General features: G+C 35.3%; 3 protein-coding genes across 7 annotated transcripts; all 3 read right to left on the bottom strand.

Annotated features, from left to right (window-relative positions):
• Positions 1-9225: 9225 nt before the first annotated feature.
• On the bottom strand, positions 9226-19270 carry LOC145044152 (methyl-CpG-binding domain-containing protein 9-like). Of its 3 annotated transcripts, XM_078992987.1 has the most exons (12): positions 18212-19270; positions 16844-17268; positions 16421-16499; positions 15922-15963; positions 14494-14538; positions 13553-14398; positions 12995-13480; positions 12003-12662; positions 11830-11907; positions 11175-11582; positions 9991-10830; positions 9226-9589 (listed from the first exon to the last, which is right to left on the bottom strand). In XM_078992987.1, the coding sequence occupies exons 5-12, from the start codon at positions 14509-14511 to the stop codon at positions 9281-9283; spliced, it is 3645 nt and encodes a 1214-aa protein (XP_078849113.1). In that variant the 5' UTR covers positions 14512-14538; positions 15922-15963; positions 16421-16499; positions 16844-17268; positions 18212-19270; the 3' UTR covers positions 9226-9280. The 3 variants fall into 3 exon arrangements, with proteins under 3 accessions (XP_078849113.1, XP_078849114.1, XP_078849115.1); XM_078992988.1 differs by lacking the exon at positions 15922-15963; XM_078992989.1 differs by lacking the exons at positions 15922-15963; positions 16421-16499; positions 16844-17268; positions 18212-19270 and adding an exon at positions 14964-15083.
• A 10312-nt stretch (positions 19271-29582) lies between these two features.
• On the bottom strand, positions 29583-39720 carry LOC145044151 (methyl-CpG-binding domain-containing protein 9-like). 3 transcript variants are annotated; one of them, XM_078992984.1, is made up of 12 exons: positions 38656-39720; positions 37288-37712; positions 36865-36943; positions 36366-36407; positions 34938-34982; positions 33997-34842; positions 33439-33924; positions 32447-33106; positions 32274-32351; positions 31619-32026; positions 30435-31274; positions 29583-30033 (listed from the first exon to the last, which is right to left on the bottom strand). In XM_078992984.1, exons 5-12 carry the CDS (start codon positions 34953-34955, stop codon positions 29725-29727), a joined length of 3645 nt encoding a protein of 1214 aa, XP_078849110.1. In that variant the 5' UTR covers positions 34956-34982; positions 36366-36407; positions 36865-36943; positions 37288-37712; positions 38656-39720; the 3' UTR covers positions 29583-29724. The 3 variants fall into 3 exon arrangements, with proteins under 3 accessions (XP_078849110.1, XP_078849111.1, XP_078849112.1); XM_078992985.1 differs by lacking the exon at positions 36366-36407; XM_078992986.1 differs by lacking the exons at positions 36366-36407; positions 36865-36943; positions 37288-37712; positions 38656-39720 and adding an exon at positions 35408-35527.
• A 10354-nt stretch (positions 39721-50074) lies between these two features.
• Positions 50075-61872, bottom strand: LOC145044150 (methyl-CpG-binding domain-containing protein 9-like). The gene is made up of 12 exons (XM_078992983.1): positions 61505-61872; positions 60122-60546; positions 59699-59777; positions 58582-58627; positions 55343-55775; positions 54402-55247; positions 53844-54329; positions 52852-53511; positions 52679-52756; positions 52024-52431; positions 50840-51679; positions 50075-50438 (listed from the first exon to the last, which is right to left on the bottom strand). The coding sequence occupies exons 5-12, from the start codon at positions 55358-55360 to the stop codon at positions 50130-50132; spliced, it is 3645 nt and encodes a 1214-aa protein (XP_078849109.1). The 5' UTR covers positions 55361-55775; positions 58582-58627; positions 59699-59777; positions 60122-60546; positions 61505-61872; the 3' UTR covers positions 50075-50129.
• Between the last annotated feature and the right edge of the window lie 5619 nt (positions 61873-67491).

The following is a 67491-nucleotide window of genomic DNA, read 5'->3' as shown; positions in this document are numbered from 1 at the left end:
CACCAATTCTCTTTTAATCGAACATTTAGAAGTATAACATAATAAAATAGTTATCATAGTACAATCCCAAAATCACTAATGCCAAGGCCTGCCCCCTAGTCTTCTGATAAAATAAGCCAATGGGCCCGTATTGGTGCCTTCGACCCAAAGTACAATAAGGAGACTCACCTCAAACCAAGATAACCGAACACTTGAATCGTTACTACTGAAAATGTCACACTAACATCATCGAAATAATATTCCATAAATAAGTGACTCCCAATCCAAACGAGAATTCTAGTCCAATAAACAAACTTTCAGGGTAAAAGTCCATTTTACCCTTTTCCTTACTTTGCCAAAATTCAAAGACCAATCCACTAGCATCATAAGCATAAACCCCTTAAATGGCACCACACGGCCCAATGAGTCCCAAATATCCAAATTGTGCTCAAACCCATCACGGGGCTAACCCGAGAAGGGCCAATATCCTAAAAGGCCTAAAATATCCAATGGTCAACTCTGGTCAAACTTTTGGTCAAAGGTCCAATGTCAAAAAACTCAATGAATCTAGAAAACGCAACAGTTCACGTACTCAATTGGTACGCTCAGCATACACCCACTAGACTCATTAACGGTCGTCTACTAGGAGGTATGCCTTGCGTACTCCCCTTGCCCACAATCTACTTAGAAAAAGATCTTAATCCTTTAAGCCAAAACATCTAATGCTCAGATCTAGTTCGAAACATGCTTTAATCCATAAAGTTGTTAACTTTGAGCTTTTACATGGCCTAATGGGTCCCAAATCGATTGGAGAAGAAGGCCTGAATCAAGTCCAAGAATGGAGAAAAGAACAAAAGTTTAATCGTTGAATGTTGACGTCGGCACAACCTTGCAGGCGTGATTGTAGTCTTTAAAATCGCAAGCATGATTTTTTAGGGGAATAGGGAGATGGACCGTGAATAGATGGATAGCAGAGTTGCACTTGGATTTAAATGGAGCATCTTACAATTTGGGGCCCTAAGCCTTACCTTTACAGATTGAAGCATAAGCTCGGCCATGGTAGCAAGGATGACATTCAAGTTCAACACCATGATGAGGATGAAGACTTCATTGATCTTGATGAGGAACAAAACAACATAGGGATGGATAAAACATAGTGGCAAAGTGAAATTCAGATTGAATTTGAATCTGCAACCAAAAGACATTGTTTGATGACGTCCGCATTACTGGATTGGCTGATAGCAAAAACCCAGGTTGTGCAAAAAATGGTGTGTAAACATTGCAATATAAAGTCTACAAGCTCTTACGCTGGAATTCACACCCATTTTTTTGGTATTGTGCCTGGAAAAAGGGATGATATTAGAAGATGGCCCGCTATATTGAATGATCGAGAGAAGTATCTAAGATTGTAACAGAAGGTGAAGGAGGTTGAAAAGGTCAGAATGTCAAAATCATTAAAAAGTTTTGTGATTAGTAAAAAACTGAATTCTTCATCTTCATCCTCCAAGAAACCAACCGAAATATCTTTTAGCATAATGGAGAGAAATCTTGTTGATTTTGAAAATCATGAGGGGCTTATGTGCTAATGGATTTTTTTTAATGTTTTAAGGAATCCAAATCTTTGTTAGATGAAAATAGTTATTAGAGTACAATCCCAAAATCATAAAGTTATGAAAACATGAGTGGATGCGCTGTGATCAAGTCGGGCTCTTCCCTTTTGAACTAGAAGTACCTGAAACCATAACTATAAAACTATAAGCACAAAGCTTACTGAGTTCCCCAAAATACCACATAACACACTTATAATGGGCCTTTCCCCTGCAACCATCGGGCCCAGCCCGGTATACATACAAAAAAATACAAGACATGCAAGAGTACCTAAGACCATTACCATAACACTTCCTAGTGGGTCGGCATTAGTGCCTTCGGCCCACGAGTTGTAATGTCCCGAAAACCTCATGGTAAAAAATTCATTTTTAATATACTCAAAACACCAATTTTCTTTTACTCGAACACTTAGAAGTATAACATAATAAAATCATTATCAGAGTACAATCCCAAATTCATTAATGCTAAAGTCTGCCCCCTAGTCTTCTGATAACATAAGCCAATGGGCCCGCATTAGTGCCTTCGACCCATAGTATAGTAAGGAGACTCTCCTCAAACCAAGATAACCGAATACTTGAACCGCTACTACTGAAAATGTCACACTGACATTATCGAAATAATATTCCATAAATAATTGACTCCCGATCCAAACGAAAATTCTAGTCCAATAAACAAACTTTTAGGGTAAAAGTCCATTTTACCCTTTTCCTTACTTTGCCAAAATCCAAAGACCAATCCACTAGCATCATAAGCATAAATCCCTTAATTAAATGGCACCACAAGGCCCAATGAGTCCCAAATATCCAAATTGGGCCCAAACCAATCATGGGTCTAATCCCAAGAAGGCCCAATATTCAAAAAGGCCTAAAATATCCAATGGTCAACCCTGGGCAAACTTTTGTTCAAAGGTCCAATGTAAAAATAAAAAAAAACAAAAAAAAAAACTCTATGAATCTAGAAAACCCAACAGATTGAGTAGTTTACGCGTACTCAATTGGTACGCTCAGCATACACCCACTAGACTCATTACCGGTCGTCTACTAGGAGGTATGCCTTGCGTACTCCCCTTCCCCACAATCTACTTAGAAAAAGGTCTTAATCCTTCAAGCCAAAACATCTAATGCTCAGATCTAGTTCGAAAACATGCTTTAATCCATAAAGTTGTTAACTTTGAGCTTTTACATGGCCTATTGGGTCCCAAATCGATTGGAGAAGAAGGCCTGAATCAAGTCCGAGAATGGAGAAAAGAACAAAAGTTTAATCGTTGAATGTTGACGTCGGCACAACCTTGCAGGCGTGATTGTAGTCTTTAAAATCGCAAGCATGATTTTTTCAGGGGAATAGGGAGATGGACCGTGAATAGATGGACTGCAAAGCTGCACTTGAAGATAAATGGACCATCTTACAATTTGGGGCCCTAAGCCTTACCTTTACAGATTGAAGCATAAGCTCGGCCATGGTAGCAAGGATGACATTCAAGTTCAACACCATGATGAGGATGAAGACTTCACTGATCTTGATGAGGAACAAAACAACATATGGATGGATAAAACAGAGTGGAAAAGTGAAATTCATATTGAATCTCAATCTGCAACCAAAAGCCATTGTTTGATGAAGTCCGCATTACTGGATTGGCTGATAGCAAAAACCCAGGTTGTGCAAAAAAATGGTGTGTAAACATTGCAATATAAAGTCTACAAGCTCTTACACTCGAATTCACACCTAGTTTTTTGGTCTTGTGCTTGGAAAGAGGGATGATATCAGAAGATGCCCCGCTATATTGAATGATCGAGAGAAGTATCTAAGAATGTAACAGAAGGTGCAGGAGGCTGAAAAGGTCGGAATGTCAAAATCATTAAAAAGTTTTATGATTAGTAAAAAATGAATTCTTCATCTTCATCCTCCAAGAAACCAATCGAAATATCTTTTGGCGTATTGGAGAGAAATCTTGTTGATTTTGAAAATCATGAGGGGATTATGTTTTAAGGAATCCACATCTTTGTGAGATGGTGAATGCAATTAATACGGAACCAAATGGTTACAAACCTCCTTCAAGTGAGTAAGCTAAAACAACTTTACTTGATGAATGTGTACGATACGTTGAAAATGAAATCACACCGTTCAAGGACACATGGTATTCGCAAGGGGTGTCTATTGTCTCTGATGGCTAGTCTAATGTCAAGCATGAACCGCTCATCAATGTGCTTGTTGTAAACAATAGGGGGTGATGTTTATGTATTCTAATGACTTTTATGAGGTCGAAAAAACAGGAGTTACGATTGCAAATTTTTGCAAGGGGCTATTGATGTAGTTGGATCAAGAAATGTTTTTCAACTTGTCACCGACGACGCCTCAAATTGTAAAGCCACCAGAAGAGAAATTAAAAAGGTAAATAAACATATCTTCTGCTCTCCATGTTCTGTTCACACCCTGAGCTTAATTTTTAAAGACCTTGAACAAAAATTTTACTGGTTGATGGATACATACAAGAAAGGAAAAAGAATTGTCTAATATTTTCGCAAGCACTCTCAAGTCTTGACTATGTTTAGGGAAAACTCTAATTTTGAGTTGTTAAAAGTGGGGAAGACTAGATTTTCTTCACACTTTGTTTTGTTAAAAAGATTAGTGGAGTGTCGGGAGGCTCAGCTACTACAATCTTACTTAACTCGTGGAGGGATTGGGTTAAACAAGGTGACGAGAACACCAGAAGAGTCGGACTTAGTGTTGTTGAAACCATAAGAAATGATGAATTCTGGGAAGTTACTGATAATATTGTTGCAATAAAAAAACCAAATTTTTTAATGATAAAGTTTTGTCATGGTGATGGTCCTAAAATAGGAGAAATATAAGAGAAAATGTACAATATGCTAGGAGATATTAAAGATGTGATGTAAGTTAACCTATATGCTTCTTATTACTCTAAGGTTAAGAGTATTGTTTTAACAAGATGGAAAAAATGACCATTCCTTTACATTGTGTAGGATTTGCATTGAATCCACGATTTTATGATAAACATTATCTGCAACAGTTAGCCCCAAGTGGAATACCACAAAAAGCTCCAAATCTTAACTAAGAAGTTATACTAGGTGTGATGAAAGCCTTTGAAAGAATCACTAAAAATGAAGACGAAGAACGTGTTTTGCGAGAACAGTTTGCAAGTTTTCATATAAAGAAAGGACTTTATTCCATGGTAGCAACACAAATAGAGGCAGTGACAATGGAACCAATCGACTGGTGGACAAGTTGTGGTTCAAAAACCCCAGAACTGGCAGATGTTGCTAAAAAGGTACTGTCACAACCTATAAGTAGCTCTTCAGCAGAGCTAATTTGGAGTACTTATTCATATATTCACAATGTGAAGAGAAACTGTCTCAACTGTAAGACGACGAATAAATTGGTATATATTCATTCAAATATTCGGCTGCAATCTCGTTTCTCTAAAGAGGACAATCAGGCCCTCATAAAAAGTGGGACATTGATCCTGATAACACAAACTTGGAAGGTTCAAGTACAAGATTGGAACATATGCAGTGGGAAAATTTAGTTGAACATGTTGTTGACAACGGGAATGGAAAAAGACAGAGGAAAGAGTAATTTTAAATGGTTATGTGACTCAATTAATTTGAACTTTTTGAAGTTTTTTGTCTAATAGGTTACGTACTAAAGAATTTTTATTGATATTAAATATTTTATTATTAATATCAAAATATTTTGTTTGAATTTAGAGTGTTGGACTTAATGATTTTTTTTATGTGGTACATCAATGGTACATCGTACCCAGTCGAACCTTTGGTCCTTCTCTTTGGCTTAAACCCCTCCCTTAGCTTGGTTTTGGCATTTAAGAGCTTGCATGCACGTAAAGTTTGCAATATTACGTGGAAACAATGCCCTAGGAGGCTAGATCTGTAATTTGGAGCTTTGGGGTAGCTTAAAAATGTCTAAACACAAAAAGGACCGAAGGGACTCGAGTCCCTTAGCCAACTCGACGAGTCGGGTAAGGTTTACCCGTTTTCAAGATTTTGAGTGATTTCGGTGAAAGATTAGAGTTTTCGGCCTATATGAGTTTTCGTTCTTCTTGACAATAAGGAAGTCGATGAGTTACTCAGGTAACTCGCCGAGTTGACGAATTACTTAGGCAACTCGGCGAGTTGTTGGATGCACTCGACGAGCTGGGGTCAACATGGACTGTTGACTTGGACTTAAGGTTGACCAAGTTTGACTTTAAGGCTGTTTATGGTATTTTGGGATTTTGACAAGTTGATCACATAATGGTTATAGGCAGTTGAGTTGGAACTGCGCATTGGGACTCATCTGATCCTATTTTATCAGTTCAGCATTCTTGAGAGGTGAGTCTCCTCACCATACCAATAGGTCGAAGGCACCAAGGCCGACCCATTTGTGATAAGTGGTACACTAGCTGAAGTTGTATTATGTGATATGATAATTGGTTATGTGCTAGGGAGTATGCTAGTTTTATATGTGGTATGCTCGTATGGAAATTCATGGCGGTTCCCATGGTAATATGCTAAGACCATGAGGAGGTTCCTATGGCATTTAGTATAAGTCCTTGGAGGGTTTCCATGACTTCCTAGTTTGTTTACATGTTTAGTCTATATGATATTTATATGCTTAAGGAAGACCATGCGGAGGTTCCCATGATAATGAGCCAAGACCACTTAGGGGTTCCAGTGGCAGCTAGTAAAAGACCACGCGGGGGTTTCCTGTGGCACTTGGTGTAAAAACTTGGATGGCGTCAACGGCATCCCTATATGTTTATATGTGTGGCTTACGTGGTTCATATAGCTTTTGTAGCGAATATAATTATGTGATTATGTGGATTATGTGGGGTATGCTCTAGGGAACTCACTAAGCATTAACTTACAGTTTGTTAATCTATTTCTGGTACTTCTAAACCTAAGTGCAAGGGCAAGGTATGATAGTGCGGCATGCACTCTTCCGAGCGTTTTTATGAGACACTCTGATATTGGAAATAAAATTGTAGCTGTTATGAATTTGAAAACAATTGTTCTTGAGATTTTGTGATTTAATGGAAATGTTTTGACTATTTGAAAATGAAATTTTCTTTGAAAATTTGAGTCGTTACACAAATATTCGGCTTCAATCTCGTTTCTCTGAAGAGTACAAATCATGCCCTCAAAAAAAGTGGGACATTGATCCTGATAACACAAACTTGGAAGGTTCGAGTACAAGATTGGAGCATATGCAGTGGGAAAAGTTAGTTGAAGAGGTTGTTGACAACGGGAATGGTAAAAGATAGAGGAGAGAGGGATTTTAAAGGGTTATGTGACTCAATTATTTTGAACTTTTTGAAGTTTTTTTCTAATGGGTTACGTACTAAAGAATTTTTATTGAATATTAAATATTTTATTATTAATATCAAAATATTTTGAGAGCGTCTCGCTATTAAAAAAAAAAAAGGTTTATGTAATCGGAAAAATGGTTACAAAACGACTTCTGGCATCACCGAAAGGATCGAAACCACATTCGTAGGCCGAAGAGATTTATGCTCGCATACGGAGTCTCCAGAGCCATGATTACTACAACCTTCCTCCCCAGAATAATCCCGGGGAGTATGAGGGGCTTGTTCACAATAACTTCGAGCAAGCTATTGGTTTGAATTTAGAGTCTTGGATTTAATGATTTTTTATATGGTACATCGTACCCAATCGAACCGAAATGAACCTACCCCCCCCCCCTCCGTACCGGATTTTGGGGACCTAGCGAATTGCAAACCGCGAACCCGTTCCCGGAGCGAACCATGTTCCATGTGACTATGCTTTCGCCATTACCATAGTGATTTTCAGAGGACAAAAATTAAACTCATATCAAACACCTAGAAAGTTCTTGGTTGAAAATGATATGAAAAAAAACTTTGAAACATTTCTCTTCCTTCCATCAACGATCGATTAGGAGTAAATAGGAAGAACATTGAATTCATCTCAATATTCGATTAAAGTACTTCAGAAAATATTACCATATTACCTGGAGCTATATGGCAAAATTTGTAGTTAGAGTTTACAAGAACTCCACATCAATTGAAAAACCCGAAATCCTGCAACTAAAGAATAAGATATCCTCCCATTTCCTTTGTTTGAAAAACTTTTCAAACAAACAAAAATCCCGGTTCAATGAGAGCTTTTAGATGCTCAATTTCGTCTATTCAACCTCATATGCAAGGAAGGAAACCATAATAAGACCCTAGCTTTGTTAAAAATGACGATTTAAGCGAAGTAGATGGGATTTTATCTTACATTAAGAATCAAATATTACATAATTGAAATGACCAAATTTTAGGGATTCATATTAATATCAAAAACCCTAAGGAAATTGGCGATATTTAAGGGCGGAAATTACGGATTTCAAAAACAAATGCGAATTATACTTATTAGGACGGGGATATATATATATATATATATATATATATATATATATATATATATATATATATATATATATATATATATATATATATATATTGGTTACGTTAATGTGAGGCGACCTAATTTTGTGAGACTATGACATACAATCTTACCCACTCATTTTGTAGATATAAAAAATATTTTTTAAATGCAAAATAATTAAAAATTTTCAAAAAAAAAAAATTTAATATTATTTTCATCATTTACATTTTACAAAAACATAATAAAATAAAAATTATCGTTTTTCTACATATTATAGTTGAATATTAGAATATTTTAATAGAATATTAGATTATTTTTACATATTTGACAAATCTAAAATATTATAATATTTTACATATTCGAAAATTTACAGTGTAGTATTTTGATAGAATATTTCACATATTAAAAAAAACGATAAATTTTATTTATTTGGTATTTATTTATTTTAATTTTTTTTAGATAAAGAAAATGATGAAAATAATAATTAAAAAAAGAATTTTCAGATTTTTACTTTTAATTTGCATTTTAAAATTATTTTTAGTTTGCATCTCATGGTCTCACAAAATTAACATGGTCTCAAATGATATATATATATATATATATATATATATATATATATATATATATATATATATATATATATATATATATATATATATATATATATATATATATATATATATATATATATATATACACACACACGGAGGTAAAATGTCAAACTTCAAAAATTATGTGTCAAGTAACATCCAATGAAACTATATACTATTCCCCAAACCTCATGTGAATTAATATAAGTATATAATAATCATTATCTTTGTAAAATGGATTTTGAATGATTGTTTTAACTTAAAAAATTAATTTTCTGATCATTAATGAAAAATGGCTTCTGCATTGTTGTTTTAATTTGCAAATTTACTTTTATGATAATTAAGTTGGAACCAGGTACAAAGACATGAATACCCTGTGAATTAATATAAGTATATAATAATCATTATCTTTGTAAAATGGATTTTGAATGATTGTTTTAACTTAAAAAATTAATTTTCTGATCATTAATGAAAAATGGCTTCTGCATTGTTGTTTTAATTTGCAAATTTACTTTTATGATAATTAAGTTGGAACCAGGTACAAAGACATGAATACCCTGTCCTCAAAATAACCTTGAAAACTTGTAACTCCGATAAGCTAAAACTTTTGCAAACACGATCTTTCATAAAACACACATATAAACTCCAAACAAAAACTAAAACACGGGATAAACATTCGGATTATGGAGTGATATTTTGGATTTGCTCCTTGATTTCTTGTTTATCTAGTGGTTTCTTTGGTTTCTTTCTTTGTTCATTGGGTTTGTCATCGGGGTGTTTCCGTTTCTTTGATAGTTTTTGGCTGGAAGAGGTGGCGGTGTTGGTTTTCTGGTAGTCAATGGCGGCATCGAGTGTGTAGATACGAAGAGCAAGGGCGGAGATGGTGGATGTCTTGGCAGCAGCCGCCATTGATGACCAGTACCACCACCATGTGTTGTTGATATAATCTGTCTTGATCATGGTTTCCAATACCATAGTTGCTTCAACCATCTGCAATCCAAAAACATAAAAATTAAAAATTAAGAAAATAATAATAATAATAAATAACTAGTATTTTTACTTTGGAATTCATTCAATAAAATACAACTCATGCTTAACTTATTTTCACAAAAATGATGAGAATTCTCACTTTTACTTTATTCAAAGAGAACTAAAACTAACTAGCGGACATGAGGATTATACAAAATTAGAATGTAAATGAAGTGAACATCTGGATAATGTGGAAAATATGAAAAACATCATAAGATAGGATTTTAAAAGGAACATCTGGTGGATGTTCAAGTTATATAGCAATTATGCTTTTTATCAACACCACACAACTTCACACATAATACATGTGTTGTGTATGTGTATGTGTATATATATAAACATGTATGTGTGAGTCATTTTACCTCATATACGCTATTAGCTGATTTAACAAATGCACACCATTCAGACCTCAATTCAGAACTTGCCCTAGACCCTCTTTTTGCTCCATCGGGAAGTGCAGCTTCCATGTCCAACAGATTCATCTTCAACAATCTTAATGTATCACAACCAAGGCTGAGTCGACCGGGTCCCGGTCGATTCACCAAACCCAAATCCAAACCACAATCACACTTGTTCTTCTTATGTTGTTCAAATTCAACATTTGTGAAAAAGGTTTCATGGCATTTAACACAGTGGTATCTACATGGCAAAACGGGTTCCAAACAATCACACCTATGCCATTTTGCCATGTTCTTTCTTCTTGGTTTCTTCACTGAATCTGGATCTGTATTGTATTTCGCCTCCAGCAACTCACTTGCCTTTGTAGCAAGTCCGTTGTTATACGAAAAGACCGTTTCGTCCTTGATAGAATTTGCTCCCGTTTGTTGACCATGTTTTGTGATTGACTTTTGCCACTTTGAGACCGACTTTCTCAATTCTCTTCTGTTCAGATCGTTTCGTTTAAGGTAGTTGATGAGACTCTTGATTTGTTCGTCGGATTGGAATAAACGCCATGTACCGGAATCGGAATCACACATTCCGGTCTCGTTGACGACGATTCCGTGATGTGTGCTTGTGTTTGTGTTTTGGAATCCCCAATAGAATCTGTTCTCAGAATCAATGCCTAAAATTTCCTTGCGTAAAGAGAGCTCTTCATGATTAACATCTGGCTCTTCAATATTCACAACCGGCTCTTTCACATTCGTGCGGATAAGACTGGTTTTCAATAGCTCATCGCATAGAAACTTGAGCAACAAGGTTTTCTGCATAAAGAAAAACGTATGAGTGAATGACCATCTTACCCTTTTGTCAAAAAAGTGATGATGATCAACAAATTATTGTTTATCTGAAAACTGCACAAACTTCTAAATGACAAAACTTTAAAAGTAATATGGCTGGCAAGAAATTACAGATTGGTAGGATTTAGGTAAAGGGTAATAAGGTAAATAGAAAGGTCTAAATGAATGGAAAAGGCAACCCACCTTTCACTTAACATATTAAGAATTTCTATTTGTATTAAGTCAAAAAGAAACACACCTACAATCTTTTTTATAAATCATTTATCCTGACAGGATTAATCTAAAGAAAGAGAAAGAAAAAAACTCACCTTATCTGCATCTAATTCCCAATACTCATTTTCCTTCAAGGCAGTGGCTATATCCAAAAGCTTAATTGTTTCTTCACAATTTTTATCAACAAATTGTAAAATATTTTCAAGATCTTCTGCTTCGTTTTCCTGCTGAGGTGGCACACAAATGGGACAAAACCAGTTGCCTTTTGGGATTTCAGAAAGAGGGGGAGTCAAACAGTATGTGTGATAGTATGCTTCACACCTATCACAAATAAGTACTTTTCCATCATCTTTATTAATCCCACATACATTGCAGATTCTTGTTTCCCAGGGTGCTTCGGGTATTTCAGTTGAAGTTAGAATCTCTTCAAGCTCCTTCTCTATTTCCTCAATAGGTTTTCTGTTCATGCTATCTTCATAAAATCTCCTAAACAGAGTCCCTACCTGCATTAATAAAATCACCTTAAGAAATCTTATGTTATGTTTTTTTAGCCTTATTACAACGTTGTATACATAAGTTAACAGGTTTCTATGCCACGCCCTCGTCCATAAATGTGTAATATAGTGCTGACATGGCAAAAAAAAGTTTGGTGATATCATTTGGACTGTGAGGAAGGATCTGAAAGCACAACATTGTACTATAATAATAATAACAATAACAGATACATGAAAAGTACATTAAGAAACAAACCTCCTTTTCATATCGCGATTTAAAAGTACGTGACATTTTATCCACCAATTTAAATTTCCGGCGTAAGTTAATCCACACCTGAAAATCAAAAAACATTAAAAAATGAATCCACAAAACAATAAAACCTTAAAAACGAAACAAACAAAAAAAAAAGGTTAAAGAAAATATCTAACCTCCTTAACATCCTCAAGATATGCTTCATGTGAAGCACCATATGCCCCATGAAACAATCTCAAATCAATGGTTCTTAAATCAATAGGACGCATCGACACAGATCCAAAAGCAACTTTTAAATAATTATCATTACAATTTAAGTCCCTTCCAACAAGATCAAAAAGATGTTTTTCCTTTTTATCAACAAGAATCTTTTTCTTCTTATCATAAGCTGCTGCCACCTGGCGTAATACCACACGACACTTTTTCATCACTGTATTTGACAACATCTTGGAGGTTTTGATGTCTTCAATTCCCATGCCAGGTGGCGATGCTGTTTGCGGGCCATCGGATACTCTTTTTAAAACATCGATTACGGCTCTCTTAGTGGGCCCAGATGCATTGCCCTTGTACACGTCTTTTGAAATGGAAGCTTCTAGAAGCTTCTTTGCCCATTCGGGTGGGTTTTTCTTTAAAGATTCACGCACACAGTTCCGAATTCGGGACCCCACATTTGTAGGCAGCTTTCTTACTGGATCAAGCACTTTCGCCCACTCTGGAATACTAAAATCTGTTTCCAACCTGTAGTTTTCCAAATTGTCAACTTTAGTCCCTGAAGGTAAAATACTCCTTTCTCTTTTCCGTTTGCCAAACACTTTCTCTACAGCTCTTCCAAGCAACTGCAAAAAAAAAAAAAAAGGCAAAAACAATAATCAGACATTAGACTTGGTGTGAAATTTACATTTTTGGTCCCAGAGTAAAGCCGATTTATTTTTGATTCTTATTTGAGGTTTTTGTAACATTTTTGGTACCTATTATAAGTAAAACGGAATATATTTTTGGAACCAAAACTGCAGAAATTACCTTATACTTGGAGATCAAAAACAGTTATTTTACTTGAAACAGGAACAAAAAATGTTACAAAAACCTTAAATGAGAACCAATATTGCCGAAAATAATAATAATAATCGGAATCAAAACAGTTATTGATTTATATAAGTAATAAATTCACCTGTGCGTCCACATCAGAGCCAGCAACGCCAGCTGGCGATCCAGAGAAAATAGCATCATCACCTTGCAGACAGCGAATGAGCTTCGTCTTATTACCAACAGCAGTGTTCTTAGATCCCATAAACAAGCAAGCCAAGATATATCTTCTAGCCACTTCTGGCCACGTCAGCGGATTAATCGGAAACATTTCTAAATTTACTTTTTTATCCTTGTCCTTCTCTGTATCGTTAGCATCACCGGTTACTTTAAAGGCCTTAGTCAGGAGCTTACTCACTAGCATAGGTAGCATTGCCATGTGGACAGTAGTCAACTTGTCAACCTTATTTTTAACACAATTCATTTCTACTGTTTCCAGAAATGCCCCTGCCCCGTATCCATATGTAACAGGCCATGGGGTAAGATAAAGCTCATTTTCAAGATCTTCATAGGATAAACAATCTTCTTCCACTTCGAGAACTTCTTTAAAACGGCATAAGAACTCATATACCTGTTTAGAAAAGAAGAAAGATCAGAGCATGTTATGAAAAGACAAGAATACCCTTGTACGAATAATACATACCTGAAGAAGGTCACCTGTTGCATTAGAAGACAGCCTTGAGGAAATGAGACTCCCAACAGGAAAAGGCTCCACGTCCTTTATTTTAATTTTTTTATTTGAAATTGTTGAAGATGAATCACGTAAACGATCTTTGCATAATATATATCCTGAACAGGCTTCTACTCCAGGGAGTTGTTCTATAAATTCTTGAACAAACTCAATGTCTAATCCAAATCGATACCCTCTCAGCCAATTTATCAATAATTTTGAAAACTCACGAGTCTCCTTGTCACCATGAATGACAGTCGGCACACTGACACATTGTTGCGAATGTAAAAAGTTCTCCAGATCTATGCTAACCTCCTGCGTGAAATGAACAGATGACAAGAAGCTTAAATCTTCCGCATGCCTACAGTAACACTGTAGGCCACCGTTCCGGTTGATAATTTCTTCGTGAACATCAACAATCATTTTCAGTATCAACTCCCATGTTGAAGATAATGATGACCCTTCAAAATATTGGTCACCGATTACATCTTCATACACCTTCTCATCACCAATGTCGTGATCTATCTCGGTCAGCTCGGTCACAACATTGTCATGCTCCTCAAGGTCTGCTCGACATAGGATAGTTTGACCATATTGAAGAGGTAATTCTGAGCAACTCGACCTTGTGATTTTGAAAAGGGGTCCACCTTGACCGTTATTCGACACCTCACATGTAAAAAGTGAGCCTGTAAGCTTTTCATGCCAACAGGATTTATACCCAATTGGCCAAATATAATTGGCACCGTAGTATAATGGGCTTGCAATGATTTTTCCAAATGAGAGTATATAAAAGTCTTCATATTGGACCGGAAGTTGAACCTAAATGTAAACCATAAACATTATCCAAAATGTAAATAATCGACAAAAAAGAGATGAACTAAAAACGATGGTCAATAGTAAACAATCTGACTTACATTGATCTCGTGTGCCATCAATCTGATATCTAAATGAAGCGGAACCTACGACAAGTGAAACAAGTCAATCAATTGAATTACATTCAAATTCAAATTTAGGGAAATGATATATTTCTGCAAATTGGCAACTATTGATTCGATTTGTCGATCTAAAAGAGAAGATTATTTGGGATCTCACATTACTAATTAAATCATTTGGAAATTGTAACAACTTGAAGTAAAAAATGTCATGCCAACAAACCCACTTAATCCCTAGATTTAATAAAGGTGAATCGCTTCTTGATTTCACCATCAATTCAAAAATAGAGAGTATCTTGAATTGACTAGATTTATGATTGTAAAGGAATGCAAATGACTTAAAACTAGAATACCTAGTTTTTAAGGCTTCATGAAAAAACATTCATCAATAAGTAGAAAATAAGCGATCGATAGATAAATCAATAGAAAAGATATAAAATGAGGACATTCACCTTCTAACCTTCGACCTCCTCTATTAGGATTTGTTGCCTATCTCTCAGATTTAGGGCTTTTAGGGCTCTTAGGGTTTCAGACTTTAAATTGAAATCCTCCTATTAAATAGATGCATTTTATAGACCTACACAGATCAGGTTAAATCAATGAAATCTTACAAAGAGGGTAATATGGTAAATTCACAATACTCGGTCTTTTTACCAATTTAATTGATATGGCAAGCGGCAAAAGACATAATCTATTCAACTCTTTGCTATATAGATTATCGACTTAGTAACAATTACCAAAGTACCCTTAACTTGGAATGCTATATAGATATTCGACTTAGTAACACTTAGGCGCTGTTTGGCAAACTAGTTGAAAAACTATGTTTTATCAATAAGCTATTTGAAGCTAATTTATCAATAAGCTAGCTTATAAGCTACTTTATAAACTATGATAACTACTTTTATGGTTTTACCAAACGCTAAATTACTATAAGCCAGATTATTTTTGCCAAACATGGCCTTAGAAAGATCATTGTAATCTAACCCTGATTTCTCTCACTGTGTGTCTATTGATCTTGATAGAGAAGCCCGAATTTATGTTTCTTTCTTCCTTTTTGTAGGATTTGAACTATGAAATCTTGTTTTGTGTGTTGGAATCAATCTCATGGCATGAGAAAGGCGTTGTTTGGTCACATATTATTTTAGTGTTACAAACAAAAATATTGTTAATAATTATAAAGAAAATGGATATAGATATGAAAAAATGGGAATCATTCCAACATTTCATCCCTTCATGCCAAAACGCACCAACCAACAATATAATGCTGACTTTTTAAGAAGAAATAACACCAAACATATGATGGAGAAAATGAATTTAAATGGTAAAATAATTATTTAAAAGATTTAGTATATTTCATTCCAAATTGGATAAATAAAGCAAACCCACGAATGGAATGGTAATGGATCATACCGTTACTTCATTACATTTTTCCCCATTCCTATCAAGAGAAGCCTATAGCAATAAAAATATGTTATTTTCTTCATTATATTCCACCTCATTATGCAAAGGAATGTTATAGAAAACAAACATAAAACCAAGAACAAGAAAAAAAAAAAACAAACCTTTAATTATTAAAGCAATAAGATAGAAAGAAATTCAACCAATATATTGAAATGACCGGAAGGATAATCAAACAAACATGACAAGAAATAAGTTATAAGAATATAAAACTACGAAGAAGAAATATATACATTGTTCCTAGTTACGCAAATTAAATAGATTGACCATAACTATAACTAATAACAAAGTTCAATTATTACGGAGGCTTATGTTTCACAATGTACACTTTATATAAAAACAGAATTTAGATTTCAACTTCGATACAAAAATCTTCTACAATTTAGATTTTCTTACCAAAACAAAGAGAACCAGAGAAATAATAATAATATTGATAATAATAACTTGATACCTTCAATTGCCATTGCAAGTAGCCAAATCTTTGATATGATTGTGCCTTCTATGCATATCCATTTACCAAAAACAACTACCTGTTATGATTTCAAAATTGCTTCATTAGTAATGTGAAATCCCAAATAATCTTCTTTTGTTAGATTGAAAATTTGAATTAGTAGTTGCATATTTAAAGAAATAAATCAATTCCCCAATTATCGTTTTGATTGCACTTCAAATGAATGGTTTTGTTACAATTGTTTTAGGGCCAGATTCATTTAGATATCAGATTGATTACACATAAGATTGAGGTATGTTCATTTTTCTGCTGTCACATTAGGTTTTTGTCAATTATGTTCATTTTGGAAGATGTTTGTTTACCATCAATTATAAGTCTTGTTGGCACGGAAAAATATAAGTCTTGTTGGCATGAAAAGCTTACCGGCTCACTTTTTACATGTGAGGTGTCGAATAACGGTCAAGGTGGACCCCTTTTCAAAATCACAATGTCCAGTTGCTCAGAATTACATCTTCAATATGGTCAAACTATTCTATGTCGAGCAGACCTTGAGGACCATGACAATGTTGTGACCGAGCTGACCGAGATAGATCACGACATTGGTGATGAGATAGTGTATGAAAATGTAATCGGTGACCAATATATTAAAGGGTCATCCCTATCTTCAACATGAGAGTTATTATTGAAAATGATTGTTGATGTTCACGAAGAATTTTATCAACTGGAACGGCAATGTCCACGAGTGTGTTACTGTAGACATGCGGAAGATTTGAACTTCTTATCATCTGTTTATTCTATGCGCCACGCCAGCATAGATCTGGAGAACTTTTTGAGTGTCAATGTGCAATCTGTCGTTAAAGGTGACAGAGACTAGTGAGTTTTTAGAGTTGTTAAAAATTTGGTTGAGAGGGATGTATATTATGCAAAGATCATTACTTGATTCATATTTAACAACTTCAAATAAAAATAACTTACTTTCTCTTTTACATTCCACTCATCAGTGAAACCAAAATATGCAGAGTACGTTATTTTTTAAAAAAAAGCATAACAATCAAGAACAATAAAAAATAAACTTTATGAAAGAAAAACACAACTTCAATTATTAAAGCAATAAGAAAAACATAAAAGCAGCCAAGAAACTGAAATGACATTTTTTTCAGTGCAAAAAGGAATGTGAGGTTAATAATAAGGATGAACAAGAAGATAAAATTCAAATAAAACGAGAAGAAATAAGTACTAAGAATATTAAATACAAAACCAGAAATATATTTAGATTTTAGACGGTCAAATGTTGCGCAAAATAAATAGATTGAGCATAACCAGTTAAGTAGTCCGGGAGCTTATGTTTCCTATATTTATTTTATATAAGTATTTCGCGCCAAATTATCTCAATTCAATATATTTATTTCGGTAGCTTATTTTCTTATCAATCCTGTTAAGAAAACCAAAAGCAATTATGAAGCCACATATCTACAATACATGAGACTTACATTATCATTTACTATTATTACTCAATACTATCACAGCTAGGTTTCATATAGCAATGGACATTATTGTATAATAATCACTATGACAAGAATCATGTTAAAGATGAATGTTTTATCAACTGCAAGGTGACTAATTTATTCTTTCATAAAAGAAATTATGCACTAATTGATCTAATTTAACAAATCAGAAATTTTCAATCCTTATCGATTTTCTTGTTAGTTGGACTAACCCATTTGGCATCACAATTCAGATTTCCTTTTTAAAACACAGAGAACCAGAAAATTAATAGTAATAACTTGATACCTTCAATTTTCGTTTCCGAGAGAAGTAGGCTAGGATTTGATACCTAACGTACAACGATCATAAAGCAGCCTATCAATCAACCACTATCCGCATATCCCCAGACCAAGAACACCTACAGTGGCGCCGCCTCCATTCCCGCCCACTCAAAAGGGAAACCGCATGGCGAAGCGTCAGATTCTCCAAGAAGAATCCCCAGTGTATGGTCTCCGGTGGCAATTGGAGACACATCGTTATGAAATGATCTGAATAAGAAGAAAGCCGCGTCTTCTATGCCATTGAGTTCCAAAGAGGCGTGACGAAAATAGTTCCGTCATCCAACCAGGTTTCCAGGCGACATGGCCGCCATTGTTTTGTTTACCAATAGGTATATTCGGCACTTCAGATAGCAGCTTTGGGTTCCCTTTTATTCATTTTCTAAAGAGAAAGTTATATGAATAGTCCCTATGGTTTGAAATAGTTTGTCATTTGGTCTTTAACTTCTTTTTAAACATGGAAGGTATTATGATCTGTTTTTTTTCTATGTTTCTGAGTTTTTATGTTTCTGATCACTCGCATCCGACAACTACCGTTAGCCAATTCCGCCAACCACGGTCAACCCACTTCAGTAGCCTCCGGCAATCGAGACAAAACAAAATCAAAACATACAACCAAAATAATATCTGAAATTAAACCTAAAATGCCACTTGGAACACGTAACTTTCTCGCCATCATCTTCATTTATTCAACAAGATCTTCAACCCGTTAAATGAACCGGAAGATCCAAACCACACAAATTATTAAAACCTTATTGATTCTTATCACTAAGAAATGATATCATCAAATTAGAGTACTAAAAATAAACAAAATCGAGCTACTAACTTAGGACCTACCAAACGTCATGTCAATTGACACTTTAATTTTGTAAATTACATGTGGATAAAGTGTTTAATAACTTACATATTCTCGCCAAGGAAAGTATATGACACAACCGGTTCAAAAAAAGAAGAGAGGCCATGCTGTTGTGAACCTTGGAATTTGTTTAGATGTTATTTGCTACGAAAGAATAACAATACACGACGGCAAAACTTGTTAACTACACCCTTGCGGTCAAGAGGAGGCCAACGGTAGCCATGGCTTCTTGACCAAATCTGCAGCCCTCATTTTCTATCCGGTGGTTTGTGGATTTTTCGAAAAAGACTTGCAATGGTGGGTGATTTTAGAAGGGCGAAAAAAAAACAACATTTTTACAAAGAAAGAGGGTAGAGATGGAAATGAGAGAGAGAATAACATTAGGTGTCGGAGTTAAATAACATATTAATATTTTTCTGTACTTAATAATAACATAAAATATAGAATTAAATAATAATAATAATAATAATAATAATAATAATAATAATAAGATAGAATAGGTTTTTTTGGGTATGATATGACCAAAAACGCACCAAAACTAAACCATATGGACCTTCCAAGTTAAAAACAAAAATAAGAACTAAACACATAAACTATCCAAATCACATGTAATTTGACACAAGGTAGGATATATGTATCAAAAATAAAAATAAAAAAAAAATATTTTTGAGGAAATTATACAATTTTTCATTGGTTCAAGTGTCAAATTATACCTTTAGAACATATTTTCAAAAATTAACTTTGATCCTTCATCATACATATAAAAGTTGCACGCTTCGTCCAGATAGACGGTTTTGATGCAGTTTTAATTTGTACCACATCTGAAATAACCATAATGCCTTTTAAATAAGTTTCCTAATTTTTGTTAATGTTTTTTGTAACATCCCACAAATTGTAAGGTAAAATTTTCATTTTTAATTCAACCATAAACACCATTTAGTCTTTTTCATCATCAAAAGTATATCAGATTAAAAATATTATTAGAGTACAATACCAAAATCATAAAGTTGCGAAAACATGAGTGGATGCATTATGATCAAGTCGGGCTCTTCCCTTTCGAACTAGAAGTACCTGAAACCATAACCATAAAACCGTAAGCACAAAGGTTACTGAGTTCCCCAAAATACCACATAACATACATACAATAGGCCTTGCCCCTACAATCATCGAGCCCCAACCCGGAATACAAACAAACACATACAAGACATGATAGAGTCACTAAGACAACTACCATAACACATCCTAGTGGGTCGGCATTAGTGCCTTCGGCCCACGAGTTGTAATGTCCCGAAACCTCATGGTAAAAAATTAATTTTTAATATACTCAAAACACCAATTCTCTTTTAATCGAACATTTAGAAGTATAACATAATAAAATAGTTATCATAGTACAATCCCAAAATCACTAATGCCAAGGCCTGCCCCCTAGTCTTCTGATAAAATAAGCCAATGGGCCCGTATTGGTGCCTTCGACCCAAAGTACAATAAGGAGACTCACCTCAAACCAAGATAACCGAACACTTGAATCGTTACTACTGAAAATGTCACACTAACATCATCGAAATAATATTCCATAAATAAGTGACTCCCAATCCAAACGAGAATTCTAGTCCAATAAACAAACTTTCAGGGTAAAAGTCCATTTTACCCTTTTCCTTACTTTGCCAAAATTCAAAGACCAATCCACTAGCATCATAAGCATAAACCCCTTAAATGGCACCACACGGCCCAATGAGTCCCAAATATCCAAATTGTGCTCAAACCCATCACGGGGCTAACCCGAGAAGGGCCAATATCCTAAAAGGCCTAAAATATCCAATGGTCAACTCTGGTCAAACTTTTGGTCAAAGGTCCAATGTCAAAAAACTCAATGAATCTAGAAAACGCAACAGTTCACGTACTCAATTGGTACGCTCAGCATACACCCACTAGACTCATTAACGGTCGTCTACTAGGAGGTATGCCTTGCGTACTCCCCTTGCCCACAATCTACTTAGAAAAAGATCTTAATCCTTTAAGCCAAAACATCTAATGCTCAGATCTAGTTCGAAACATGCTTTAATCCATAAAGTTGTTAACTTTGAGCTTTTACATGGCCTAATGGGTCCCAAATCGATTGGAGAAGAAGGCCTGAATCAAGTCCAAGAATGGAGAAAAGAACAAAAGTTTAATCGTTGAATGTTGACGTCGGCACAACCTTGCAGGCGTGATTGTAGTCTTTAAAATCGCAAGCATGATTTTTTAGGGGAATAGGGAGATGGACCGTGAATAGATGGATAGCAGAGTTGCACTTGGATTTAAATGGAGCATCTTACAATTTGGGGCCCTAAGCCTTACCTTTACAGATTGAAGCATAAGCTCGGCCATGGTAGCAAGGATGACATTCAAGTTCAACACCATGATGAGGATGAAGACTTCATTGATCTTGATGAGGAACAAAACAACATAGGGATGGATAAAACAGAGTGGCAAAGTGAAATTCAGATTGAATTTGAATCTGCAACCAAAAGACATTGTTTGATGACGTCCGCATTACTGGATTGGCTGATAGCAAAAACCCAGGTTGTGCAAAAAATGGTGTGTAAACATTGCAATATAAAGTCTACAAGCTCTTACGCTGGAATTCACACCCATTTTTTTGGTATTGTGCCTGGAAAAAGGGATGATATTAGAAGATGGCCCGCTATATTGAATGATCGAGAGAAGTATCTAAGATTGTAACAGAAGGTGAAGGAGGTTGAAAAGGTCAGAATGTCAAAATCATTAAAAAGTTTTGTGATTAGTAAAAAACTGAATTCTTCATCTTCATCCTCCAAGAAACCAACCGAAATATCTTTTAGCATAATGGAGAGAAATCTTGTTGATTTTGAAAATCATGAGGGGCTTATGTGCTAATGGATTTTTTTTTAATGTTTTAAGGAATCCAAATCTTTGTTAGATGAAAATAGTTATTAGAGTACAATCCCAAAATCATAAAGTTATGAAAACATGAGTGGATGCGCTGTGATCAAGTCGGGCTCTTCCCTTTTGAACTAGAAGTACCTGAAACCATAACTATAAAACTATAAGCACAAAGCTTACTGAGTTCCCCAAAATACCACATAACACACTTATAATGGGCCTTGCCCCTGCAACCATCGGGCCCAGCCCGGTATACATACAAAAAAATACAAGACATGCAAGAGTACCTAAGACCATTACCATAACACTTCCTAGTGGGTCGGCATTAGTGCCTTCGGCCCACGAGTTGTAATGTCCCGAAAACCTCATGGTAAAAAATTCATTTTTAATATACTCAAAACACCAATTTTCTTTTACTCGAACACTTAGAAGTATAACATAATAAAATCATTATCAGAGTACAATCCCAAATTCATTAATGCTAAAGTCTGCCCCCTAGTCTTCTGATAACATAAGCCAATGGGCCCGCATTAGTGCCTTCGACCCATAGTATAGTAAGGAGACTCTCCTCAAACCAAGATAACCGAATACTTGAACCGCTACTACTGAAAATGTCACACTGACATTATCGAAATAATATTCCATAAATAATTGACTCCCGATCCAAACGAAAATTCTAGTCCAATAAACAAACTTTTAGGGTAAAAGTCCATTTTACCCTTTTCCTTACTTTGCCAAAATCCAAAGACCAATCCACTAGCATCATAAGCATAAATCCCTTAATTAAATGGCACCACAAGGCCCAATGAGTCCCAAATATCCAAATTGGGCCCAAACCAATCATGGGTCTAATCCCAAGAAGGCCCAATATTCAAAAAGGCCTAAAATATCCAATGGTCAACCCTGGGCAAACTTTTGTTCAAAGGTCCAATGTAAAAATAAAAAAAAAACAAAAAAAAAACTCTATGAATCTAGAAAACCCAACAGATTGAGTAGTTTACGCGTACTCAATTGGTACGCTCAGCATACACCCACTAGACTCATTACCGGTCGTCTACTAGGAGGTATGCCTTGCGTACTCCCCTTCCCCACAATCTACTTAGAAAAAGGTCTTAATCCTTCAAGCCAAAACATCTAATGCTCAGATCTAGTTCGAAAACATGCTTTAATCCATAAAGTTGTTAACTTTGAGCTTTTACATGGCCTATTGGGTCCCAAATCGATTGGAGAAGAAGGCCTGAATCAAGTCCGAGAATGGAGAAAAGAACAAAAGTTTAATCGTTGAATGTTGACGTCGGCACAACCTTGCAGGCGTGATTGTAGTCTTTAAAATCGCAAGCATGATTTTTTCAGGGGAATAGGGAGATGGACCGTGAATAGATGGATTGCAAAGCTGCACTTGAAGATAAATGGACCATCTTACAATTTGGGGCCCTAAGCCTTACCTTTACAGATTGAAGCATAAGCTCGGCCATGGTAGCAAGGATGACATTCAAGTTCAACACCATGATGAGGATGAAGACTTCACTGATATTGATGAGGAACAAAACAACATATGGATGGATAAAACAGAGTGGAAAAGTGAAATTCATATTGAATCTCAATCTGCAACCAAAAGCCATTGTTTGATGAAGTCCGCATTACTGGATTGGCTGATAGCAAAAACCCAGGTTGTGCAAAAAAATGGTGTGTAAACATTGCAATATAAAGTCTACAAGCTCTTCCACTCGAATTCACACCTAGTTTTTTGGTCTTGTGCTTGGAAAGAGGGATGATATCAGAAGATGCCCCGCTATATTGAATGATCGAGAGAAGTATCTAAGAATGTAACAGAAGGTGCAGGAGGCTGAAAAGGTCGGAATGTCAAAATCATTAAAAAGTTTTATGATTAGTAAAAAATGAATTCTTCATCTTCATCCTCCAAGAAACCAATCGAAATATCTTTTGGCGTATTGGAGAGAAATCTTGTTGATTTTGAAAATCATGAGGGGATTATGTTTTAAGGAATCCACATCTTTGTGAGATGGTGAATGCAATTAATACGGAACCAAATGGTTACAAACCTCCTTCAAGTGAGTAAGCTAAAACAACTTTACTTGATGAATGTGTACGATACGTTGAAAATGAAATCACACCGTTCAAGGACACATGGTATTCGCAAGGGGTGTCTATTGTCTCTGATGGCTAGTCTAATGTCAAGCATGAACCGCTCATCAATGTGCTTGTTGTAAACAATAGGGGGTGATGTTTATGTATTCTAATGACTTTTATGAGGTCGAAAAAACAGGAGTTACGATTGCAAATTTTTGCAAGGGGCTATTGATGTAGTTGGATCAAGAAATGTTTTTCAACTTGTCACCGACGACGCCTCAAATTGTAAAGCCACCAGAAGAGAAATTAAAAAGGTAAATAAACATATCTTCTGCTCTCCATGTTCTGTTCACACCCTGAGCTTAATTTTTAAAGACCTTGAACAAAAATTTTACTGGTTGATGGATACATACAAGAAAGGAAAAAGAATTGTCTAATATTTTCGCAAGCACTCTCAAGTCTTGACTATGTTTAGGGAAAACTCTAATTTTGAGTTGTTAAAAGTGGGGAAGACTAGATTTTCTTCACACTTTGTTTTGTTAAAAAGATTAGTGGAGTGTCGGGAGGCTCAGCTACTACAATCTTACTTAACTCGTGGAGGGATTGGGTTAAACAAGGTGACGAGAACACCAGAAGAGTCGGACTTAGTGTTGTTGAAACCATAAGAAATGATGAATTCTGGGAAGTTACTGATAATATTGTTGCAATAAAAAAACCAAATTTTTTAATGATAAAGTTTTGTCATGGTGATGGTCCTAAAATAGGAGAAATATAAGAGAAAATGTACAATATGCTAGGAGATATTAAAGATGTGATGTAAGTTAACCTATATGCTTCTTATTACTCTAAGGTTAAGAGTATTGTTTTAACAAGATGGAAAAAATGACCATTCCTTTACATTGTGTAGGATTTGCATTGAATCCACGATTTTATGATAAACATTATCTGCAACAGTTAGCCCCAAGTGGAATACCACAAAAAGCTCCAAATCTTAACTAAGAAGTTATACTAGGTGTGATGAAAGCCTTTGAAAGAATCACTAAAAATGAAGACGAAGAACGTGTTTTGCGAGAACAGTTTGCAAGTTTTCATATAAAGAAAGGACTTTATTCCATGGTAGCAACACAAATAGAGGCAGTGACAATGGAACCAATCGACTGGTGGACAAGTTGTGGTTCAAAAACCCCAGAACTGGCAGATGTTGCTAAAAAGGTACTGTCACAACCTATAAGTAGCTCTTCAGCAGAGCAAATTTGGAGTACTTATTCATATATTCACAATGTGAAGAGAAACTGTCTCAACTGTAAGACGACGAATAAATTGGTATATATTCATTCAAATATTCGGCTGCAATCTCGTTTCTCTAAAGAGGACAATCAGGCCCTCATAAAAAGTGGGACATTGATCCTGATAACACAAACTTGGAAGGTTCAAGTACAAGATTGGAACATATGCAGTGGGAAAATTTAGTTGAACATGTTGTTGACAACGGGAATGGAAAAAGACAGAGGAAAGAGTAATTTTAAATGGTTATGTGACTCAATTAATTTGAACTTTTTGAAGTTTTTTGTCTAATAGGTTACGTACTAAAGAATTTTTATTGATATTAAATATTTTATTATTAATATCAAAATATTTTGTTTGAATTTAGAGTGTTGGACTTAATGATTTTTTTTATGTGGTACATCAATGGTACATCGTACCCAGTCGAACCTTTGGTCCTTCTCTTTGGCTTAAACCCCTCCCTTAGCTTGGTTTTGGCATTTAAGAGCTTGCATGCACGTAAAGTTTGCAACATTACGTGGAAACAATGCCCTAGGAGGCTAGATCTGTAATTTGGAGCTTTGGGGTAGCTTAAAAATGTCTAAACACAAAAAGGACCGAAGGGACTCGAGTCCCTTAGCCAACTCGACGAGTCGGGTAAGGTTTACCCGTTTTCAAGATTTTGAGTGATTTCGGTGAAAGATTAGAGTTTTCGGCCTATATGAGTTTTCGTTCTTCTTGACATTAAGGAAGTCGATGAGTTACTCAGGTAACTCGCCGAGTTGACGAATTACTTAGGCAACTCGGCGAGTTGTTGGATGCACTCGACGAGCTGGGGTCAACATGGACTGTTGACTTGGACTTAAGGTTGACCAAGTTTGACTTTAAGGCTGTTTATGGTATTTTGGGATTTTGACAAGTTGATCACATAATGGTTATAGGCAGTTGAGTTGGAACTGCGCATTGGGACTCATCTGATCCTATTTTATCAGTTCAGCATTCTTGAGAGGTGAGTCTCCTCACCATACCAATAGGTCGAAGGCACCAAGGCCGACCCATTTGTGATAAGTGGTACACTAGCTGAAGTTGTATTATGTGATATGATAATTGGTTATGTGCTAGGGAGTATGCTAGTTTTATATGTGGTATGCTCGTATGGAAATTCATGGCGGTTCCCATGGTAATATGCTAAGACCATGAGGAGGTTCCTATGGCATTTAGTATAAGTCCTTGGAGGGTTTCCATGACTTCCTAGTTTGTTTACATGTTTAGTCTATATGATATTTATATGCTTAAGGAAGACCATGCGGAGGTTCCCATGATAATGAGCCAAGACCACTTAGGGGTTCCAGTGGCAGCTAGTAAAAGACCACGCGGGGGTTTCCTGTGGCACTTGGTGTAAAAACTTGGATGGCGTCAACGACATCCCTATATGTTTATATGTGTGGCTTACGTGGTTCATATAGCTTTTGTAGCGAATATAATTATGTGATTATGTGGATTATGTGGGGTATGCTCTAGGGAACTCACTAAGCATTAACTTACAGTTTGTTAATCTATTTCTGGTACTTCTAAACCTAAGTGCAAGGGCAAGGTATGATAGTGCGGCATGCACTCTTCCGAGCGTTTTTATGAGACACTCTGATATTGGAAATAAAATTGTAGCTGTTATGAATTTGAAAACAATTGTTCTTGAGATTTTGTGATTTAATGGAAATGTTTTGACTATTTGAAAATGAAATTTTCTTTGAAAATTTGAGTCGTTACACAAATATTCGGCTTCAATCTCGTTTCTCTGAAGAGTACAAATCATGCCCTCAAAAAAAGTGGGACATTGATCCTGATAACACAAACTTGGAAGGTTCGAGTACAAGATTGGAGCATATGCAGTGGGAAAAGTTAGTTGAAGAGGTTGTTGACAACGGGAATGGTAAAAGATAGAGGAGAGAGGGATTTTAAAGGGTTATGTGACTCAATTATTTTGAACTTTTTGAAGTTTTTTTCTAATGGGTTACGTACTAAAGAATTTTTATTGAATATTAAATATTTTATTATTAATATCAAAATATTTTGAGAGCGTCTCGCTATTAAAAAAAAAAAAGGTTTATGTAATCGGAAAAATGGTTACAAAACGACTTCTGGCATCACCGAAAGGATCGAAACCACATTCGTAGGCCGAAGAGATTTATGCTCGCATACGGAGTCTCCAGAGCCATGATTACTACAACCTTCCTCCCCAGAATAATCCCGGGGAGTATGAGGGGCTTGTTCACAATAACTTCGAGCAAGCTATTGGTTTGAATTTAGAGTCTTGGATTTAATGATTTTTTATATGGTACATCGTACCCAATCGAACCGAAATGAACCTACCCCCCCCCCCCCTCCGTACCGGATTTTGGGGACCTAGCGAATTGCAAACCGCGAACCCGTTCCCGGAGCGAACCATGTTCCATGTGACTATGCTTTCGCCATTACCATAGTGATTTTCAGAGGACAAAAATTAAACTCATATCAAACACCTAGAAAGTTCTTGGTTGAAAATGATATGAAAAAAAACTTTGAAACATTTCTCTTCCTTCCATCAACGATCGATTAGGAGTAAATAGGAAGAACATTGAATTCATCTCAATATTCGATTAAAGTACTTCAGAAAATATTACCATATTACCTGGAGCTATATGGCAAAATTTGTAGTTAGAGTTTACAAGAACTCCACATCAATTGAAAAACCCGAAATCCTGCAACTAAAGAATAAGATATCCTCCCATTTCCTTTGTTTGAAAAACTTTTCAAACAAACAAAAATCCCGGTTCAATGAGAGCTTTTAGATGCTCAATTTCGTCTATTCAACCTCATATGCAAGGAAGGAAACCATAATAAGACCCTAGCTTTGTTAAAAATGACGATTTAAGCGAAGTAGATGGGATTTTATCTTACATTAAGAATCAAATATTACATAATTGAAATGACCAAATTTTAGGGATTCATATTAATATCAAAAACCCTAAGGAAATTGGCGATATTTAAGGGCGGAAATTACGGATTTCAAAAACAAATGCGAATTATACTTATTAGGACGGGGATATATATATATATATATATATATATATATATATATATATATATATATATATATATATATATATATATATATATATATATATATATTGGTTACGTTAATGTGAGGCGACCTAATTTTGTGAGACTATGACATACAATCTTACCCACTCATTTTGTAGATATAAAAAATATTTTTTAAATGCAAAATAATTAAAAATTTTCAAAAAAAAAAAAATTTAATATTATTTTCATCATTTACATTTTACAAAAACATAATAAAATAAAAATAAAATAAAAATTATCGTTTTTCTACATATTATAGTTGAATATTAGAATATTTTAATAGAATATTAGATTATTTTTACATATTTGACAAATCTAAAATATTATAATATTTTACATATTCGAAAATTTACAGTGTAGTATTCTGATAGAATATTTCACATATTAAAAAAAACGATAAATTTTATTTATTTGGTATTTATTTATTTTAATTTTTTTTAGATAAAGAAAATGATGAAAATAATAATTAAAAAAAGAATTTTCAGATTTTTACTTTTAATTTGCATTTTAAAATTATTTTTAGTTTGCATCTCATGGTCTCACAAAATTAACATGGTCTCAAATGATATATATATATATATATATATATATATATATATATATATATATATATATATATATATATATATATATATATATATATATATATATATATATATATATATATATATATATACACACGGAGGTAAAATGTCAAACTTCAAAAATTATGTGTCAAGTAACATCCAATGAAACTATATACTATTCCCCAAACCTCATGTGAATTAATATAAGTATATAATAATCATTATCTTTGTAAAATGGATTTTGAATGATTGTTTTAACTTAAAAAATTAATTTTCTGATCATTAATGAAAAATGGCTTCTGCATTGTTGTTTTAATTTGCAAATTTACTTTTATGATAATTAAGTTGGAACCAGGTACAAAGACATGAATACCCTGTGAATTAATATAAGTATATAATAATCATTATCTTTGTAAAATGGATTTTGAATGATTGTTTTAACTTAAAAAATTAATTTTCTGATCATTAATGAAAAATGGCTTCTGCATTGTTGTTTTAATTTGCAAATTTACTTTTATGATAATTAAGTTGGAACCAGGTACAAAGACATGAATACCCTGTCCTCAAAATAACCTTGAAAACTTGTAACTCCGATAAGCTAAAACTTTTGCAAACACAATCTTTCATAAAACACACATATAAACTCCAAACAAAAACTAAAACACGGGATAAACATTCGGATTATGGAGTGATATTTTGGATTTGCTCCTTGATTTCTTGTTTATCTAGTGGTTTCTTTGGTTTCTTTCTTTGTTCATTGGGTTTGTCATCGGGGTGTTTCCGTTTCTTTGATAGTTTTTGGCTGGAAGAGGTGGCGGTGTTGGTTTTCTGGTAGTCAATGGCGGCATCGAGTGTGTAGATACGAAGAGCAAGGGCGGAGATGGTGGATGTCTTGGCAGCAGCCGCCATTGATGACCAGTACCACCACCATGTGTTGTTGATATAATCTGTCTTGATCATGGTTTCCAATACCATAGTTGCTTCAACCATCTGCAATCCAAAAACATAAAAATTAAAAATTAAGAAAATAATAATAATAATAAATAACTAGTATTTTTACTTTGGAATTCATTCAATAAAATACAACTCATGCTTAACTTATTTTCACAAAAATGATGAGAATTCTCACTTTTACTTTATTCAAAGAGAACTAAAACTAACTAGCGGACATGAGGATTATACAAAATTAGAATGTAAATGAAGTGAACATCTGGATAATGTGGAAAATATGAAAAACATCATAAGATAGGATTTTAAAAGGAACATCTGGTGGATGTTCAAGTTATATAGCAATTATGCTTTTTATCAACACCACACAACTTCACACATAATACATGTGTTGTGTATGTGTATGTGTATATATATAAACATGTATGTGTGAGTCATTTTACCTCATATACGCTATTAGCTGATTTAACAAATGCACACCATTCAGACCTCAATTCAGAACTTGCCCTAGACCCTCTTTTTGCTCCATCGGGAAGTGCAGCTTCCATGTCCAACAGATTCATCTTCAACAATCTTAATGTATCACAACCAAGGCTGAGTCGACCGGGTCCCGGTCGATTCACCAAACCCAAATCCAAACCACAATCACACTTGTTCTTCTTATGTTGTTCAAATTCAACATTTGTGAAAAAGGTTTCATGGCATTTAACACAGTGGTATCTACATGGCAAAACGGGTTCCAAACAATCACACCTATGCCATTTTGCCATGTTCTTTCTTCTTGGTTTCTTCACTGAATCTGGATCTGTATTGTATTTCGCCTCCAGCAACTCACTTGCCTTTGTAGCAAGTCCGTTGTTATACGAAAAGACCGTTTCGTCCTTGATAGAATTTGCTCCCGTTTGTTGACCATGTTTTGTGATTGACTTTTGCCACTTTGAGACCGACTTTCTCAATTCTCTTCTGTTCAGATCGTTTCGTTTAAGGTAGTTGATGAGACTCTTGATTTGTTCGTCGGATTGGAATAAACGCCATGTACCGGAATCGGAATCACACATTCCGGTCTCGTTGACGATGATTCCGTGATGTGTGCTTGTGTTTGTGTTTTGGAATCCCCAATAGAATCTGTTCTCAGAATCAATGCCTAAAATTTCCTTGCGTAAAGAGAGCTCTTCATGATTAACATCTGGCTCTTCAATATTCACAACCGGCTCTTTCACATTCGTGCGGATAAGACTGGTTTTCAATAGCTCATCGCATAGAAACTTGAGCAACAAGGTTTTCTGCATAAAGAAAAACGTATGAGTGAATGACCATCTTACCCTTTTGTCAAAAAAGTGATGATGATCAACAAATTATTGTTTATCTGAAAACTGCACAAACTTCTAAATGACAAAACTTTAAAAGTAATATGGCTGGCAAGAAATTACAGATTGGTAGGATTTAGGTAAAGGGTAATAAGGTAAATAGAAAGGTCTAAATGAATGGAAAAGGCAACCCACCTTTCACTTAACATATTAAGAATTTCTATTTGTATTAAGTCAAAAAGAAACACACCTACAATCTTTTTTATAAATCATTTATCCTGACAGGATTAATCTAAAGAAAGAGAAAGAAAAAAACTCACCTTATCTGCATCTAATTCCCAATACTCATTTTCCTTCAAGGCAGTGGCTATATCCAAAAGCTTAATTGTTTCTTCACAATTTTTATCAACAAATTGTAAAATATTTTCAAGATCTTCTGCTTCGTTTTCCTGCTGAGGTGGCACACAAATGGGACAAAACCAGTTGCCTTTTGGGATTTCAGAAAGAGGGGGAGTCAAACAGTATGTGTGATAGTATGCTTCACACCTATCACAAATAAGTACTTTTCCATCATCTTTATTAATCCCACATACATTGCAGATTCTTGTTTCCCAGGGTGCTTCGGGTATTTCAGTTGAAGTTAGAATCTCTTCAAGCTCCTTCTCTATTTCCTCAATAGGTTTTCTGTTCATGCTATCTTCATAAAATCTCCTAAACAGAGTCCCTACCTGCATTAATAAAATCACCTTAAGAAATCTTATGTTATGTTTTTTTAGCCTTATTACAACGTTGTATACATAAGTTAACAGGTTTCTATGCCACGCCCTCGTCCATAAATGTGTAATATAGTGCTGACATGGCAAAAAAAAGTTTGGTGATATCATTTGGACTGTGAGGAAGGATCTGAAAGCACAACATTGTACTATAATAATAATAACAATAACAGATACATGAAAAGTACATTAAGAAACAAACCTCCTTTTCATATCGCGATTTAAAAGTACGTGACATTTTATCCACCAATTTAAATTTCCGGCGTAAGTTAATCCACACCTGAAAATCAAAAAACATTAAAAAATGAATCCACAAAACAATAAAACCTTAAAAACGAAACAAACAAAAAAAAAAGGTTAAAGAAAATATCTAACCTCCTTAACATCCTCAAGATATGCTTCATGTGAAGCACCATATGCCCCATGAAACAATCTCAAATCAATGGTTCTTAAATCAATAGGACGCATCGACACAGATCCAAAAGCAACTTTTAAATAATTATCATTACAATTTAAGTCCCTTCCAACAAGATCAAAAAGATGTTTTTCCTTTTTATCAACAAGAATCTTTTTCTTCTTATCATAAGCTGCTGCCACCTGGCGTAATACCACACGACACTTTTTCATCACTGTATTTGACAACATCTTGGAGGTTTTGATGTCTTCAATTCCCATGCCAGGTGGCGATGCTGTTTGCGGGCCATCGGATACTCTTTTTAAAACATCGATTACGGCTCTCTTAGTGGGCCCAGATGCATTGCCCTTGTACACGTCTTTTGAAATGGAAGCTTCTAGAAGCTTCTTTGCCCATTCGGGTGGGTTTTTCTTTAAAGATTCACGCACACAGTTCCGAATTCGGGACCCCACATTTGTAGGCAGCTTTCTTACTGGATCAAGCACTTTCGCCCACTCTGGAATACTAAAATCTGTTTCCAACCTGTAGTTTTCCAAATTGTCAACTTTAGTCCCTGAAGGTAAAATACTCCTTTCTCTTTTCCGTTTGCCAAACACTTTCTCTACAGCTCTTCCAAGCAACTGCAAAAAAAAAAAAAAAGGCAAAAACAATAATCAGACATTAGACTTGGTGTGAAATTTACATTTTTGGTCCCAGAGTAAAGCCGATTTATTTTTGATTCTTATTTGAGGTTTTTGTAACATTTTTGGTACCTATTATAAGTAAAACGGAATATATTTTTGGAACCAAAACTGCAGAAATTACCTTATACTTGGAGATCAAAAACAGTTATTTTACTTGAAACAGGAACAAAAAATGTTACAAAAACCTTAAATGAGAACCAATATTGCCGAAAATAATAATAATAATCGGAATCAAAACAGTTATTGATTTATATAAGTAATAAATTCACCTGTGCGTCCACATCAGAGCCAGCAACGCCAGCTGGCGATCCAGAGAAAATAGCATCATCACCTTGCAGACAGCGAATGAGCTTCGTCTTATTACCAACAGCAGTGTTCTTAGATCCCATAAACAAGCAAGCCAAGATATATCTTCTAGCCACTTCTGGCCACGTCAGCGGATTAATCGGAAACATTTCTAAATTTACTTTTTTATCCTTGTCCTTCTCTGTATCGTTAGCATCACCGGTTACTTTGAAGGCCTTAGTCAGGAGCTTACTCACTAGCATAGGTAGCAGTGCCATGTGGACAGTAGTCAACTTGTCAACCTTATTTTTAACACAATTCATTTCTACTGTTTCCAGAAATGCCCCTGCCCCGTATCCATATGTAACAGGCCATGGGGTAAGATAAAGCTCATTTTCAAGATCTTCATACGATAAACAATCTTCTTCCACTTCGAGAACTTCTTTAAAACGGCATAAGAACTCATATACCTGTTTAGAAAAGAAGAAAGATCAGAGCATGTTATGAAAAGACAAGAATACCCTTGTACGAATAATACATACCTGAAGAAGGTCACCTGTTGCATTAGAAGACAGCCTTGAGGAAATGAGACTCCCAACAGGAAAAGGCTCCACGTCCTTTATTTTAATTTTTTTATTTGAAATTGTTGAAGATGAATCACGTAAACGATCTTTGCATAATATATATCCTGAACAGGCTTCTACTCCAGGGAGTTGTTCTATAAATTCTTGAACAAACTCAATGTCTAATCCAAATCGATACCCTCTCAGCCAATTTATCAATAATTTTGAAAACTCACGAGTCTCCTTGTCACCATGAATGACAGTCGGCACACTGACACATTGTTGCGAATGTAAAAAGTTCTCCAGATCTATGCTAACCTCCTGCGTGAAATGAACAGATGACAAGAAGCTTAAATCTTCCGCATGCCTACAGTAACACTGTAGGCCACCGTTCCGGTTGATAATTTCTTCGTGAACATCAACAATCATTTTCAGTATCAACTCCCATGTTGAAGATAATGATGACCCTTCAAAATATTGGTCACCGATTACATCTTCATACACCTTCTCATCACCAATGTCGTGATCTATCTCGGTCAGCTCGGTCACAACATTGTCATGCTCCTCAAGGTCTGCTCGACATAGGATAGTTTGACCATATTGAAGAGGTAATTCTGAGCAACTCGACCTTGTGATTTTGAAAAGGGGTCCACCTTGACCGTTATTCGACACCTCACATGTAAAAAGTGAGCCTGTAAGCTTTTCATGCCAACAGGATTTATACCCAATTGGCCAAATATAATTGGCACCGTAGTATAATGGGCTTGCAATGATTTTTCCAAATGAGAGTATATAAAAGTCTTCATATTGGACCGGAAGTTGAACCTAAATGTAAACCATAAACATTATCCAAAATGTAAATAATCGACAAAAAAGAGATGAACTAAAAACGATGGTCAATAGTAAACAATCTGACTTACATTGATCTCGTGTGCCATCAATCTGATATCTAAATGAAGCGGAACCTACGACAAGTGAAACAAGTCAATCAATTGAATTACATTCAAATTCAAATTTAGGGAAATGATATATTTCTGCAAATTGGCAACTATTGATTCGATTTGTCGATCTAAAAGAGAAGATTATTTGGGATCTCACATTACTAATTAAATCATTTGGAAATTGTAACAACTTGAAGTAAAAAATGTCATGCCAACAAACCCACTTAATCCCTAGATTTAATAAAGGTGAATCGCTTCTTGATTTCACCATCAATTCAAAAATAGAGAGTATCTTGAATTGACTAGATTTATGATTGTAAAGGAATGCAAATGACTTAAAACTAGAATACCTAGTTTTTAAGGCTTCATGAAAAAACATTCATCAATAAGTAGAAAATAAGCGATCGATAGATAAATCAATAGAAAAGATATAAAATGAGGACATTCACCTTCTAACCTTCGACCTCCTCTATTAGGATTTGTTGCCTATCTCTCAGATTTAGGGCTTTTAGGGCTCTTAGGGTTTCAGACTTTAAATTGAAATCCTCCTATTAAATAGATGCATTTTATAGACCTACACAGATCAGGTTAAATCAATGAAATCTTACAAAGAGGGTAATATGGTAAATTCACAATACTCGGTCTTTTTACCAATTTAATTGATATGGCAAGCGGCAAAAGACATAATCTATTCAACTCTTTGCTATATAGATTATCGACTTAGTAACAATTACCAAAGTACCCTTAACTTGGAATGCTATATAGATATTCGACTTAGTAACACTTAGGCGCTGTTTGGCAAACTAGTTGAAAAACTATGTTTTATCAATAAGCTATTTGAAGCTAATTTATCAATAAGCTAGCTTATAAGCTACTTTATAAACTATGATAACTACTTTTATGGTTTTACCAAACGCTAAATTACTATAAGCCAGATTATTTTTGCCAAACATGGCCTTAGAAAGATCATTGTAATCTAACCCTGATTTCTCTCACTGTGTGTCTATTGATCTTGATAGAGAAGCCCGAATTTATGTTTCTTTCTTCCTTTTTGTAGGATTTGAACTATGAAATCTTGTTTTGTGTGTTGGAATCAATCTCATGGCATGAGAAAGGCGTTGTTTGGTCACATATTATTTTAGTGTTACAAACAAAAATATTGTTAATAATTATAAAGAAAATGGATATAGATATGAAAAAATGGGAATCATTCCAACATTTCATCCCTTCATGCCAAAACGCACCAACCAACAATATAATGCTGACTTTTTAAGAAGAAATAACACCAAACATATGATGGAGAAAATGAATTTAAATGGTAAAATAATTATTTAAAAGATTTAGTATATTTCATTCCAAATTGGATAAATAAAGCAAACCCACGAATGGAATGGTAATGGATCATACCGTTACTTCATTACATTTTTCCCCATTCCTATCAAGAGAAGCCTATAGCAATAAAAATATGTTATTTTCTTCATTATATTCCACCTCATTATGCAAAGGAATGTTATAGAAAACAAACATAAAACCAAGAACAAGAAAAAAAAAAAACAAACCTTTAATTATTAAAGCAATAAGATAGAAAGAAATTCAACCAATATATTGAAATGACCGGAAGGATAATCAAACAAACATGACAAGAAATAAGTTATAAGAATATAAAACTACGAAGAAGAAATATATACATTGTTCCTAGTTACGCAAATTAAATAGATTGACCATAACTATAACTAATAACAAAGTTCAATTATTACGGAGGCTTATGTTTCACAATGTACACTTTATATAAAAACAGAATTTAGATTTCAACTTCGATACAAAAATCTTCTACAATTTAGATTTTCTTACCAAAACAAAGAGAACCAGAGAAATAATAATAATATTGATAATAATAACTTGATACCTTCAATTGCCATTGCAAGTAGCCAAATCTTTGATATGATTGTGCCTTCTATGCATATCCATTTACCAAAAACAACTACCTGTTATGATTTCAAAATTGCTTCATTAGTAATGTGAAATCCCAAATAATCTTCTTTTGTTAGATTGAAAATTTGAATTAGTAGTTGCATATTTAAAGAAATAAATCAATTCCCCAATTATCGTTTTGATTGCACTTCAAATGAATGGTTTTGTTACAATTGTTTTAGGGCCAGATTCATTTAGATATCAGATTGATTACACATAAGATTGAGGTATGTTCATTTTTCTGCTGTCACATTAGGTTTTTGTCAATTATGTTCATTTTGGAAGATGTTTGTTTACCATCAATTATAAGTCTTGTTGGCACGGAAAAATATAAGTCTTGTTGGCATGAAAAGCTTACCGGCTCACTTTTTACATGTGAGGTGTCGAATAACGGTCAAGGTGGACCCCTTTTCAAAATCACAATGTCCAGTTGCTCAGAATTACATCTTCAATATGGTCAAACTATTCTATGTCGAGCAGACCTTGAGGACCATGACAATGTTGTGACCGAGCTGACCGAGATAGATCACGACATTGGTGATGAGATAGTGTATGAAAATGTAATCGGTGACCAATATATTAAAGGGTCATCCCTATCTTCAACATGAGAGTTATTATTGAAAATGATTGTTGATGTTCACGAAGAATTTTATCAACTGGAACGGCAATGTCCACGAGTGTGTTACTGTAGACATGCGGAAGATTTGAACTTCTTATCATCTGTTTATTCTATGCGCCACGCCAGCATAGATCTGGAGAACTTTTTGAGTGTCAATGTGCAATCTGTCGTTAAAGGTGACAGAGACTAGTGAGTTTTTAGAGTTGTTAAAAATTTGGTTGAGAGGGATGTATATTATGCAAAGATCATTACTTGATTCATATTTAACAACTTCAAATAAAAATAACTTACTTTCTCTTTTACATTCCACTCATCAGTGAAACCAAAATATGCAGAGTACGTTATTTTTTAAAAAAAAGCATAACAATCAAGAACAATAAAAAATAAACTTTATGAAAGAAAAACACAACTTCAATTATTAAAGCAATAAGAAAAACATAAAAGCAGCCAAGAAACTGAAATGACATTTTTTTCAGTGCAAAAAGGAATGTGAGGTTAATAATAAGGATGAACAAGAAGATAAAATTCAAATAAAACGAGAAGAAATAAGTACTAAGAATATTAAATACAAAACCAGAAATATATTTAGATTTTAGACGGTCAAATGTTGCGCAAAATAAATAGATTGAGCATAACCAGTTAAGTAGTCCGGGAGCTTATGTTTCCTATATTTATTTTATATAAGTATTTCGCGCCAAATTATCTCAATTCAATATATTTATTTCGGTAGCTTATTTTCTTATCAATCCTGTTAAGAAAACCAAAAGCAATTATGAAGCCACATATCTACAATACATGAGACTTACATTATCATTTACTATTATTACTCAATACTATCACAGCTAGGTTTCATATAGCAATGGACATTATTGTATAATAATCACTATGACAAGAATCATGTTAAAGATGAATGTTTTATCAACTGCAAGGTGACTAATTTATTCTTTCATAAAAGAAATTATGCACTAATTGATCTAATTTAACAAATCAGAAATTTTCAATCCTTATCGATTTTCTTGTTAGTTGGACTAACCCATTTGGCATCACAATTCAGATTTCCTTTTTAAAACACAGAGAACCAGAAAATTAATAGTAATAACTTGATACCTTCAATTTTCGTTTCCGAGAGAAGTAGGCTAGGATTTGATACCTAACGTACAACGATCATAAAGCAGCCTATCAATCAACCACTATCCGCATATCCCCAGACCAAGAACACCTACAGTGGCGCCGCCTCCATTCCCGCCCACTCAAAAGGGAAACCGCATGGCGAAGCGTCAGATTCTCCAAGAAGAATCCCCAGTGTATGGTCTCCGGTGGCAATTGGAGACACATCGTTATGAAATGATCTGAATAAGAAGAAAGCCGCGTCTTCTATGCCATTGAGTTCCAAAGAGGCGTGACGAAAATAGTTCCGTCATCCAACCAGGTTTCCAGGCGACATGGCCGCCATTGTTTTGTTTACCAATAGGTATATTCGGCACTTCAGATAGCAGCTTTGGGTTCCCTTTTATTCATTTTCTAAAGAGAAAGTTATATGAATAGTCCCTATGGTTTGAAATAGTTTGTCATTTGGTCTTTAACTTCTTTTTAAACATGGAAGGTATTATGATCTGTTTTTTTTCTATGTTTCTGAGTTTTTATGTTTCTGATCACTCGCATCCGACAACTACCGTTAGCCAATTCCGCCAACCACGGTCAACCCACTTCAGTAGCCTCCGGCAATCGAGACAAAACAAAATCAAAACATACAACCAAAATAATATCTGAAATTAAACCTAAAATGCCACTTGGAACACGTAACTTTCTCGCCATCATCTTCATTTATTCAACAAGATCTTCAACCCGTTAAATGAACCGGAAGATCCAAACCACACAAATTATTAAAACCTTATTGATTCTTATCACTAAGAAATGATATCATCAAATTAGAGTACTAAAAATAAACAAAATCGAGCTACTAACTTAGGACCTACCAAACGTCATGTCAATTGACACTTTAATTTTGTAAATTACATGTGGATAAAGTGTTTAATAACTTACATATTCTCGCCAAGGAAAGTATATGACACAACCGGTTCAAAAAAAGAAGAGAGGCCATGCTGTTGTGAACCTTGGAATTTGTTTAGATGTTATTTGCTACGAAAGAATAACAATACACGACGGCAAAACTTGTTAACTACACCCTTGCGGTCAAGAGGAGGCCAACGGTAGCCATGGCTTCTTGACCAAATCTGCAGCCCTCATTTTCTATCCGGTGGTTTGTGGATTTTTCGAAAAAGACTTGCAATGGTGGGTGATTTTAGAAGGGCGAAAAAAAAACAACATTTTTACAAAGAAAGAGGGTAGAGATGGAAATGAGAGAGAGAATAACATTAGGTGTCGGAGTTAAATAACATATTAATATTTTTCTGTACTTAATAATAACATAAAATATAGAATTAAATAATAATAATAATAATAATAATAATAATAATAATAATAATAATAAGATAGAATAGGTTTTTTTGGGTATGATATGACCAAAAACGCACCAAAACTAAACCATATGGACCTTCCAAGTTAAAAACAAAAATAAGAACTAAACACATAAACTATCCAAATCACATGTAATTTGACACAAGGTAGGATATATGTATCAAAAATAAAAATAAAAAAAAATATTTTTGAGGAAATTATACAATTTTTCATTGGTTCAAGTGTCAAATTAGACCTTTAGAACATATTTTCAAAAATTAACTTTGATCCTTCATCATACATATAAAAGTTGCACGCTTCGTCCAGATAGACGGTTTTGATGCAGTTTTAATTTGTACCACATCTGAAATAACCATAATGCCTTTTAAATAAGTTTCCTAATTTTTGTTAATGTTTTTTGTAACATCCCACAAATTGTAAGGTAAAATTTTCATTTTTAATTCAACCATAAACACCATTTAGTCTTTTTCATCATCAAAAGTATATCAGATTAAAAATATTATTAGAGTACAATACCAAAATCATAAAGTTGCGAAAACATGAGTGGATGCATTATGATCAAGTCGGGCTCTTTCCTTTCGAACTAGAAGTACCTGAAACCATAACCATAAAACCGTAAGCACAAAGGTTACTGAGTTCCCCAAAATACCACATAACATACATACAATAGGCCTTGCCCCTACAATCATCGAGCCCCAACCCGGAATACAAACAAACACATACAAGACATGATAGAGTCACTAAGACAACTACCATAACACATCCTAGTGGGTCGGCATTAGTGCCTTCGGCCCACGAGTTGTAATGTCCCGAAACCTCATGGTAAAAAATTAATTTTTAATATACTCAAAACACCAATTCTCTTTTAATCGAACATTTAGAAGTATAACATAATAAAATAGTTATCATAGTACAATCCCAAAATCACTAATGCCAAGGCCTGCCCCCTAGTCTTCTGATAAAATAAGCCAATGGGCCCGTATTGGTGCCTTCGACCCAAAGTACAATAAGGAGACTCACCTCAAACCAAGATAACCGAACACTTGAATCGTTACTACTGAAAATGTCACACTAACATCATCGAAATAATATTCCATAAATAAGTGACTCCCAATCCAAACGAGAATTCTAGTCCAATAAACAAACTTTCAGGGTAAAAGTCCATTTTACCCTTTTCCTTACTTTGCCAAAATTCAAAGACCAATCCACTAGCATCATAAGCATAAACCCCTTAAATGGCACCACACGGCCCAATGAGTCCCAAATATCCAAATTGTGCTCAAACCCATCACGGGGCTAACCCGAGAAGGGCCAATATCCTAAAAGGCCTAAAATATCCAATGGTCAACTCTGGTCAAACTTTTGGTCAAAGGTCCAATGTCAAAAAACTCAATGAATCTAGAAAACGCAACAGTTCACGTACTCAATTGGTACGCTCAGCATACACCCACTAGACTCATTAACGGTCGTCTACTAGGAGGTATGCCTTGCGTACTCCCCTTGCCCACAATCTACTTAGAAAAAGATCTTAATCCTTTAAGCCAAAACATCTAATGCTCAGATCTAGTTCGAAACATGCTTTAATCCATAAAGTTGTTAACTTTGAGCTTTTACATGGCCTAATGGGTCCCAAATCGATTGGAGAAGAAGGCCTGAATCAAGTCCAAGAATGGAGAAAAGAACAAAAGTTTAATCGTTGAATGTTGACGTCGGCACAACCTTGCAGGCGTGATTGTAGTCTTTAAAATCGCAAGCATGATTTTTTAGGGGAATAGGGAGATGGACCGTGAATAGATGGATAGCAGAGTTGCACTTGGATTTAAATGGAGCATCTTACAATTTGGGGCCCTAAGCCTTACCTTTACAGATTGAAGCATAAGCTCGGCCATGGTAGCAAGGATGACATTCAAGTTCAACACCATGATGAGGATGAAGACTTCATTGATCTTGATGAGGAACAAAACAACATAGGGATGGATAAAACAGAGTGGCAAAGTGAAATTCAGATTGAATTTGAATCTGCAACCAAAAGACATTGTTTGATGACGTCCGCATTACTGGATTGGCTGATAGCAAAAACCCAGGTTGTGCAAAAAATGGTGTGTAAACATTGCAATATAAAGTCTACAAGCTCTTACGCTGGAATTCACACCCATTTTTTTGGTATTGTGCCTGGAAAAAGGGATGATATTAGAAGATGGCCCGCTATATTGAATGATCGAGAGAAGTATCTAAGATTGTAACAGAAGGTGAAGGAGGTTGAAAAGGTCAGAATGTCAAAATCATTAAAAAGTTTTGTGATTAGTAAAAAACTGAATTCTTCATCTTCATCCTCCAAGAAACCAACCGAAATATCTTTTAGCATAATGGAGAGAAATCTTGTTGATTTTGAAAATCATGAGGGGCTTATGTGCTAATGGATTTTTTTTAATGTTTTAAGGAATCCAAATCTTTGTTAGATGAAAATAGTTATTAGAGTACAATCCCAAAATCATAAAGTTATGAAAACATGAGTGGATGCGCTGTGATCAAGTCGGGCTCTTCCCTTTTGAACTAGAAGTACCTGAAACCATAACTATAAAACTATAAGCACAAAGCTTACTGAGTTCCCCAAAATACCACATAACACACTTATAATGGGCCTTGCCCCTGCAACCATCGGGCCCAGCCCGGTATACATACAAAAAAATACAAGACATGCAAGAGTACCTAAGACCATTACCATAACACTTCCTAGTGGGTCGGCATTAGTGCCTTCGGCCCACGAGTTGTAATGTCCCGAAAACCTCATGGTAAAAAATTCATTTTTAATATACTCAAAACACCAATTTTCTTTTACTCGAACACTTAGAAGTATAACATAATAAAATCATTATCAGAGTACAATCCCAAATTCATTAATGCTAAAGTCTGCCCCCTAGTCTTCTGATAACATAAGCCAATGGGCCCGCATTAGTGCCTTCGACCCATAGTATAGTAAGGAGACTCTCCTCAAACCAAGATAACCGAATACTTGAACCGCTACTACTGAAAATGTCACACTGACATTATCGAAATAATATTCCATAAATAATTGACTCCCGATCCAAACGAAAATTCTAGTCCAATAAACAAACTTTTAGGGTAAAAGTCCATTTTACCCTTTTCCTTACTTTGCCAAAATCCAAAGACCAATCCACTAGCATCATAAGCATAAATCCCTTAATTAAATGGCACCACAAGGCCCAATGAGTCCCAAATATCCAAATTGGGCCCAAACCAATCATGGGTCTAATCCCAAGAAGGCCCAATATTCAAAAAGGCCTAAAATATCCAATGGTCAACCCTGGGCAAACTTTTGTTCAAAGGTCCAATGTAAAAATAAAAAAAAACAAAAAAAAAACTCTATGAATCTAGAAAACCCAACAGATTGAGTAGTTTACGCGTACTCAATTGGTACGCTCAGCATACACCCACTAGACTCATTACCGGTCGTCTACTAGGAGGTATGCCTTGCGTACTCCCCTTCCCCACAATCTACTTAGAAAAAGGTCTTAATCCTTCAAGCCAAAACATCTAATGCTCAGATCTAGTTCGAAAACATGCTTTAATCCATAAAGTTGTTAACTTTGAGCTTTTACATGGCCTATTGGGTCCCAAATCGATTGGAGAAGAAGGCCTGAATCAAGTCCGAGAATGGAGAAAAGAACAAAAGTTTAATCGTTGAATGTTGACGTCGGCACAACCTTGCAGGCGTGATTGTAGTCTTTAAAATCGCAAGCATGATTTTTTCAGGGGAATAGGGAGATGGACCGTGAATAGATGGACTGCAAAGCTGCACTTGAAGATAAATGGACCATCTTACAATTTGGGGCCCTAAGCCTTACCTTTACAGATTGAAGCATAAGCTCGGCCATGGTAGCAAGGATGACATTCAAGTTCAACACCATGATGAGGATGAAGACTTCACTGATCTTGATGAGGAACAAAACAACATATGGATGGATAAAACAGAGTGGAAAAGTGAAATTCATATTGAATCTCAATCTGCAACCAAAAGCCATTGTTTGATGAAGTCCGCATTACTGGATTGGCTGATAGCAAAAACCCAGGTTGTGCAAAAAAATGGTGTGTAAACATTGCAATATAAAGTCTACAAGCTCTTACACTCGAATTCACACCTAGTTTTTTGGTCTTGTGCTTGGAAAGAGGGATGATATCAGAAGATGCCCCGCTATATTGAATGATCGAGAGAAGTATCTAAGAATGTAACAGAAGGTGCAGGAGGCTGAAAAGGTCGGAATGTCAAAATCATTAAAAAGTTTTATGATTAGTAAAAAATGAATTCTTCATCTTCATCCTCCAAGAAACCAATCGAAATATCTTTTGGCGTATTGGAGAGAAATCTTGTTGATTTTGAAAATCATGAGGGGATTATGTTTTAAGGAATCCACATCTTTGTGAGATGGTGAATGCAATTAATACGGAACCAAATGGTTACAAACCTCCTTCAAGTGAGTAAGCTAAAACAACTTTACTTGATGAATGTGTACGATACGTTGAAAATGAAATCACACCGTTCAAGGACACATGGTATTCGCAAGGGGTGTCTATTGTCTCTGATGGCTAGTCTAATGTCAAGCATGAACCGCTCATCAATGTGCTTGTTGTAAACAATAGGGGGTGATGTTTATGTATTCTAATGACTTTTATGAGGTCGAAAAAACAGGAGTTACGATTGCAAATTTTTGCAAGGGGCTATTGATGTAGTTGGATCAAGAAATGTTTTTCAACTTGTCACCGACGACGCCTCAAATTGTAAAGCCACCAGAAGAGAAATTAAAAAGGTAAATAAACATATCTTCTGCTCTCCATGTTCTGTTCACACCCTGAGCTTAATTTTTAAAGACCTTGAACAAAAATTTTACTGGTTGATGGATACATACAAGAAAGGAAAAAGAATTGTCTAATATTTTCGCAAGCACTCTCAAGTCTTGACTATGTTTAGGGAAAACTCTAATTTTGAGTTGTTAAAAGTGGGGAAGACTAGATTTTCTTCACACTTTGTTTTGTTAAAAAGATTAGTGGAGTGTCGGGAGGCTCAGCTACTACAATCTTACTTAACTCGTGGAGGGATTGGGTTAAACAAGGTGACGAGAACACCAGAAGAGTCGGACTTAGTGTTGTTGAAACCATAAGAAATGATGAATTCTGGGAAGTTACTGATAATATTGTTGCAATAAAAAAACCAAATTTTTTAATGATAAAGTTTTGTCATGGTGATGGTCCTAAAATAGGAGAAATATAAGAGAAAATGTACAATATGCTAGGAGATATTAAAGATGTGATGTAAGTTAACCTATATGCTTCTTATTACTCTAAGGTTAAGAGTATTGTTTTAACAAGATGGAAAAAATGACCATTCCTTTACATTGTGTAGGATTTGCATTGAATCCACGATTTTATGATAAACATTATCTGCAACAGTTAGCCCCAAGTGGAATACCACAAAAAGCTCCAAATCTTAACTAAGAAGTTATACTAGGTGTGATGAAAGCCTTTGAAAGAATCACTAAAAATGAAGACGAAGAACGTGTTTTGCGAGAACAGTTTGCAAGTTTTCATATAAAGAAAGGACTTTATTCCATGGTAGCAACACAAATAGAGGCAGTGACAATGGAACCAATCGACTGGTGGACAAGTTGTGGTTCAAAAACCCCAGAACTGGCAGATGTTGCTAAAAAGGTACTGTCACAACCTATAAGTAGCTCTTCAGCAGAGCTAATTTGGAGTACTTATTCATATATTCACAATGTGAAGAGAAACTGTCTCAACTGTAAGACGACGAATAAATTGGTATATATTCATTCAAATATTCGGCTGCAATCTCGTTTCTCTAAAGAGGACAATCAGGCCCTCATAAAAAGTGGGACATTGATCCTGATAACACAAACTTGGAAGGTTCAAGTACAAGATTGGAACATATGCAGTGGGAAAATTTAGTTGAACATGTTGTTGACAACGGGAATGGAAAAAGACAGAGGAAAGAGTAATTTTAAATGGTTATGTGACTCAATTAATTTGAACTTTTTGAAGTTTTTTGTCTAATAGGTTACGTACTAAAGAATTTTTATTGATATTAAATATTTTATTATTAATATCAAAATATTTTGTTTGAATTTAGAGTGTTGGACTTAATGATTTTTTTTATGTGGTACATCAATGGTACATCGTACCCAGTCGAACCTTTGGTCCTTCTCTTTGGCTTAAACCCCTCCCTTAGCTTGGTTTTGGCATTTAAGAGCTTGCATGCACGTAAAGTTTGCAATATTACGTGGAAACAATGCCCTAGGAGGCTAGATCTGTAATTTGGAGCTTTGGGGTAGCTTAAAAATGTCTAAACACAAAAAGGACCGAAGGGACTCGAGTCCCTTAGCCAACTCGACGAGTCGGGTAAGGTTTACCCGTTTTCAAGATTTTGAGTGATTTCGGTGAAAGATTAGAGTTTTCGGCCTATATGAGTTTTCGTTCTTCTTGACAATAAGGAAGTCGATGAGTTACTCAGGTAACTCGCCGAGTTGACGAATTACTTAGGCAACTCGGCGAGTTGTTGGATGCACTCGACGAGCTGGGGTCAACATGGACTGTTGACTTGGACTTAAGGTTGACCAAGTTTGACTTTAAGGCTGTTTATGGTATTTTGGGATTTTGACAAGTTGATCACATAATGGTTATAGGCAGTTGAGTTGGAACTGCGCATTGGGACTCATCTGATCCTATTTTATCAGTTCAGCATTCTTGAGAGGTGAGTCTCCTCACCATACCAATAGGTCGAAGGCACCAAGGCCGACCCATTTGTGATAAGTGGTACACTAGCTGAAGTTGTATTATGTGATATGATAATTGGTTATGTGCTAGGGAGTATGCTAGTTTTATATGTGGTATGCTCGTATGGAAATTCATGGCGGTTCCCATGGTAATATGCTAAGACCATGAGGAGGTTCCTATGGCATTTAGTATAAGTCCTTGGAGGGTTTCCATGACTTCCTAGTTTGTTTACATGTTTAGTCTATATGATATTTATATGCTTAAGGAAGACCATGCGGAGGTTCCCATGATAATGAGCCAAGACCACTTAGGGGTTCCAGTGGCAGCTAGTAAAAGACCACGCGGGGGTTTCCTGTGGCACTTGGTGTAAAAACTTGGATGGCGTCAACGGCATCCCTATATGTTTATATGTGTGGCTTACGTGGTTCATATAGCTTTTGTAGCGAATATAATTATGTGATTATGTGGATTATGTGGGGTATGCTCTAGGGAACTCACTAAGCATTAACTTACAGTTTGTTAATCTATTTCTGGTACTTCTAAACCTAAGTGCAAGGGCAAGGTATGATAGTGCGGCATGCACTCTTCCGAGCGTTTTTATGAGACACTCTGATATTGGAAATAAAATTGTAGCTGTTATGAATTTGAAAACAATTGTTCTTGAGATTTTGTGATTTAATGGAAATGTTTTGACTATTTGAAAATGAAATTTTCTTTGAAAATTTGAGTCGTTACACAAATATTCGGCTTCAATCTCGTTTCTCTGAAGAGTACAAATCATGCCCTCAAAAAAAGTGGGACATTGATCCTGATAACACAAACTTGGAAGGTTCGAGTACAAGATTGGAGCATATGCAGTGGGAAAAGTTAGTTGAAGAGGTTGTTGACAACGGGAATGGTAAAAGATAGAGGAGAGAGGGATTTTAAAGGGTTATGTGACTCAATTATTTTGAACTTTTTGAAGTTTTTTTCTAATGGGTTACGTACTAAAGAATTTTTATTGAATATTAAATATTTTATTATTAATATCAAAATATTTTGAGAGCGTCTCGCTATTAAAAAAAAAAAAGGTTTATGTAATCGGAAAAATGGTTACAAAACGACTTCTGGCATCACCGAAAGGATCGAAACCACATTCGTAGGCCGAAGAGATTTATGCTCGCATACGGAGTCTCCAGAGCCATGATTACTACAACCTTCCTCCCCAGAATAATCCCGGGGAGTATGAGGGGCTTGTTCACAATAACTTCGAGCAAGCTATTGGTTTGAATTTAGAGTCTTGGATTTAATGATTTTTTATATGGTACATCGTACCCAATCGAACCGAAATGAACCTACCCCCCCCCCCTCCGTACCGGATTTTGGGGACCTAGCGAATTGCAAACCGCGAACCCGTTCCCGGAGCGAACCATGTTCCATGTGACTATGCTTTCGCCATTACCATAGTGATTTTCAGAGGACAAAAATTAAACTCATATCAAACACCTAGAAAGTTCTTGGTTGAAAATGATATGAAAAAAAACTTTGAAACATTTCTCTTCCTTCCATCAACGATCGATTAGGAGTAAATAGGAAGAACATTGAATTCATCTCAATATTCGATTAAAGTACTTCAGAAAATATTACCATATTACCTGGAGCTATATGGCAAAATTTGTAGTTAGAGTTTACAAGAACTCCACATCAATTGAAAAACCCGAAATCCTGCAACTAAAGAATAAGATATCCTCCCATTTCCTTTGTTTGAAAAACTTTTCAAACAAACAAAAATCCCGGTTCAATGAGAGCTTTTAGATGCTCAATTTCGTCTATTCAACCTCATATGCAAGGAAGGAAACCATAATAAGACCCTAGCTTTGTTAAAAATGACGATTTAAGCGAAGTAGATGGGATTTTATCTTACATTAAGAATCAAATATTACATAATTGAAATGACCAAATTTTAGGGATTCATATTAATATCAAAAACCCTAAGGAAATTGGCGATATTTAAGGGCGGAAATTACGGATTTCAAAAACAAATGCGAATTATACTTATTAGGACGGGGATATATATATATATATATATATATATATATATATATATATATATATATATATATTGGTTACGTTAATGTGAGGCGACCTAATTTTGTGAGACTATGACATACAATCTTACCCACTCATTTTGTAGATATAAAAAATATTTTTTAAATGCAAAATAATTAAAAATTTTCAAAAAAAAAAAATTTAATATTATTTTCATCATTTACATTTTACAAAAACATAATAAAATAAAAATTATCGTTTTTCTACATATTATAGTTGAATATTAGAATATTTTAATAGAATATTAGATTATTTTTACATATTTGACAAATCTAAAATATTATAATATTTTACATATTCGAAAATTTACAGTGTAGTATTTTGATAGAATATTTCACATATTAAAAAAAACGATAAATTTTATTTATTTGGTATTTATTTATTTTAATTTTTTTTAGATAAAGAAAATGATGAAAATAATAATTAAAAAAAGAATTTTCAGATTTTTACTTTTAATTTGCATTTTAAAATTATTTTTAGTTTGCATCTCATGGTCTCACAAAATTAACATGGTCTCAAATGATATATATATATATATATATATATATATATATATATATATATATATATATATATATATATATATATATATATATATATATATATATATATATATATATATATATATATATATACACACACGGAGGTAAAATGTCAAACTTCAAAAATTATGTGTCAAGTAACATCCAATGAAACTATATACTATTCCCCAAACCTCATGTGAATTAATATAAGTATATAATAATCATTATCTTTGTAAAATGGATTTTGAATGATTGTTTTAACTTAAAAAATTAATTTTCTGATCATTAATGAAAAATGGCTTCTGCATTGTTGTTTTAATTTGCAAATTTACTTTTATGATAATTAAGTTGGAACCAGGTACAAAGACATGAATACCCTGTGAATTAATATAAGTATATAATAATCATTATCTTTGTAAAATGGATTTTGAATGATTGTTTTAACTTAAAAAATTAATTTTCTGATCATTAATGAAAAATGGCTTCTGCATTGTTGTTTTAATTTGCAAATTTACTTTTATGATAATTAAGTTGGAACCAGGTACAAAGACATGAATACCCTGTCCTCAAAATAACCTTGAAAACTTGTAACTCCGATAAGCTAAAACTTTTGCAAACACGATCTTTCATAAAACACACATATAAACTCCAAACAAAAACTAAAACACGGGATAAACATTCGGATTATGGAGTGATATTTTGGATTTGCTCCTTGATTTCTTGTTTATCTAGTGGTTTCTTTGGTTTCTTTCTTTGTTCATTGGGTTTGTCATCGGGGTGTTTCCGTTTCTTTGATAGTTTTTGGCTGGAAGAGGTGGCGGTGTTGGTTTTCTGGTAGTCAATGGCGGCATCGAGTGTGTAGATACGAAGAGCAAGGGCGGAGATGGTGGATGTCTTGGCAGCAGCCGCCATTGATGACCAGTACCACCACCATGTGTTGTTGATATAATCTGTCTTGATCATGGTTTCCAATACCATAGTTGCTTCAACCATCTGCAATCCAAAAACATAAAAATTAAAAATTAAGAAAATAATAATAATAATAAATAACTAGTATTTTTACTTTGGAATTCATTCAATAAAATACAACTCATGCTTAACTTATTTTCACAAAAATGATGAGAATTCTCACTTTTACTTTATTCAAAGAGAACTAAAACTAACTAGCGGACATGAGGATTATACAAAATTAGAATGTAAATGAAGTGAACATCTGGATAATGTGGAAAATATGAAAAACATCATAAGATAGGATTTTAAAAGGAACATCTGGTGGATGTTCAAGTTATATAGCAATTATGCTTTTTATCAACACCACACAACTTCACACATAATACATGTGTTGTGTATGTGTATGTGTATATATATAAACATGTATGTGTGAGTCATTTTACCTCATATACGCTATTAGCTGATTTAACAAATGCACACCATTCAGACCTCAATTCAGAACTTGCCCTAGACCCTCTTTTTGCTCCATCGGGAAGTGCAGCTTCCATGTCCAACAGATTCATCTTCAACAATCTTAATGTATCACAACCAAGGCTGAGTCGACCGGGTCCCGGTCGATTCACCAAACCCAAATCCAAACCACAATCACACTTGTTCTTCTTATGTTGTTCAAATTCAACATTTGTGAAAAAGGTTTCATGGCATTTAACACAGTGGTATCTACATGGCAAAACGGGTTCCAAACAATCACACCTATGCCATTTTGCCATGTTCTTTCTTCTTGGTTTCTTCACTGAATCTGGATCTGTATTGTATTTCGCCTCCAGCAACTCACTTGCCTTTGTAGCAAGTCCGTTGTTATACGAAAAGACCGTTTCGTCCTTGATAGAATTTGCTCCCGTTTGTTGACCATGTTTTGTGATTGACTTTTGCCACTTTGAGACCGACTTTCTCAATTCTCTTCTGTTCAGATCGTTTCGTTTAAGGTAGTTGATGAGACTCTTGATTTGTTCGTCGGATTGGAATAAACGCCATGTACCGGAATCGGAATCACACATTCCGGTCTCGTTGACGATGATTCCGTGATGTGTGCTTGTGTTTGTGTTTTGGAATCCCCAATAGAATCTGTTCTCAGAATCAATGCCTAAAATTTCCTTGCGTAAAGAGAGCTCTTCATGATTAACATCTGGCTCTTCAATATTCACAACCGGCTCTTTCACATTCGTGCGGATAAGACTGGTTTTCAATAGCTCATCGCATAGAAACTTGAGCAACAAGGTTTTCTGCATAAAGAAAAACGTATGAGTGAATGACCATCTTACCCTTTTGTCAAAAAAGTGATGATGATCAACAAATTATTGTTTATCTGAAAACTGCACAAACTTCTAAATGACAAAACTTTAAAAGTAATATGGCTGGCAAGAAATTACAGATTGGTAGGATTTAGGTAAAGGGTAATAAGGTAAATAGAAAGGTCTAAATGAATGGAAAAGGCAACCCACCTTTCACTTAACATATTAAGAATTTCTATTTGTATTAAGTCAAAAAGAAACACACCTACAATCTTTTTTATAAATCATTTATCCTGACAGGATTAATCTAAAGAAAGAGAAAGAAAAAAACTCACCTTATCTGCATCTAATTCCCAATACTCATTTTCCTTCAAGGCAGTGGCTATATCCAAAAGCTTAATTGTTTCTTCACAATTTTTATCAACAAATTGTAAAATATTTTCAAGATCTTCTGCTTCGTTTTCCTGCTGAGGTGGCACACAAATGGGACAAAACCAGTTGCCTTTTGGGATTTCAGAAAGAGGGGGAGTCAAACAGTATGTGTGATAGTATGCTTCACACCTATCACAAATAAGTACTTTTCCATCATCTTTATTAATCCCACATACATTGCAGATTCTTGTTTCCCAGGGTGCTTCGGGTATTTCAGTTGAAGTTAGAATCTCTTCAAGCTCCTTCTCTATTTCCTCAATAGGTTTTCTGTTCATGCTATCTTCATAAAATCTCCTAAACAGAGTCCCTACCTGCATTAATAAAATCACCTTAAGAAATCTTATGTTATGTTTTTTTAGCCTTATTACAACGTTGTATACATAAGTTAACAGGTTTCTATGCCACGCCCTCGTCCATAAATGTGTAATATAGTGCTGACATGGCAAAAAAAAGTTTGGTGATATCATTTGGACTGTGAGGAAGGATCTGAAAGCACAACATTGTACTATAATAATAATAACAATAACAGATACATGAAAAGTACATTAAGAAACAAACCTCCTTTTCATATCGCGATTTAAAAGTACGTGACATTTTATCCACCAATTTAAATTTCCGGCGTAAGTTAATCCACACCTGAAAATCAAAAAACATTAAAAAATGAATCCACAAAACAATAAAACCTTAAAAACGAAACAAACAAAAAAAAAAGGTTAAAGAAAATATCTAACCTCCTTAACATCCTCAAGATATGCTTCATGTGAAGCACCATATGCCCCATGAAACAATCTCAAATCAATGGTTCTTAAATCAATAGGACGCATCGACACAGATCCAAAAGCAACTTTTAAATAATTATCATTACAATTTAAGTCCCTTCCAACAAGATCAAAAAGATGTTTTTCCTTTTTATCAACAAGAATCTTTTTCTTCTTATCATAAGCTGCTGCCACCTGGCGTAATACCACACGACACTTTTTCATCACTGTATTTGACAACATCTTGGAGGTTTTGATGTCTTCAATTCCCATGCCAGGTGGCGATGCTGTTTGCGGGCCATCGGATACTCTTTTTAAAACATCGATTACGGCTCTCTTAGTGGGCCCAGATGCATTGCCCTTGTACACGTCTTTTGAAATGGAAGCTTCTAGAAGCTTCTTTGCCCATTCGGGTGGGTTTTTCTTTAAAGATTCACGCACACAGTTCCGAATTCGGGACCCCACATTTGTAGGCAGCTTTCTTACTGCATCAAGCACTTTCGCCCACTCTGGAATATTAAAATCTGTTTCCAACCTGTAGTTTTCCAAATTGTCAACTTTAGTCCCTGAAGGTAAAATACTCCTTTCTCTTTTCCGTTTGCCAAACACTTTCTCTACAGCTCTTCCAAGCAACTGCAAAAAAAAAAAAAAAGGCAAAAACAATAATCAGACATTAGACTTGGTGTGAAATTTACATTTATGGTCCCAGAGTAAAGCCGATTTATTTTTGATTCTTATTTGAGGTTTTTGTAACATTTTTGGTACCTATTATAAGTAAAACGGAATATATTTTTGGAACCAAAACTGCAGAAATTACCTTATACTTGGAGATCAAAAACAGTTATTTTACTTGAAACAGGAACAAAAAATGTTACAAAAACCTTAAATGAGAACCAATATTGCCGAAAATAATAATAATAATCGGAATCAAAACAGTTATTGATTTATATAAATAATAAATTCACCTGTGCGTCCACATCAGAGCCAGCAACGCCAGCTGGCGATCCAGAGAAAATAGCATCATCACCTTGCAGACAGCGAATGAGCTTCGTCTTATTACCAACAGCAGTGTTCTTAGATCCCATAAACAAGCAAGCCAAGATATATCTTCTAGCCACTTCTGGCCACGTCAGCGGATTAATCGGAAACATTTCTAAATTTACTTTTTTATCCTTGTCCTTCTCTGTATCGTTAGCATCACCGGTTACTTTAAAGGCCTTAGTCAGGAGCTTACTCACTAGCATAGGTAGCATTGCCATGTGGACAGTAGTCAACTTGTCAACCTTATTTTTAACACAATTCATTTCTACTGTTTCCAGAAATGCCCCTGCCCCGTATCCATATGTAACAGGCCATGGGGTAAGATGAAGCTCATTTTCAAGATCTTTATACGATAAACAATCTTCTTCCACTTCGAGAACTTCTTTAAAACGGCATAAGAACTCATATACCTGTGTAGAAAAGAAGAAAGATCAGAGCATGTTATGAAAAGACAAGAATACCCTTGTACGAATAATGCATACCTGAAGAAGGTCACCTGTTGCATTAGAAGACAGCCTTGAGGAAATGAGACTCCCAACAGGAAAAGGCTCCACGTCCTTTATTTTAATTTTTTTATTTGAAATTGTTGAAGATGAATCACGTAAACGATCTTTGCATAATATATATCCTGAACAGGCTTCTACTCCAGGGAGTTGTTCTATAAATTCTTGAACAAACTCAATGTCTAATCCAAATCGATACCCTCTCATCCAATTTATCAATAATTTTGAAAACTCACGAGTCTCCTTGTCACCATGAATGACAGTCGGCACACTGACACATTGTTGCGAATGTAAAAAGTTCTCCAGATCTATGCTAACCTCCTGCGTGAAATGAACAGATGACAAGAAGCTTAAATCTTCCGCATGCCTACAGTAACACTGTAGGCCACCGTTCCGGTTGATAATTTCTTCGTGAACATCAACAATCATTTTCAGTATCAACTCCCATGTTGAAGATAATGATGACCCTTCAAAATATTGGTCACCGATTACATCTTCATACACCTTCTCATCACCAATGTCGTGATCTATCTCGGTCAGCTCGGTCACAACATTGTCATGCTCCTCAAGGTCTGCTCGACATAGGATAGTTTGACCATATTGAAGAGGTAATTCTGAGCAACTCGACCTTGTGATTTTGAAAAGGGGTCCACCTTGACCGTTATTCGACACCTCACATGTAAAAAGTGAGCCGGTAAGCTTTTCATGCCAACAAGATTTATACCCAATTGGCCAAATATAATTGGCACCGTAGTATAATGGGCTTGCAATGATTTTTCCAAATGAGAGTATATAAAAGTCTTCATATTGGACCGGAAGTTGAACCTAAATGTAAACCATAAACATTATCCAAAATGTAAATAATCGACAAAAAAGAGATGAACTAAAAACGATGGTCAATAGTAAACAATCTGACTTACATTGATCTCGTGTGCCATCAATCTGATATCTAAATGAAGCGGAACCTACGACAAGTGAAACAAGTCAATCAATTGAATTACATTCAAATTCAAATTTAGGGAAATGATATATTTCTGCAAATTGGCAACTATTGATTCGATTTGTCGATCTAAAAGAGAAGATTATTTGGGATCTCACATTACTAATTAAATCATTTGGAAATTGTAACAACTTGAAGTAAAAAATGTTGTAACACCGTAAATTTCAAGACAAAATTTTCATTTAAAATAATCATTTTACTCTTAGAAACACTTGTTTAAAATCTTATTCATAGTCGATTTACAAAACATAACTCCATTTTCACTTGCATAGAAAACCAAGATCCTCAAAAATATGACTCTTTCTCTGGTGTGTACAATCAAGCCGGTGCCGTCCCGTGATACTGAAAGAAACCTGTAAAACATCAAACAAAACACTGTAAGCACGAAGCTTAGTGAGTTCCCCAAAATACCACACATAACACATATTAGCCACTCGAGGCTATAACTCTGTGGGTCCGTGCACCCAAACTCTGTGAACCCTCAGGTTCTAACTCTGGGAACCTTCCGGTTCCAACTCTATAAACATGCACAACATAAATCACATAGAAATAATGCAGTACAACACATCACGTACATATAGCATACAAATACTCTAATCACATAACTCTGGTTACCTACTCAAGGTAAAGTATAGTGAGAAGACTCACCTGGCAAGCAGAAAGCAGATATCCCCACACTTGAATCTCGAACTCGCCACCGCCTAACACGTAAGGCAAATACTCTCATGAATATAACTCTCGAGGCTAGAATAAATCCTCTCATAACACCCTCTTATGGGTAAAAGACTATTTTACCTCTCTCTTGGCCCAAAGGCCACATCGCTGTCCAAACCCTAAAACTCAACGGCCAACCCTTGGTCGAAATCAAAGTCCTCAGTCTAGGTCAACCCTTGACTGACTCTACTCGCCGAGTCAACCCTGTGACTCGTCGAGTTCCCATAATCAGAACTTCCCCATATCGCAACTCAACTCGTCGAGTCACCACGAGACTCGCCGAGTCCCACAACTCTGAGTCCACTCACACCCAACTCACCGAGTCATCCCTTGACTCACCGATTCTCGACTCAACCAGGAAATATTTGGGACTCTTCGTCAAGACTCGTCGAGTCCAAGAACAGACTCGCCGAGTCTACGGCTATCTTCAACCTACTCGCCGAGTTGTTCATACAACTCGCCGAGTTCCAGGCCATCTTCATCCAACTCGTCGAGTCCACCCATGTGACTCGCCGAGTACCGCCGGTCTGAATACATTCCGAAGCATTCCAGGCCATGCAACTGCTCCAAGACATAGATCTAGCCTCCTACCACTCATCCATCACGTAAAGTGGCAAACTTTACGTGAATCCAAAGAGATCTAAGCCGTTTGCACATTGGGGCTAGAGTTTGGGACATGCAAGCTTCACTAAACACTCCAACACAGGGACTTTCATGCTCTCTGATTCTTCTCCCTTCCAGATCTGAGGTAGCAACCTCAGATCTAACCTCTAGACTTCCCATTTCATCCATAGACAATTTCTCACAAACCCCAAAATGAAGAAACAACATAATCAACAGGTCAAAAACGAGATACTACCTCTAAGTGATGCCCCAACTGCAATGCAATTCGAATCCAAGCAAAGCCCCTTGCTCCAAGCCTTCAATCTTCCCAAAATTCCTTCAACCATTACTTCTCCAAGCCCCAATCCACTCAAAAATGGTGCTTCTCCGCGATTTAGGGTTTTCTGGGGCTCAAGGGGTGATAAAGAGGCTGGGAGGAAGACATAATGATCATTATATAAGGCTCAACCCCGAGAATTAGGGTTTTCTCCACTCAGCGCCTACTCGCCGAGTCCAATACACTGACTCGCCGAGTCGGCCACTTAACACGCGACCAAGTCGCGACTCTACTCGCCGAGTCCACACATGGACTCGCCGAGTCGCTCTTTCCCAATTTACTCTTTTAGCCCTTCAACTCTACTCTTGATATTTCGGGATGTTACAAATGTCATGCCAACAAACCCACTTAATCCCTAGATTTAATAAAGGTGAATCGCTTCTTGATTTCGCCATCAATTCAAAATTTTGTGAATAGAAAGTATCTTGAGTTGACTAGATTTACGATTGTAAAGGAATGCAAATGATTTACAACTAGAATACCTGGTTTTTAAGGCATCGTAAGAAAAGCATTCATCAATAAGTAGAAAATAAGCGATCGATAGATAAATCAATAGAATAGATATAAAATGAGGGCATTCACCTTCTAACCTTCAACCTCCTCTATTAGGATTTGCTGCCTATTTCTCAGATTTAGGGCTCTTAGGGTTTCAGACTTTGACTTGAAATCCTACTATTAAATAGATGCACTTTTATAGACCTACACAGATCGGGTTAAATCAATGAAAGCTTACAAAGAGGGCAATATGGTAAATTCACAATACTCGGTCTTATTCACCAATTTAATTGATATGGCAAGCAGCGGAAGACATAATCTATTCCAGTCTTTGCTATATAGATTTTCGACTTAGTAACAATTACAAAAGTACCCTTAACGTGGAATGCTATATAGATATTCGACTTACTAACACTTAGGCGCAGTTTGGCAAACTAGCTAAAAAACAATGTTTTATCAATAAGCTAGCTTATAAGCTACTTTATAAACTATGATAACTACTTTTATGGTTTTACCAAACGCAAAATTACTATAAGCTAGATTATTTTTGCCAAACATGGCCTTAGAAAGATTATTGTAATCTAACCCTGATTTCTCTCATTGTGTGTCTATTGATCTTGATAGAGAAGCCCAAATATAAATTTGTTTCTTTGTTTTTGTAGGATTTGAAATATGAAATCTAGTTTGTGTGTTGGAATCAATCTCACGGCATGAGAAAGGCGTTGTTTGGTCACGTATTATTTTAGTGTTACAAACAAAAATATTGTTAATAATTATAAGAAAATGGATATAGATATGAAAAAATGGGAATCATTCAAACATTTCATCCCTTCATGCCAAAACGCACCAACCAAGAATATAATGCTGACTTTTTAAGAAGAAATAACACCAAATATACGATGGAGAAAATGAACTTAAATGGTAAAATAATTATTTAAAAGATTTAGAATATTTCATTTCAAATTGGATAAATAAAGCAAACCCACGAATGGAATGGTAATGGACCATACCGTTACTTTCTTCATTACATTTTTCCCCATTCCTGTCAAGAGAAGCCTGTAGCAATAAAAAATATGTTATTTTCTTCATTATATTCCACCTCATTATGCAAAGCAATGTTATAGAAAAAAAAACATAAAACCAAGAACAAGAAAAAAAAAAACACAACTTTAATTATTAAAGCAATAAGATAGAAAAAAAATGCAACCAATATATTGAAACGACCAGAAGGATAATCAAACAAACATGACAACAAATAAGTTATAAGAATATAAAAGTACGAAGAAGAAATATATACATTGTTCCTTGTTACGCAAATTGAATAGATTGACCATAACTATAATTAATAACAAAGTTTAATTATTTCGAAAGCTTATGTTTCACAATTTACACTTTATATAAGTATTGCATAAGCCAAATTATCTCAATTCAATAAATTATATATGGAGTTTAACTTTATATGATGGGTCAAAGTCGATGCACATTTATGCAGCAATATTCCATCTTTTCCCAATTTATACAACAAAATGACAACAATATTTTTCTTAAACAACATAATATATATAAGCTTGAGATTCCAAATTAGATAACGAATTCTTTCCTTTTTTATTTCTTTTGAGAAAAAACTTGCCTTTTAAGATCTTTCTTCTATCATATATTCTTATATAGGCCAAGGGATGCATAGTAACATTGACCCGTATTCAACACTTGGCATATCAATACTATTAAAAAAACTAAATGCAAATTTAGAGGCCTTATCTATAGTACATCATGAGACTTTATTAGTATTTAATATTAGTGTATTACTCACTAATAACACAGCTAAGTTTCATATAGCAATGAAATAAATAAACTACAACTATAGATACTTGCAATGGAAATTACTGCACAATAATTACTATGTGTAAGAATCATGTTGATGATCAACATTTATCAACTTCAAGGTGAGTAATTTCATCTTCAAAAAAAGAAATTTGTGCACTTCTCACCACAAAATTTTGCTAACTAACTGAAAAACGGAATTTAGATTTCAACTTCGATACAAAATTCTTCGACAAATTAGATTTTCTTACCAAAACAAAGAGAACCAGAGAAATAATAATAATATTGATAATAATAACTTGATACCTTCAATTACCATTGCAAGTAGCCAAATCTTTGATATGAGTGTGCCTTCTATGCATATCCATTTACCAAAAACATCTACCTGTTATGATTTCAAAATTGCTTCATTAGTAATGTGAAATCCCAAATAATCTTCTTTTGTTAGATTGAAATTTTGAATTAGTAGTTGCATATTTAAAGAAATAAATCAATTCCCCAATTATAATTTTGATTGCACTTCAAATGAATGGTTTTGTTACAATTGTTTTAGGGCCAGATTCATTTAGATATCAGATTGATTACACATAAGATTGAGTTATGTTCATTTTTCTGCTGTCACATTAGGTTTTTGTCAATTATGTTCATTTTGGAAGATGTTTGTTTACCATCAATTATAAGTCTTGTTGGCACGGAAAAATATAAGTCTTGTTGGCATGAAAATCTTACCGGCTCACTTTTTACATGTGAGGTGTCGAATAACGGTCAAGGTGGACCCCTTTTCAAAATCACAAGGTCCAGTTGCTCAGAATTACCTCTTCAATATGGTCAAACTATTCTATGTCGAGCAAACCTTGAGGACCATGACAATGTTGTGACCGAGCTGACCGAGATAGATCAGGACATTGGTGATGAGATAGTGTATGAAGATGTAATCGGTGACCAATGTTTTCAAGGGTAATCACTATCTTCAACATGGGAGTTATTATTGAAAATGATTGTTGATGTTCACGAAGAATTTTGTCAACCGGAACGGCAATGTACATGAGTGTGTTACTGTAGCCATGCGGAAGATTTGAACTTCTTATTATCTGTTTATTCTATGCACCACGTCATCATAGATCTGGAGAACTTTTTGAGTGTCAATGTGCAATCTGTCGTTAAAGGTGACAAAGAGACTAGTGAGTTTTTAGAGTTGTTAAAAATTTGGTTGAGAAGGATGTTATATTATGCAAAGATCATTACTTGGTTCATATTTAACAACTTCAAATAAAAATAACTTACTTTCTCTTTTACATTCCACTCATCAGTGAAAACAAAATATGCAGAGTATGTTATTTTTTTTTTAAAAGCATAACAATCAATAACAATAAAAAATAAACTTTAGGAAAGAAAAACACAACTTCAATTATTAAAACAATAAGAAAAAACATAAAAGCAACCAAGATACTGAAATGACATTTTTGACTGTGCGAAAAGGAGTGTGAGGTTAATAATAAGGATGAACAAAAAGATAAAATTCAAATAAAATGAGAAGAAATAAGTACTAAGAATATTAAATACAAAACCAGAAATGTATTTAGATTTTAGACGGTCAAATGTTGCGCAAAATAAATAGATCGAGCATAACCGGTAACAAAGTTTAAGTAGTCTGGGAGCTTATGTTTCCTAATATTTATTTTATATAAGTATTTCGCGCCAAATTATCTCAATTCAATATATTTGTTTCGGTAGCTTATTTTCTTATCAATCCTATTAAGAAAACCAAAAGCAATTATGAAGCCATATCTATATCTATAGTACATGAGACTTACATTATCATTTACTATTATTACTCAATACTATCACAGCTGGGTTTCATATAGCAATGGACATTATTGCATAATAATTACTATGACAAGAATCATGTTAATCATGAATGTTTTCTCAACTGCAAGGTGATAACTTTTATTTTTCATAAAAGAAATTATACACTAATTGATCTAATTTAACAACAGAGATTTTCAATCCTTATCGATTTTCTTGTTAGTTGGACTAACCCATTTGGCGTCACAATTTAGATTTTCTTTTTAAGACAGAGAGAACCAGGAAATTAATAGTAATACTTGATACCTTCAATTTTCGAATTTTCGGGTCTGGTGGAAGGATGCTTGGATTTGAAATCTTAACGGACAATGACCATAAAGCAGCCTGTCAATCAACCACTCTCCGCGTATCCTCAGACCAAAAACATCTACGGTGGCGCCACCTCCATTCCCGCCCACTCAAAGGGGAAACGGCAGGGCGAAACGTCGGATTCTCCAAGAACAATTGTCGGTGTATGATCTCTGGTGGCTATAGGAGACACGTCGTTATGGAATGATCTAAACAAGAAAGCGGCGTCTTCGCGGTTGAGTTCCAAAGAGGCGTGACGAAAAATAGTGCCATCATCCAACCAGGGTTTCCAGGCGACATGGCCGCCATTGTTTTGTTTAACAATGGGTATATTCAGCACTTCAGCTAGCAACTTTGGGTTGCCTTTTATTCTATTTTTAAAGAGAAAATTATACGGATAATCCCTATGGTTTGAAATAGTTTGTCATTTGGTCTTTTTAACTTCTTTTTTAACATGGAAGGTATTATGATTTTTTTTTTTTTATGTTTTTGATCCCTCACTTATGACAACTGCTGTCAGCTTATTCCGGCAACCACTGCCAGCCCACACCGGCAACCAGTACCGGTAATCATCGGCAGTCAAGCCAAAATCAAATCAAAACCTGCAACCAAAATAATATAAAATATCACCTAGTTATTTAATCAAATCTTCAACCTGTTGAAGATCCAAACCACACGAATTATAAAAACCATACCGATACTTACACTAACAAATGTTATTTTCAAATTAGAGTATAAAAAAATCGAGCTACTAACTTAAGAGTTATAGAACATCATGTCAATCGACACCACAATTTTGTAAGTTTTTTTTACTTAACGATACTCATAATTAATATATAAGTTATAAGAAAGATTTACATAGACGTAACGGGTAAACGAGCAACAAGCTGTGCTGCAACCCCTTTTTTAATGGCAACACTATTTTTTTTAAAACAACATCTATATATCTAGGAGTCATAACATTACTATACATGACCCGTTGGACTCTATAGAGTAGCTCCACAGCTTCTGACACAAGAAAACTGAAAGTATCAAATGCAAATGGTATAAACGTGTGTTAATTGTCCATACACTGTGACATCCCAAAATTATAGACCAAAATTTTCATTTTTAATTAGGTTATTATAAAACCAATTAGTATATAAACATCCATATTATCATCCTATGTCAAATCTAAAGTGTAAATAATCAAAACATATTATCATAAAACAATATCACAGTGTAATCCCAAAGATCTCATGTGCGGAAAACATAGTGTGATGTCTTGCGAACAAGTCGGCTTCTTTCCTTTGAAAACGAAGTACCTTAAACCAAAACTATAAACCGTAAGCACGAAGCTTAGTGAGCTCCCCAAATACCGCACACCATACATATCAACATACTGCCTAGCATATCTAGGTGTTGGTCTACCCCTTCAATCTCTTTCAACCGGATATTATCTACATATAAGCACATAACTCGCATATTATCAAACATAATCATGAGCCATACATATATCATAATTAGTAAAGATGTTATGTGCCAAACATAGTCTTGTCATTATGTCACGGGCCGCCACGTGGTCTTTCTTGCCAAGTCGGGGGCCACCCCCTCGGTCTCACAGACAAGTGCCAAGAGCTACCTCCTAGCCTTCCATGCAAGCATCATAAAGATAACTAGCATACATACTAATCTACTTAGCTAATCAGCATACAGTGTGCTAGAAGCCACCTCCTGGTCTTTCATACATAATAGCATACAGTGTGCCAGGAGCCACCTCCTGGTCTTTCATACATATTGCCTAGGGCTAACCCCGGGGTCTTCCTACCATACATAATAACATACTTTGTGTCATGAGCTGCCTCCTGGTCTTTCATGTATAATGACTAAGACTACCCCCAGGTCTTCCTATCATACATAAACTAAATGGGCCGATATTGGTGCCTTAGACCCATACAAACAATGAGGGGACTCACCTCACACTGTTGAAGTCCCGCAGATAAAGTTGTGGCTGCTGGCTGACAAATTCCCGAATATGTCAACATCAAAATAACACCCAATTAATAATTAGGTCCCAACATATATCCATAAGTCCATGTTTGGGGTAAAAGACTACTTTACCCCTAACTTAGCTTGATTCAAGCCCAAAACCCAATCCAAAGGCCCAAAAGTCAACTATGAGTCAAAGCCCAACATATGGCCCAATTTTCCAATTTGGGCCCAAACCTTTACATGGTCTTATTCTAAGGCCCAACCATTTAGTCCGGTCCAAACATTTAGCATTTCTAATGGCCCAATATCTCATAATCATGAAGGCCCAATTATAGCCCATATATGGCCCAATTTTCCAAATTGCGCCCAAAACCTCATATGGGCCTTACCCTAAAGTCAATCCATAAATTCTTAGTCCATATGATTGTTCTTGGATGGCCCATCAATACCCCAATCACTAAAGCCTAATAGAAAGGCCTAACTCAAAGCCCAAGTGAAATTAGGGTTTCACATAAAATGACAATTAAAGTTAAGTGTTTCTCACTTAACTCATTAAGGACTTAATCCATTAATTCCATCAATCTATTGGGTTAATCGTGTAGTGTGTTCGGGCTTAATACATAATCCCAATCCGGTCATCCAAAATGCAAGTCCCGACATTCCAAAACCCCTATATCCAATATTAGGGTTTTCTAAACCCTAATTAAGGTTTCCAACCCACTCATAGCCCAATAGGTCCAATAGCTAGGTCTTTTGATCAATTAGGGTTCATTAGGCCCATTAGGGTTTCATTAGACGGGTGTCACCCACTACCACCTCGGGTAGTGGTGGTCAATGGCGGTGGCCACCACTTCACGGTGGTGGTTATGAGTTTCTTTTATTATTCAACAATGGTTACAATGTTACAAAGCAAAAACCCAACTAACACACACACACTAATACAAACACGCACACATACACAACTTCCCTAGTGGTGGCTGACGGTGGCACATGGTGGCAGTCACTACCTCATGGTGGTGGTGATTATGATCTTTGGTCGATACAACACCAAAGGTACTCCAAATATCAATCCAAAAATAGGGCTGGCAATTCTCGACACGATACGCAACACGACACGAAATACATGGGTTTGGGTTGAGTTTTTCAACTCCCTAACCCGCCAACCCGCCAACCCATTTATTAAACGGGTCATATATGGGTTTCTCAAAAAATAAACGGGTCGACCCGCCAACCCGTTTATATTCTTAATAAAAAATTATTTTATTTTTAAATGTATTTATGTATCAAGTATTAATATTTAATAAGTATTATATAATATATACCATTGATTCATAGACCATTTGACTGTTTTGACATTTTGACTCGTGCTGGATGGTTTAAGGACGTAAGTCGTGACCTATAAGGCTAAGTCTGTAACACGTTTCTATGAATGTTTTTAATTTTCATTTGGATGTTTAAGACTTAAATGTCTAAAATTCAGACCCACAAACCCAAATGTGACCCACAAACCCGCCAACCTGTAAACTCGTATAAATAAATGGGTTGGCGGGTCATATATGGGTCTATGTTCCAAACCCGCCAACATGTGACCCACTAACCCGTGACCTATATATTTAAATGGGTCGTGTTTGGGTTGACATATTTTGACCCACCAACCCGCCAACCCGCGAGACGTCAACCCGAACACGACACGATTGTCATGCATATCCAAAAACACCCGAAAGCCCACAACCATCCAAGATGGTGGCTAACAGTAGCGAAGTAGTGGCAACAGGCGGCGGAACAACGACAACAGGTGGTGGTGATTAGTTTCCTTCCATTTTCTAGCAAGGTAAGGGTCTACACAGCATTATCCTTATGAGATATGGTTATACACAACAAATCACGCACACAACCACCACCGCACGGTGGCTGGTGGCGACAAAAAGAGATGACAAGGTGGCAGCCACCATGGTTAGCAGCTATGGTCGTTTTTCTCGGGTGTTTCCGGCCAAACAACGCACATGCCCCACCATAAATGCCTACAACAACATGTATGCGCGAACACACACTCTCACAACCACAACCTAGGCGGCGAACGTCGCTGGAAAAGGTAGAAATGGCGACTACAAAGGGCAGCAGTGGCAGAAACAGTGTATATGACTCCATACACACCGAAAGGAATGACATGTAGGAGAGATCAGTTGTGGTTTGACCTTACCGGGAGGTTCTGGTTGTTCGCACTCCGCTATTCATTGTTCACAGCTTAAACTCCGGTCTCGGCGATCTCCCAACTATCCTCAACGTCTCCAGCGACAACGGGGAATGTAACATTAGCGTTCGTTGACAAGGCATCAGGTGGAACCGATGGCTCACGATGGTGTCACGGAGGCAACGCCAGAAGAGTTTAACACAAAGGTGGCGGCGAAACATAGATTAGGTTTAGGGTTTGGTTGAAGGCGTTGATCCTTAAAACGGGAGGAATGACCACCAGATTCAAGTCCCGTATTCCATCAAACTTTGTTTCCTTTTTCCAACTTTGATCCCTCTCCACAAAATCCTTTTAAATTTTAAGTCTAGAAGTTTCCCTTTATCCCCTGATTCCATAAATTCATTTCTTTTTAAGTCCAAAACATACCAAACAACCCCTCATCTACAATTTATTTCTAAAAGAAGTTCATATGTTACCATTCAACCCTTAGCTTCCAAAATCTCTTCAAATTAAGTCCCCATAATTTACCAAGTAGTCACTGTCTTCACAAATATTTATAAAACCAATTCGAAACTTACACTTTTAATCCCTGAATTCTAAAAATATGACACTTAACTCATAGAGACCAGCCCTTGATATATAATTATTGATTTTAGGGCTACTATTCGTTCATTAATTTGTTTATTTATTTATTTATTTATTAAATGAGGTGTTACAACTCTCCCCCACTTAAATTAGATTTCGTCCTCAAAACCATTCATTACCATTCCTTACACGCCCAACCACTCTAGTAACATGGTCACCATCCTGGGTACTGATGGGTTTTGGTCATAAGACATCCTATGTGCTCATACAAACCCTAATGCTTGGATCTAGGTTTCTCTATTGTACATGCTTTGAATCCAAGACTATAAACCCTAATTCTAACATATGGAAATCGACATTAGCATATAATTAGGTTTAAGAACATACCTTGATTGTTATATAGCAATAACAATCACAACTCCACCTTGGATTGACTTTGGAATGCTTAGAGTCACAAGTGTCACTCCTCTAATGGCTCACAAACACCATAAGCAAATGGAGAAGGTATAAAGAGAGAAGTGAGAGGTTAGAATTCGTATCTAGGACCTCTTGGGAAGGGATACATGAATTCATGACCCTAGGGGTGTTTATATAGGTGTAGAGATAGGGTTTCAGTCATTATCCTTATCTAGTTGATTATCCATTAAGCAACCAATAAGATAATCCTTGAATCCTTATCATACTCGAATTCTAAGGCTTTCCAACCTTAAATTCGTCCACCATATAAATAAGATAATCCTTACCTTATTTTGTAACTATCACATAATTACAAATTAGCCCCTCTAGTTTAATTAATTACATTTGATCACAAAACTAATTCTTAATTAATTATTGACCAATATTAATTAAACAAATATGATTTCTCCTTTAATATATTATTCTTATAACATATTAATAAAGCATATTATCCTCTCTCTCTATATTCATTTCTCCAATCAAGTTGCTTTGGTGAAGGCAACCCAAAAGGACCATGCACCATCGGGTCAAGTACATACCAAAATAGTTATGGACTTAGACACTAATCCAACAGTCTCCCACTTGGATAAGTCTAACAACTATTCTGCATATGACTTCAGATCCTGATCCGCAATCGTAGCTTTCCAAAGCTGCTGTCAACTCTGATCATATCAGATACGCGTGTCCTTAGATAAGGGATCATATATTCCTCCATTCTAGATATCATATGAGATATGATTTC

Source organism: Lactuca saligna, chromosome 4 (assembly GCF_052625555.1).
Source record: "Lactuca saligna cultivar CGN05327 chromosome 4, ASM5262555v1, whole genome shotgun sequence".
Taxonomy (NCBI): Eukaryota; Viridiplantae; Streptophyta; class Magnoliopsida; order Asterales; family Asteraceae; genus Lactuca; species Lactuca saligna.
This window is presented reverse-complemented; position numbering and strand designations above follow the sequence as displayed.

Excerpts from the sequence above, each read along its gene's own strand:
- LOC145044151 (XM_078992984.1), bottom strand. Across the intron at positions 32,027-32,273 it reads AATCGCGATATGAAAAGGAG|GTAGGGACTCTGTTTAGGAG; the intron begins GTTTGTTTCTTA and ends TTATTAATGCAG. Across the intron at positions 30,034-30,434 it reads CAGCTAATAGCGTATATGAG|ATGGTTGAAGCAACTATGGT; the intron begins GTAAAATGACTC and ends TTTGGATTGCAG.
- LOC145044152 (XM_078992987.1), bottom strand. Across the intron at positions 12,663-12,994 it reads GCTCTGATGTGGACGCACAG|TTGCTTGGAAGAGCTGTAGA; the intron begins GTGAATTTATTA and ends TTTTTTTTGCAG. Across the intron at positions 9,590-9,990 it reads CAGCTAATAGCGTATATGAG|ATGGTTGAAGCAACTATGGT; the intron begins GTAAAATGACTC and ends TTTGGATTGCAG.
- LOC145044150 (XM_078992983.1), bottom strand. Across the intron at positions 53,512-53,843 it reads GCTCTGATGTGGACGCACAG|TTGCTTGGAAGAGCTGTAGA; the intron begins GTGAATTTATTA and ends TTTTTTTTGCAG. Across the intron at positions 52,432-52,678 it reads AATCGCGATATGAAAAGGAG|GTAGGGACTCTGTTTAGGAG; the intron begins GTTTGTTTCTTA and ends TTATTAATGCAG.